The following is a 59,243-nucleotide window of genomic DNA, read 5'->3' as shown; positions in this document are numbered from 1 at the left end:
GGAATCTACTTTTAAGGCATGGACTCTAGCTAGTGTGAATATTTTTGTACTGTTAAAGACAAGACTGCATGACAATCAGCCTACTAAAGGCGGAGTTCACGTAAAAACCCACACACCCAACAATTTATGTGATTTGAAAGATACAAGTATTGTGGATCTGTTCCTCTTTTGCTTACACATGCTATCATAAGCCATTTTGGTAACATTTACATAGCTAGAATTAGTTAAAACAAATGAAGTCATATTTTCTGATTTATGTCTATGTAGCCAAAATTCACTTATATAGAGAGAATACTACATGAGTGGTCATTAGATAAAATATATCTTACAAGTTGTTACAAAGGATATTTAATGAGCAAACACAATTATTAACTTATTCAGTTTCAGGCTAATATATATGTCACAAAGCAATGGATTATGATTGTGCTCATTTCATCGAATGGTATGGCTGTGCTGACTGGGTCATCATTGAGTAGCCAATTGTATGTCTTTAAATTCATAACAAACATATGTGATATTGTCATATATCATATAATAAATACACAAGATGTTTTCACCAATGGGTGTGTACAAAATTATAATTATATTAATAACAAATAGGATATCAAAACTATGAAGATGGTCGAATGAAGTACTTTTTGGGACAACTAAATGTATTTTCAGGTGATATTTTGTCAGCCATTTAATAGGTTTACTGCCATGTAATGTTGCTTTTAAATTACAAGTTCTTGCTTAACTGTTCTAGTGTTTGTAGTGTTTCAAAATGCACTAAATGTGAAACAGAATATGTACATATCCCAGGAACTAGGGTCACTGGCTTAATTCTGAACTACACAGTATAAAGTATTTTCTGTATTTTATTCCCATGTTCATGTTGGGCAGCTACACATGAAATGCTTCTAGTTATATAATATCTTAGTCGTATGCAAATGAGATGTTCAGCTAATGACTGCTTGAAATTTAAATTTAAAGTCTGTTTTGTTTAACATCTAGAGCACATTGATATATTAATCATCAGCTAATGGATGTCAAACATTTGGTAATTTTGACATAGTCTTCGAGAAGAATCCTGCTACATTTTTTCATTTGTAGCAAGGGATCTTTTATATATACCATCCCACAGACAGAATAACACATACTATGGCCTTTGATATACCAGTAGTGGTGCACTGGCTGGAAAAAGAAACAGCCGAATGTGCCCACCGATGAGGATCAATCCCAGACTAACGATGCATCAGGCGAGCGCTTTACCACTAGGCTACGTCCCACCCACTGGCTGCTTCAAGGTGATCCATTTATTCTAAGATAAAGTTAAAGTGTGTTTTGTTTAACAACACCACTAGAGCACATTGATTTATTAATCATCAGCTATTGGATGTCAATAACATGTCTTTATATCTCCGAGCAGAAGCAGAATTCTAAATGACCTCAATTGTCCCCTATTTTCCCTTTTTAATTTTTATTAATTATTTATATTTATTATATTATTTTTATTTTTATTTTTTTTAACACATAATATTTAAAATCACACTACAATTGGGATTTTTAAAAGTGCATTAATTTTATAGCTGAGGAAAACTATAGGTAAAGGCTGTTCTCAAAGTGATCACTTAGGGGAAGCAAGGAGATCTTATTTGTTTTCACCTACCAAAATGAAATAACATTTTATTTAAACCATGTATGTATAAGGGAAAAGATGCAGAAGACCAACTGGATATAAAATAATTATTACAGTGACTTTTGCCTCCGCCGAGTGTCATCCACTTTGGGGTGGCCATAGCAGAAACATTATTCAGTTTTATTAAAGCCATACATGTGCATGTTTCCCTATGTATATTGCTTTTATTATAAAAATATTATTTATCTAATTACAAACACATTTTGAACCAAAATACACTATAATATTGATATGATTACACATAAAATGTCTGATGGTCCAGAAACATTAGCTTAATTCTTAGTTTATCAAAAAGACACATATTCTTAAAACAAAATGGATCTTAAAAAATAATGATCATAAATGATAATCCTTGAAAGCCTGTATAATATATACATAAAGTGAATCCCCTCGAAATCAGACACCCATGGGACAAAACATTTGTTTTGTTTAACTACACTACTAGAACACATTTATTAATCATCGGCTATTGGATGTCAAACATTTAGAAAATTTGACAGGAAACCAGATACATTTTTTCTATTAGTAGCAAGGGATCGTTTATATGCACCATCCCACAGACAGGATAGCACATACCACAGCTTTTGATATACCAGTCGTGGTGCACTGGCTGGAACAAGAAATAGCCCAATGGGCCCATGGGACTAAGTAGAGTCTGGTTGTGGTACCTGATGTCAAGACGTTCTGTTCTGTAATGATATTTAAAAAGGGACTGTGAAAACCATCTGGTTTTGAGGGAATTCTGGTTTACAGAGGGTCCGGTTTTGAGAGGTTTCACTGTATACTGCATACTTGTATATGGGCTAAAATATTTGGGGTAATCTATCTGGGCTAAAATATCTGGGGTAATCTATCTGGGCTAAAATATGTGGGGCAATCTTTGTTTTTGATACTTACACACCGAAATGTGTGTACAACATTTATTCACTCAGTACCGATACACATAATGAGTTATTCTCTAAATACTGGTAATAATAATTATAATTATTATAAATTCAACACATCGTAAAATAATTAGTTTTTGTGTGTTAGTAAATGATTAGCTTGTTTCTTTCTCACTTCAACTTGTACCAAAGACTGATTTTCCATCAGTCAGCTGACATGCGATATACAGATTTTATTTTATTAATTTACTATAGTCCAAAGACTTAAGTATATAATGTAATATTACATAACTGTTTTTATCAAGTTCACACTGGCAATATATATATACTGATGGAAAGAAATAAGATTGCAGCAAGTATTGACTGCAACCAAAAACCCACATCCACAGTATCAGGAAGTTAACTGTGTTACTCACAGTAAATCACACAGTACTGACTTTCAGTCCCACAGTACATCTCTGTATTCTATTAGTGATTTCCCTAGAAATTTGGCAAGGCATGGTAGACCAAACACTTTTGGACCATTTTCACCATTTTCGGGGTACTTGTTTTTCATTAAAAATACACAAAAATTAATTGAAATAAACATTAATGTAATTTATGTGCTTGCTTTAATAAATGAATGGCAAAAGATATAAAAGGCATATTTTATTAATTAATTATACCTTTTAGGGTGTTTTAGTGAAAAAGGCTTGTTTAATCTCAGCGCAGCATGGTGCTGATTATGGCAAGATGGTGTTAGACTATTGAGGCATGGTGCTGCACCATGCTAAAACAAGCTAGGGAAAACACTATCTATATAGGCATTACTACTGTAATAGTGAATTAAAGATGGTCTCAAATACCATATGTTCCCTCCAGGGCTTCTAGATTATGGTAGCCCCACTCCCATGGCTAGTGAAGTTCAATGTTGGGCTAGTAAATAACTACTATTGCTATGCCCGATGGCTAGTGAATTATTTTGGTCAAATGTTGCAGTTAAGTCTTTTTGTAAATATGAATATCCTGCCCCCACCCCAACCCCCTACTGTCAGTGACATATTTGATTATCACTAAAATTGTATTAACTTAAAAGTAAAGTCGGGCTAGCGAATTTTTAATTGTGGCTAGTAAATCTTTAAAATCACTGATCCCATGACTAGTGGATTTTATAAAAATTCTACAAGCCCTAGTTCCCTCATTACTTTCCATCAGTGTATGTCGAAGGTTACAGAAGACACATCGATGTTGGTTTCATATGTGAATGCATTAATATATGTTAGCAAAAAATGCACCGGGTACAAATGTACAATCATTGTCTGTATACTTAGAATCTGGATTAATGTAATGAAAACAGCGTTGGATTACCAGTATTCACACTAAATGTGATTTCAAACAGATTCCTCCAAACCAGTTCAAAAATATATTTTTGTTTGAAAATAATTGATTCTTTGAATACAATTTAACTTGAAGCCTACATATAAGCCGTTACATTTCCACTCAAAATAATAGTACCACTATGTGAAAACATTTAACATATACTGAGGTCACTTTACATGGAATATGTTTTTTTTTTTTAAATACACTTATTCGTCCAAATCTACCCATTTTTTCTGGTATTGTAAATGCTTACCAAATAGTTGTCAATGGACATTTTATAATTCCACCGTAATTTACTTTCTCTTTTCAGAGTAACTAGATTCATTTTTTTATGCTATGAACTTTAACATTACTTCCACTGAGGTGTGGAAGACTACACACATCAGTCACAGAGGACACCGCAGATTTCTTCACATTCTCATTCAGAATGTTTGTCAGGACAGCTGCCGTATTTTCACTGATAGCACAAGAATGTCGGAACACCGCCGACGGGTGGCTATTTTTAGCTGCCAGATTGAGTCTGTGATTTAAAACAGTGTGGGTGGGATGTGAGAAGCTGCCGTGATCCAGGTCCTTTGGCAGGTTCAGTCTTCTGATCTTTGGCAATTTGACATTTTTCCGTCTACCACTTCTGTTTTTTCGAAATTTACTTGTCCATTTCTTCTTACCCGTGAATGACCCGTTATTGTTGTGATCGTATGAGGAAACCGCCAATCCCCACACCTGACTAGACAAACTCGATGATTTCTGTGATGCTGCCTTGTTTATGCTGGTTAACAATGTATTCCTTCTGTCGCCATGGCTACAGACATTCTCAGAGGTGGTTCTGAGACTTTCCTGAACACACGGCAAATCTTCTTTACTTTTTTTGCCATGAGTTGAAACGGAATCATTTCCTGTTCCATTATTCAGACCGGTACCGTCCGTGCTGTTACTAGAACCATCACCTGGCTTTTTACCATCACCGAAGTCGAACACCTTGTAATTATTTGTGCCATTTTCAGACAAAGATCTTACTAATGGGCTTCCCTGAGGTTCAGCAATATCGTCACGGAAAAAAACAACTATGACGGAAATGTTGTCGTTGGACCCACTGTCCTTGGACTGGTTGACGATCGCCCTGGCAACCCCTGTTTTGCTGCCGTGCTCTTTGACGTGGGTGTAGACGATGTCTGGGATGTCGATAGCCTGCAGGACGTCCCACACGCCGTCACACGCCAGAACCATGTAGTCCTCATCCCCATCCAGGTCAAAACTGACCACATCTGCATCACTGCACACAAACGGCTTCTGGGAAATATCACCTGGAAGAGCAATGAGAATTTGGAGAAAACTTGGAGTGTTTTCTCTTTTATAGATACATCACCTGTCCTCAAACTAGTGCATATTCCCCATAGGATACAGGGCTAGCTCTGGCATTCGCCAATAGCAAATTCTGAAAGCAGTTGGCGAATTTTATTTTAATTTGGCGAAATAATTTCATGTAATAATTGACATTTAAAATCCCCCAATTTAAAAAAAAAAGTTTAATAGACAATTTAGCGAAATATTTTGCTCACCCAGAGCTAGCCCTGGGATAGTAGTCTGGTTCGAACATCCCAACAGCCAATGGGATGACCTAATATTCTTCTGCTGTGCACCTCTTCCTGTTCTGGTCATGTGACTGTAACTTCCTTCTTTTTCCTTCTCTCTTACAGTTCGGACATCCTTGTTTTTCGTTCTGTCGTAATCTGAGCCAACTATCCTTTTAACTTGGTTTATTTGAAACTTTAATGTCTGTAATACTTTTCTAAATGTGATTACATTATTGGTGCACAGTAGAAGAATCTTAGACCATTCCATTGGCTGTTGGGATGTTCGGACCAGACTACTATCCTTAGGGGAATATGCACTAGTATGAGGACAGGTGATGTTGAAAAGAAAGGTTGTCATTCCAAAACAGCAACATAAAGATTTAATAGAGCTCTATCTAGCCGATTCAAAATGAAATAAATTCACATAGATGAATCTATTCTATATAACACATTAAATTATCAAAGGTTACTTTTGAAAAATCTGTTACACATTTTTTTTTTTAAATGTACTTTTGTTAGTTCTGCAGAAATCAAACTTTGACAATATTACTGAAGACAAGTAATAATAATGAGAATAATTCTAGAAAGGTGAACACAACAAACCAATAGCTCTGGAGACAGCAATGTTTCCATTAACTCTCCATGCTCCAAAGAATATCACATAACCACCCAACGCTTCGATCCTTGTTCTTTCATCCTGTAACAAAAACACATATTTTTCTCTGTTTTTTTGCAGCATATGGTTAAGAGATTACATGTCAATGGAATTAATAAACAACTCATTGTATACAAAACACACTGCCAAGCACTACAGAAAAGCAATAACACAACAATAATCTGAACAAAAAAACATAGTAGTGTCACTATTACTTATGTGTTATTTTCAATTTGTAAGTCATTGTGTGTGGGGTTTTTTTTTAAACAAGCCAGAAGTAAAAAGTAATAAATTATATGAATGATGCATTTTAATTCAAAAAATATTCTAAAATTAGTGGGATCCCCCACCCCTTCTCTGGCCATCACTAATTCTAGTAATGTTTCAAGCTTTGTATAAAAGCCAGTAGTATGTACTGTCCTGAAAGTAAACAATAAAAAAGGGACTGCTTCCTGCGATATAAAAAAAAGGAGAAAATATGTGACAGCAGTGTATTTCTTTTCTGATACTTTACACCTGCAGTAACCATTAACATATGTATGAGATAAAGTACACAATCTTTTTTTTCCCAAGAAAAAAAAGCCACACAATCCTTTCGTTCCCAAGAAAACACACACAATCCTTTCCTTTCCAAGAAAACACACACCATCCTTTTGTTCCCAAGAAAACACACACAATCCTTTCCTTTCCAAGAAAACACACACAATCCTTTCTTTCCCAAGAAAACACACACAATCCTTTCCTTTCCAAGAAAACACACACAATCCTTTTGTTCCCAAGACAAAATGGACTGTAAACCTGACCCACCTCTCTCTCTGGTTTATGAGGCTCCATTATGCTGATGACGTTTCCATTCTTGACGAGGATGGCCTGCGAGTCGCCCAGCCAAGACACATGCAGGGTGCTGCCTCTTATCAACACAGCAATACAGGTGGTACCGCTCCGCAGGTTCTGTAATGCAATCAACAATCAACACGGATGACAGTGAGTTACAAATAAAAAATCCTGCAACTTTAATATTGGTGGTCCGATACTAAGATTACACAATGGTCTAAAAAGGCAATCCACAAACATAATTGAAAAAGGTGCTACAATACTATTAAACAAATATTCATTTCTTTAAAAAAAATATTTCTTTTCAAGCAAACCAAAAACTATATATATTTTTCAATGTCTAAAACACAAACCCCTTTCCTGGCTCTGTCCGTAAATCGTTCGTCTGTCACGGCATAGGCTCGCCTGGTGGCTCTAGAGGCATCATCAGTGAAGTTTGGGTCCCGTATCATGTTAGTATGAAGATGACATGATGAATAAACTGCGGCATTCACGCCACCGTGACCATCAAACACTGCATAGAAAGACTGAGCGGGCTCTTCCTAGAAAGAAAAACATCAAATAATAATTATAATTACCAGCATTTCATGGACTGGAACATCAAAGACTTTGTTTTCTTTTTTTTGTGGAAGGAGAAGTCAATGTGGCAGTAGCAGGTCTGTCTGACTCTGTCTGTCTCTCTGTCTCTGTCTCTCTCTGTCTGTCTCTCTGTCTGTCTCGCACTCTCTCTCTCTCTCTCACTAAATATCGGAATAACTATACAGTGACACCTGGCAGCCATACAGGTATATGTACGTTAAAATGTGCTGAGGTGTCTTTAAAGAAAAATTTAATATTGCTTTCCTTTCTGTTAGGTACATTGTAGCTAAATACAGGAAGGCTGAATTAAATCTTTTTGACTGCTACATACTTTTATCTATCTATCTATCTATCTATTTTATCTATCTATTTAACAAGATTTTTCTATAACAATTAACAAATTGTACATTTGATTAAATAATGATAACAAATTTAAATACTGACACTTTTGTTATTTAGTAGACGCATCCATTGTTTGAGCCTTTAACACTAAATGCTACCTAGTGACTGGTCTGAGCATTAGTTCTGTGATATCAGACCCAGTCACCCAGTAACAGCAGGTCAAAGACTATGGTCAGTATAACATTTGGCATTACATGTTTTTTTTTTTTACAACAAATTTGATTTCAGACTGTATAAAGGCACAGTAGCCACATAAACACCAACTTATATTGCCCAGACATCTTGTGGTTTTTTCTCTGGACAAACTGGGATTTATGATTTATCATATTGCTAGTTTGTTTATTTTGTTTTGATTTCTATCTTTTACCTCAGGCAGCAGTTGTAAATACAGGATCAAACTTAAAAGACTGCAGTATATCGTCTATAAACAGTCTTTTCATAACAAATTTACCATGATTGCTGTTGCATGAAACGTCGGTCTCGAATTTATTTTTCTTTTTTTAGTGGTTTCATTGTTGTTCTATAAACTCCTACAGGTCAAGTAATCGTATTCCGGCAGTCACATCACATCCATTTATGTGTGTGTGTGTGTGTGTGTGTGTGTGTGTGTGTGTGTGGAGGGAGAGAGAGAGAGAGAGAGAGAGAGAGAGAGAGAGAGAGAGAGAGAGAGAGAGAGAGAGAGAGAGAGAGAGAGAGAGAGAGAGAGAGAGAGAGAGAGAGACACAATTCCTTTAGTAAAGATGGCCATCTCTATAAAGTACAAATATTGGGTGGGTGGGTGGGGGGGGGGGGGGTATGAAATTCTGGTAATGTTCATTTTCTATCTTTAAATCCATATATTGATATAGGGACTTTGGATTGGTACATGTATCTTTCCAACAAAGAACTGTTATTTTCCATAATAATACTCCTTTAAAGTGACATACCCTAGTTTTTAAAAACGCACGTTCATCTAAGAAGTAGTGGTTAATGCGACACGCTCTAGTTATTTTTGACGGTATTTCCCTCTTTATACATCAGACTTTAGCTTCTCTTTGTTATAACCATATCCAAATGTGTGTTACATGCTTGTAGATTAACTAAACTTAGTGTCCATTTTTACGATGAAACTAGGATCTGTGTCTTTAAGACAGGTTTCACTGCAGGTTAGTGGTCAACACAAACAGGCATGTGATACCCATTGAAGCATAAAAGCTGAAACAATCTTTTAAAAGTTAAAACTCTTCTGGTATACATGTATCATACTCAAATAAAGGCTATTTTTCAGCACTTCATTTACTAATGCAGACTATTTTATGTAAAAAAAAAAAAAGGAGCGTAAATCACATCTTCCACAGTCTTTGTTTAATAATTATAATACATGTAATAATAATAATGTGGGAACTGATAATTCCCATTTGTAATTTTCCAAAAAACTTTTTAAAAAAAGAGACCCGACCCCCCCCCCCCCCCCCTCCCCCAACCGGCAAAATTGTTTTTAATAATATTAGCTTCCTAATCTGCTTTGCTATCAATTTAGGTCATATTTTATTCAAACAGTATTGTTTCCAGGTCACAATACACTGACAGGCTGCCCTATTGAAATAGGAGTGCAATAAATACACAATGGCACAGTGAACATGACACTGACCTAACACCAACTGATACCATAACAATTATGTCAATACCAAGACAACTGTCAGCAAATTCAGTTGTATGTCAGGAATTACAATGAGGGTCAATGTCTCTATGGGAAAACCATACATCAATAAAACATTATTTATTACTTACAATTATTACTATTACATTTACATGACTGCACAGATATGATTTTGCATAATCTGAATATGGGTTAATAAGATACCTAGCAGTTCGGTGACCACATTCAAAACCCAAGACTTGTAAAATGTTAAACCGTCTTAACAGATTATCACATAAAATGCAGCATGCAGTACAATGCTGCACTGTATTAAGTTACTGAAAGACTACAACATTAAATAACAGAGGATACTTTAACTGGTATTAATTAAGCTATTACATACAAGTTTATGTATCTGACTTAACAGCTTGGCTGCTACATGATATATTTTAATACAGAAAACAATGACTGATATTGGGGTGGGATTATAACATATGATCACATAAAATACAGCACATAGTATTATGTTGCACTGTAAGTTACCAAAGGACTACAACATTCAATAACAGAGCACACTTTATTTTTACAGTGGCGTAGGAAGGTGCCAAAAAGTGGGAGGCACACTTTTATACTATTATAAAGCAACTATAAAGCAAAATATCTGAAAAGTGTGGAGGGGGCACGTGGCCCCTTGTACCCCCCCCCTCCAGTTTCCTAGGTCAGTGCATTAACCAGTATTAATTAAGCTACCACATCTACATGTATCTGCCGTAAACTTAAAATGGCCACCAGTGTTTCTGCCAGAAATAAATTTTTGGGTATGGTGCTATGGAATTGAATGCAACCACAGTCAACAAGGGGTATGGGGCCCTCCCCTAGAAAGAAAATGGGTTAAGTTTAGAGTTAGGGTTGAAAAAAATCATACAAATATTGATAAGAGTAATTAATTTCATCAAAAAGTTAACTTAAAAAAATAATAATCTGCAAACAATTTGGGTATGGCGCCATTCCCATTTTACCCTCTGGCAGAAACCCTGGACCTACTACATTATATATTTTAGTACAGAAAAGAATGGCTGACATTCGGATGGGTTTAATTCACTTGGTAGACCGCTTGCCTGAGGAACATGGGTCATAGGTTCAAACCCCCATGGTGGGCCCTTTCTTTAAATGTTTTTTTTCCCAACCAGTTACCCATGACAGGTATTTCAAAGGATGTAGTACCGTTATGTGCCGTTCTGTCTGTGAAAAAAGTTATGGAAAAATGTAGTGAGTTTCCTCTAAGACTAGAATGACCAAATGTTTGATATGCAATAGCCGATGATGAACTAATCTATGAGCTCTAGAGGTGTTGTCAAACAAAACAAAATAAACATTAGCTGACTGATATTAGACTTCAGTGTCTTAAAATACCATTTTGAAATATCTGTATAAAAATGGGTTTAACTCTATTGAATGCATATTTGTCAAAAGGAATCATTAACAAACAAAAATGTTTCCTAAGGTCTCACATTATCAAATTACACAGTGACTTCAGTAACATATTCAAAAACATTACTAAAACATTTAACACTTCACTTGGTATAACTTACATGTAATAATAAATTAGTGGTATTGTGCAGTAGCATATTGTAATTGTAATCTGCATGACAGATTAACTAAGAAAGTCCATACAGACGTGAATGTGTAAAGACCAAAATGGCTTTGCCCCTGTCAAATAAGGCTATAAAGAGAGTTGAGGTTACAGCTGTAATGCAATACATGACACATACCGCATACATAATATATGTTGTGTACATGTCTAACACACTATGTTTATAACAAAAAGGATTTACTGTAACCCAATCAACCTATCACTGTTTTAAAAGTGAGTTAATTCATACTTGTTTGTCATATTTCCAAACGGGGGAGGGGGGAATATATTAAAACATTTAACAGCAAACAATGTTGAAAGTTTTTTTTTAAATGTCACATTGTATGTGATATAGCAAACATGATGCCTCAGCATCTTTGAAAAATTCAAAAACATTCTCCACTTTGTGAGAAAAAAGATTAAACTGAGAAGGAAGGAAGGAAATGTTTTATTTAATGATGCACTCGACATATTTTATTTTACAGTTATATGGTGTCAGACACGGAAACCCACTCTTGCCATTTCATGGGCTACTTTTTTCGATTAGCAGCAAGGGATCTTTTATATGCACCATCCCACAGACAGGCTAGTACATACCACGGCCTTTGATATACCAGTCATGTTGCACTGGCTGGAACAAGAAATAGCCCAATGGGCCCACCGATGGGGATCAATCCCAGACCGACTGCGCATCAAGTGGGCGCTTTACCACTGGGCTATGTCCAGCGTGATTAATCTTGTATTCAAACATGGTAATTGTGACATTTGATCTGAAACGTTAGTCCAAGAGAAGACAGCCAATACTATCACATGTCACGTAAGCTACTCTTTCCTAATACACATAAAAGCTAGAATTATTTATATGCCCTTCCCTACAGACACAACTGGACATATCATAACTTTTGATCAATTTATCGTGTGAAGTACTGGCCGAGAATATTAGTAAAAACCCAATAGCTAGTGACATACAAAAACAACAACAACCCCACAGTAGTATAAAACAGACTATCCTGACTGCTGCAAGTTTAAAAGATTTCTCGCTAACAGAAAGTTTAATTCTTAAGTAGTTTGTTTTATTCAAAGACACCAACAGAGCACATTCATTTATTAATCATTGTCCTTTGGATTTCCAACACTTTGTAATTCTGACACATAGTATTCAAAGGAAACCTGCTACATGTTTTCCATTAGCAGCAAGGGTTCTTTAATATGCACATTCAATAAGTACACATCACAGTCTTTGATATATCAGTCATGGGGACTGGCTGGAATGGGATTTAGGTACATGTACATTTTTTATAAAGAATATCAACGTCCATATATTCCTGCTTATGGTTGTTTTAATATTTGTATTAATAACTTACACTGGATTTTAGAAAGAAAGAAAGAAAGAAATGTTTTATTTAACGACACACTCAACACATTTTATTTACGGTTATATGGCGTCAGACATATGGTTAAGGACCACACAGATTTTGAGAGGACACCTGCTGTCGCCACTACATGGGCTACTCTTCCGATTAGCAGCAAGGGATCTTTTATTTGCGCTTCCCACAGGCAAGATAGCACAAACCATGGCCTTTGTTGAACCAGTTATGGATCACTGGTCGGTACAAGTGATTTACACCTACCCATTGAGCCTTGCGGAGCACTCACTCATAGTTTGGAGTCGGTATCTGGATTAAAAATCCCATGCCTCGACTGGGATCCGAACCCAGTACCTACCAGCCTGTAGACCGATGGCCTGCCACGACGCCACCGAGGCCGGTCCTGGATTTTAGATCCCAGTAATTTTGTATGTATGAAAATATATATATTAGGAGTAAAATGCTGTTTGAGGAAGGAAGGAAATGTTATATTTAACGACTCACTCAATACATTGTATTTACGGTTATATGGCATCAGACATATGGTTAAGAACCACACAGATATTGAGAGAAAAACCCCTGTCGCCACTTCATGGGCTACTCTTTTCGATTAGCAGCAAGAGATCTCTTATGTGCACCATCTCATAAACAGGATAGCACATACCATGACCATTGATGTACCAGTCATGGTGCTCTGGCTGGAGCGAGAAATATGCTGTTTGAGATACATTGTACTCCAAACATTAGCACAACCAAAAGCACACTGGGTAAAATTTAAAAAAACAAAAATATAATAATATGTAATTTTAATCATTAAAAGAACTCTATTAACTGGACATGATACAACAGCAGCAGTCAGTCTAGACAGTCTCTTCCAAAGAACTCACCTTGAGGTTGTAAAGTGAGTTGAGATCGGGAATGACAATGTGTACATCTTCCAAAGAACTCACCTTGAGGTTGTAAAGTGAGTTGAGATCAGGAATGACAATGTGTATATCTTCCATCTTCCGCCGCGTGTTCTTGATGGCGTGAGTGCTCGTCTCGAACACTCGCGGAGACACGTGGAGATGTGGCAATGCCTGCTGCCATTGTTTACAAATATCATGCACTGCCATCAGGACTTCCTTCAGAAGGAGACCGGTATCAAGTTCTGTACATAGCAAAAGAAAACATCTAATAAAACATCAAGTTCTGTACACAGCAATAAAAAACATCTTTTAAAACATCAAGTTCTATGCACAGCAAAGAAAAACATCTTTTAAAACATCAAGTTCTGTAATCAGCATCAGTAAAATATCAAGTTCTATACACAATAAAGGAAAACATATTTTAAAACATCAAGTTCTGAACGCAGCAATGGAAAATATATTTTAAAACATCAAGTTCTGAATGCAGCAATGGAAAACATATTTAAAAACATCAAGTTATGAATGCAGCAATGGAAAACATATTTTAAAACATCAAGTTCTGAATGCAGCAATGGAAAACATCTTTTAAAACATCAAGTTCTATGCACAGCAAAGAAAGACATCTTTTAAAACATCAAATTCTGTAATCAGCAATGGACAACATTGTTTAAAATATCAAGTTCTATACACATTAAAGAAAAACATATTTTTAAACATAAAGTTCTGTGCACAGCAAAGGAAAACATATTTTAAAACATCACGTTCTGTACACAGCAAAGGAAAACATCTTTTAAAACATAAAGTTCTATGCACAGCAAAATCACGTTTTTTATACACTTACGAGGTATTTGCATATTGGGTTAACTTATATGATTGGAAAATTATTTGTGGGAAAGTAAATATAGAAAAGTTACAGTATCAAACACTTACGAGGTATCTGCGGTTTGGGTTTTTCTGAATTGGACATTTGTTGAGCGTCATTGTTTTTTGCATCTCTATCCTCGTCTTCAGTGTCATCAGTGTCGTCATCCTCGGGTATTGAGAACTTGGACAAGTCTGTCTTTGATACGTGCACGTACACAGATCGAGCCACATGGGGAGCAAGAAGCTGGGGGCAATCACTGGGGAAAAACAACAACAAAGGCATGAGTAAAACAAATAGCAATAAACAGTACAGCATGTCTCTCATATATTTTAATTATTATGTTACACAATTGCAATTTTTTGTTTTTAACAAGAACATTTTCCTCCTGATTTATTGGTGTACATGTTGGAACATGTATAAGAGTCACAAATTGCACAAAATTGCATGGTCCTGATAGTGTAACTTGTAAAATTTGTGATCCCTCCCCTCTCCCCCCCCAAAAAAAGAAGATTTTTATTTTATTTTATTATTATTAATAATAATAATAAAAAATAATAAAATAATAAAAGAAAAAGAAATAAAAGAAAATTACTTCATGTGACAATGAATATAATACTTTTAATAGGTTAAAATATACACTAATAATTTTCATCCTGATTAAGATCAATCTTCGTTAATAATGTTGTTTTGTTCAATTAATTTGTATTGTAGTAACATCATCCAGGCAGATAAAGTAAATATTTGTGTAATTATTTTTAAATTTACAATTCTGAAATATAACAGAAATATATGTACAAGAAAACATTTCTCACAACATGAGAGATTTTGCTACTATATATATATATTATTCTTATTAATGAATGTAAAGTGCTATGATGCAGTAACATAAAAACATTACTAAAGGATAAAATTTAGTCATCAGCTGAACACAAATCCTTCTTCCTTTTTTTTGGATTTAAATTACCTGTGGTATTTTATTTAAAATATTTTTTTTATTTCTGCCATGACAAAATGTTACTCTGGGTGATGTTTTATTTCATGCATGTAATAACAAGTATTTTGCAAATAATGCTAAGGTAATACATGTCTCCTACCGGGCCCAAGCAATTTTCATTTCATTTCAACTTATTTTCGTGTTTATATCCAATTAAGGTTCCAGCACGCTGTCCTGGGCACACACCTCAACTATCTGGGCTGTCTGTCCAGGACAGTGGGTTAGTGATTAGTGAGAGAGAAGAGGGTGTAGTGGTCTTACACCTACCCATTGAGTCGTTAGAACTCGCTCTGTGTGGGAGCCGGTACCAGGCTGCAAACCAAGGAACTACCAGCCTTATATTTGATGGCTTAACCACGAAATCACCAAGGCCGGTCCAACCAATTTTTGTATCTTCTAACTTCAAGGGACATAACTCTTTACAAAATGGGTAAACTGACATGAAAGTCAAGCTTCATCTATAACAGATCATGATATTGATAAAGCTATACACAAAATTTCAGCTCAATATCTTGTGGCATTGCAAAAATAAAATAAAATTCTTATCTAAGTTCAAGGGGTCAAAACTGTCAAAATGGGTAAATCACCATGAAAGTCAAACTTGATCTGTAACAATACATTATAAAGCTATACACAAAATGTGAGTTCAATATCTTGAGGCACTGTGAAAAAAAGTCTAAAAAACTCTATATGACAGACAGACAGACAGATAGACAGACAAATAGAGATGACCGGTAGGGGACTAATAAATATCTAAACTACAGTTACATGTAATAAAGTGAATTGTTTGACCCATTTATTAAAAATGTATTCTTTTAGTTTTTATTATCCCAAAATACAAACTTTAGGAGCAAACCCCCCCCCCCCCCCCCCCCCCCAAATCAATTAAAGTGAGTCAAGATAATTTTTGAAGAGTTAAAAAAAAATTTAAGGAGTGTCCAAGGCCATCGAGTTTAATGGGGAATTTTAGTTAAACAAGGAAAAGCCTATTGTCATATTGACAAAGATCAACTTCTGTAAAACAGTAAGTGGTTTATTTACAGAGTAAATCCCTACATTTTTGCACAGAGATAATGCAATCAATGACACACATGTACATACATGTATGTACCTATACTTAACATGTCGAATTAGTGTATTTATATACAGTACATTGCAGTTTATAATTAAACAGTACATTTTACTTTATAGTACTCAAACTGAATTGTCAATTTGGGGTGGGATCTAGCTCAGTTGGTAGAGCACTTGCCTGAGGTGCATTTATCGTGGGCTCGAACTACATTAATGGACCCATTCTCTGATTGGGGTTTTCCCCATCCTAACCATTGCACCACAACTGGTATATCAAAGGTCGTGGTATGTGTTGTCCTTTCTATAGGAAAGTGCATAGAAAAGATCCCTTGCTGCTAAGTGTTTGGCATTCAATAGCTGATGATTAATAAACCAATATGGTGGTTTTGTTAAACAAAACAAACAAACGTTTTTCTTTCAAAACGAATCATGCCTGGTTCTTTAAATATTTTTTTTAGAAACAAAAAAATGCACATGCTAAATGCATCTTAAATTTACTGACACAAAAATGAAAACAAAGGCAAACCATATACTGTGATGGATTTTAGTAGTGCTTTTTTGTAACATGTCAACAAATATATTTTATCACTGAAGTTTATAACTTGTACACATGTAAATTATAATGTTTACTTAACAATCCTGGATAATCACATGGTTACTCAGTACAGTGTCAGTACATCAAGTTTTGGGTCTGTTCCAACATATTACCGGTATGTGGAAAAAAAAGATACATGTATACCATACATTTGTAACTAAAGGTGCAATGGATCACAAAATAGATCCACCTTCATTTGATAGCCCCAATGGGATTTCCCCAATTCCAACCAGTTCTCAAAGACTGATATAAAATGATTTACCATCTTATATGCGGGAAAGAGCATCCATGTATGATGTATCCTTATAATTTAACATCCCTTGTAGCCAGTATATATTATTATTTAGCAGGGTTCATTTCCTTATAAATTCCCAAATGTAAAATTTTGTGAAATTGTGGGAATTCTGCCAAATTGATTCTCACAGAAGCTGATGGAAAATTAGGCATTATTAGTGCAGTCTACTAGGTGGCTGTTAGGACAAAACTTGGAAAGAAATTAATACCCTTACATCCAGAACTTTTCAGTTACAAAAAAATGTACATGACTTTTAAATTTTCTCTGAGATAAAATTAAGTTTCCTGGAAGATAAAATTAAGTTGTCAGAGTTGTGGAAGTATTGCTGCTCTGGTAGTTATCTCAGCTGGCCATGTGTTTATTTCATGTTTTAAAGCTGCAGGCGGTCTGCACATCTTCAGTGCTTTCGATCTGAGAAGATTACACACACAGGCAGGTCAGCCAAGGTGCTGCAGGAAGTAGGTAATTGAAACACTGGGCTTTATGCTTGGCTGAAACTCTAGATTAGTGGGTCTTTGTTTACATTCAACTTTTGATACAGTTAAACCTGCTTAAGAGGTCACCTCTAAAACCCTGCCGTCTGCCTTCAACAACCGACCTCAGTGGTGTCATGGTTAAGCCATCGGATGTAAAGTAGGTACAGGGTTCGCAGCCCGGTAACTGGCTTCCACCCAGAGAGAGTTTTAACGACTCGATGGGTAGGTGTAAAACCACTACACCCTCTTATCTCTCTCACTAACCACTAACAACTAACCCACTGTCCTGGACAGACAGCCCTGATAGCTGAGGTGTGTGTGCCCAGGACAGCGTGCTTGAACTTTCATTGGATATAAGCACAAAAATATGTTGAATGAAAGATAAAAAGATAAAAAGATAAAAACTTTATTGCATATAGACATTCCACATACAGAACTGGATGCGAAACATATACACAAACACATATGAAATAAAATGCCTTCAACAGCCATGTTTACAAGTAGTTAGTGTCTCATTTAGTATACAACCTGACCTGTCTTAAGAAGTCACTTACAGTTATAACAGTCAACTTTTAGTTACTCTTTCGGAGGTTGTGTGCACTGTAAAAACTGTATGCACCAAGCACTGACTGACTGTTTACAAGGGTTCACTCTACAATGTTCCGTGTAAACACTGCAGTATTCCATGTAAATGTTTACACAAAAATTAAGGGATGAATAATATTCTCATCTCATAAAAGAACAATTTTAAATATGTTGGTAAGCCTAAAAGTTTGTTTTCACCACTAGAGCACATTAATCACTGGCTACTGGATATCAAACATTTGGCAATTTTGACATATAGTCTTAGAGAGGAAACCCGCTACATTTTTTGCATTAGTAATAGTATCAAGGGATCTTTTATATGCACCATCCCACGGCCTTTAATATAACAGTTGTGGTGCACTGGCTGGAATGAGATATAGCCCAATGGGAGCATCAACTGGGATCGATACCAAAATGACTGTGCATCAAGCAAGTGCTTTTCCACTGGGCTTACGTCCCGCCCCATGTAGCTGACATAGTTTTATAAACTGATGTGAGAATCATATAGATTCATATACTAACTGTAACTAGTACATGTACCTGTATGAAAACATACATGTTTATAGGTCTACATATTTATATGCATGTGGAATTGCTGAAACCACCAGTGTAGAACATTTATCTTTTATTGGTCCAATTTAGGTTTTTGGACGAAGTCCAAGTAACTTTATTAATGAGCCTACGTCAGATGAAGGTTCAGGCATGTCCATCCCATGTCCAGTCTCTAGCAAGGCCAGTGGCTGGGCGTTGGACAGAATGGTTGTTGTACAGAAACAGATGATCATAATGGTATTTCACATGGAAATATATATATATATACACACATGTACAGTAGAATCTCAATGGCTCGTTGGGCGTTCGGGCTCAATAATAAAGTTACTTGGACTTTGTCCAAAAACCTAAATTGGACCAATAAAAGATAAATGTGTATATATATACATGTGTGTGTGTTTGTGTATATTTATATGCAAAATTAAGCTGTCGGTTGCAGGAGTCAGGCAGATGAAACCTTGATGACACTCGGCAATAAATGCCGAAATTAAAGCACTAAAACAAGAAGCCTGCTGGGATGTGTAGTCTAGGATGATGTTAGACAAGTTTTATTGGCTCTTAACACCAACAATCAATATGCTGAAGAAAGCCATTCACATTAAAGCCAAATACACACTGATGTAATAAAGTTGGATTTAATGAAGATGGAGGTGATCACCAAGTACAATAACACGTGTACGTATGTATTATGTGCCATACAGATGTCAACAGCAGGCAGTTTGCCCAGTGTTTATGATTTAAGTGTTAATATGTAACAGCATATTACAGTACCTGTACAAGGTATGCATACAAGTGTATTACATATGTGTGCATATGGTGTATGCTCAGTGCCTAAGTCATTGCATGTCCAAAACATTTTCCTACCTTTTGTAATTTTAAAGGGACAGACCATAGTTTTTAAACACTATGGCATTTTTTTTTTTACTATTAAAGCCGCTTACGATCACTGAAAGAAAACATTACCTATATTTTATTGTTTAGATTATCAATTTCCATACAATCAAAGTGTTTCTGGTCATCCTGGTATTTCTAATACCACAAAATGCATTTTTTATATTTTTTATAAATGCACAAGAAGTAACTGTTATGGAGTCGAGTTTTAGTCTATTTTTAAGGGTGTTTCACCCTTTCAATGCCACAGACTCATGTTTCACTCTGTTGTAACGTTATCTATATTTATTACAGGTGTGTAGATTAACTAAACTTATTGTCCATTTTCACAGACTGAAACTAAGGTCTGTGCCTTTAATCAGTTTGTCTAACAATTTATTGTTAAGATACTGTGTACTTCTTCCTTGTAACACTATTACATGTATGTCATCTAATACATGTCCTCAATAACAATGTAAATTTCTTGGCACATTTTGCATGTGAACATAACAGGATGCATACAACCAAAGCGAAATATCTGTCATCACCTACATGTGTATCTTGTATTCTTTGTAATACTTGATACAGATGAGAAGTGTTTGAACATGTGGGCTACACCTGGAACAAGTACAGGTACAATGTACATCATGTGTCCAGGCTTTGGCTACAGGTACATGTGTAGCTTTAAGCTGCCATGTGCCAACTTTCAAAATACAAACTAAAGTTCAGTTTAAAATATATATTTCATAATATTTTCATAAAAACATAATACTATCAGAAATACAATAATTAACTTATAAGCAATGATATCATTAGTAAACAGCAGCTGTCTTTTCAATAAAATTTAAAATTGTCAGTGGACATAGAATTACAAAGAATAAATGCTTCCTGACCAAATGTCTAATTTTGCACGTTGACAACCCTGTTATAAAATTATGCATTTGTAAAATTGTTCCTGAATGGTTAATATTAGTTTATCAATGTATAATGTTAATATTTAATATTTTTCATTTCATTTTATTTCATCTCATTTTCGTGCTCATATCCAGTTAAGGTTCAAGCATACTGTCCTGGGCACACACCTCAACTATCTGGGCTGTCTGTCCAGGCCAGCGGGTTAGTTGTTAGTTGTTAGTGAGAAAGAAGAGGGTGTAGTGGTCTTACACCTACCCACTGAGCCATTAAAACTTGCTCTGGCTGAGAACCCAGTACCTACCAGCCGTGTGTCCGATGGCTTAACCACGACATCACCGAGACCAATATTTAATATTTAATCATCAATATTTAATATTTTCACATCACTATTTGGCTGTCTTCAGTATCAACCTGATTCTGTCACATGACAACAGCCAGCTATAAATGTAAAATTCATTCTCACCTGTTATTTCTAAGTGTATAATGCACAGTAGACCTATAGCATAAATATCATTGAGCCATTAAAATTCACCTTGAATAGGACCCAGTAATAGGCTTGACCACTAGACCATGCATCATTTCATTTCAAATTATTTTCGTGCTTATATCCAAGTAAGGTTCAAGCACGATGTCCTTGGCACACACCTCAGCTATCTGTCCAGGACAGTGGGTTAGTTGTTAGTGGTTAATGAGAGATAATAGGGTGTAGTGGCTTTACACCTATCCACTGAGCACTTAAAAACTCGCTCTGGGTTGGAGCTGGTACCGGGCTCTGAACTCTGTACCTACCAGCCTGACCATACATTGAGGCTGTTCATCAGATGTTTTGATAAGACGTACATACATGTACAGGTTATTAACATGACTAAGTCATTAAGTCTCAATTATAATATGAATTACTGAGGTAAATTAATTAATCAACTACATGTAACATGAAGTATAAGCCTACAAATTTGACCAGCCTGCCATTAATAATAGATGATTACATTACCATATTATCCACATAACATATATTTGCCAAAGGAACACCTGTGTGTACTAAAATTACTTCCTTGATGTTCTAACAATTTATATCATGATATTGCTTAATCATGGTTATTAGGTTGGATTTAACTGTATGTGTACAGTCTCTTGTTAGAGAAGAAACCACCTGGCATTACAGAGGCTACGCCTTTCAATCAACATCAAGAAATCTTCAAATACATGCACTTTCTCTAGCAGGTTGGCAGTATGGATCTATGATATAGCGGTCAGAAAATAGAAAATAACCCATGAAAGTGATGGATCAACTGAGGAATCAATGCTATGAGAACAGGGCTCACCTTGTACACTGCCATTTTGCTAATTTTTATACAAAGTGACTACAGCATTTTGTCAAATGCAGGCATCGAAATAAGTCGTTCACGTTACTGGGAGGTTACCACATGTACGAAAAGTCAAGAACGGTGTTTCGTTCTCGACCAAAAATTTCAATGAACGGTAGTTTTGTTTCCGAACGTAAACCAAGGCAATGTATTCCGGACTTCCGCGTTTCATTTTCTAGTAAGGAATTGCATCAATGTTCGCGCGCACTTGTACAATTGCAAGCAATTATAGTCATTCCGCATTTAAGCAGCGTACACAAGATAAATTTACTTCCACATTTTGTTTTCTCGTACGAAACTGCACCGACATTCGTGCACACTTGTGCAATTGCAAGCAATTTCGGCAATGCACATTTAAGGTTGGACTATACCAATTAAAATCCCATAGGCAACCACGTTAATGTTTGTGTTTAAAAACACTATATGCAATATATCAACCAAACTATGACCTATAAATATCAGTATTACAACCCCTACCTCAAGGTATTAACTGCAGAAAATGGTACCTTTCATGGCTCATTTTCGGTATAACCAGATGTTTTTACAACACCCCTAGTTTCGCACAAAATTGGAGTACTTTTTTTTTTACAGGTACCCCATACATGTTCCAAGCACACGGCTACTTGACACGGTGGTACTACATCAAATTTTTCAACCAACACACTCACATGTATAACCAATCACAGGACCTGTGGTGTTAACTTCTTTGTCAAAAGTTTGGTGCACCTCGAACTTTGACACAGCCAGAAATTAATTGGTTTAGTGTTACCTTAAGCAGCGCCCACTAGATAAATTTACTTCCATATTTCATTTCTCGTACAGATGTTCACGCGCACCAATACAATTTCAAAACATTCATAAATGCATGTATACTAAAATAATCATCTGGCACACATATATGGGCGTTAAAAAGTAGTAGTAACAGGAATTCAATTCTAACTATCATAGAGTTGTGGTAACCTATAGGTTACCAGGCTATATTTTGTGGTAACCTGTAAATGGGTTACTAGACACAATTCTTATTTCGATGCCTGCAAATGGCTAATCAATTATTCCTCAAATTAACTGCATTTTATTAATTTTCAAGAAAATACTCCACATGTCTGAAAATTAGCTAAACCAAAATTGGTTCTGGAGAAGAAGACCATGCACCTCAGGCAATACTTATTTCAGCAGCTGATAAAACAATGAGCTGAGGTTTTATTAAACATATCTTTTCTTTCTGAAGATAAAGTGTCACTCATTTAAAAAGAACGTATGGTATCTGGTGAGTATGGCAAAGACGTTTGTTTTGTTTAATGATACCATTGGAGCACATTGCTTAATTAATCATCGGCTATTGGATGTCAAACATTTGGTCATTCTGACTCGTAGTCATCAGAGGAAACCTGCTACATTTTTCCTAATGCATCAAGGGATCTTTTATATGCACTTTCCCACAGACAGGAAAGCACATACTACAGCCTTTGTCCAGTTGTGATGCACTGGTTGGAACGAGAAAAATCCCAATCAGCTGAATGGATCCACCGAGGTGATTCGATCCTGCGACACAAGCACCTCAAGCGAGCACTTAACCAACTGAGCTAAAGTATGGCAAAGATGCCATGTCTAGTGTATTTTAACATCTGTGTTTGTATCTGTTATGTATTATCTGTATATCAATATAATTGAATGTGTTCATATCTTTGGACATTGGCCTATTTTCTTCTACAAACATCAACAATAATTCCACTAATTCCACATTGCTTAATATATAGTGAAACTCTGCTATTGCGACAATCGGCAAGACTTGATAAAATTGGTCTTAATAGTGGGGTGGTCCTAATACTGAAATGACCAACATTCAAAATGGTATTGGTATTTCATGGGTGATTTACCTTGGTATCGGCACAGTATTCGATATTGATACAATACTGATATCAAGCAGTATTTTCAGTATGCATACTCGGCTTTAAATGCATGTCTGAGTTAAGTCTCACCCACTAATTTCATCTAAATAAAATAAAATTTCATACACAAGGCCCATCATCTCTTTCTCTTTTCAGCTATTTTGCATTTGTCGGATTATATTGTTAGTGCTTTATTAAATGGCGGATAAAATTCTTCAATTCCAAAATTTCTGTAATTTGAAATTTGCTTGGTATTGTAAATCGGTATTGACATGATACTGATACTGAAAGGTATATACACGGTATACAGCTCAGCTCTAGTAAATATTGATTGTGAATTTTGTGTCACCCTATTCTTGCCAGTTTTCAACAATGTCTTAAACTGATAACATTAATAGGTGATGACGGTGTATTGGCATTTACATTGAACTGCAAGTTAGAATAATCAAGTGTCATGCCTGCTTCAGTTATTTGTCAGCTTGGGCCCGTTCTTTATCTTAATTATTACACAACAGAGATGGTCAACTGCCTGGACAAATGATACCCTCCCAATGATTTAGGACGTCTAATGTAATAAAAACATGTGACTTCTGGCTTGTGTGACTGATTGCAGCAAATCGTTGCATTTGTCATGAATTTTTTTGAAAAATTAAGTACTAGGATGCTTTCATAAAACATGTTACTCTGAGTACAGTGTAAAGACCATCCCACACTAGTGCAGTGCATCAGCAGTACATCAACACTGAAGTGTCAATAATGCCCACATATATGCAGCGTGTCAAGCAGAAATAAGAGAGAGAAAAGCTGAAAGGAGGAAAAGAAAAACTAATTTGATTTGAAAACATGGCTCCCAGGAAGATAATTTCGAGTAAATTGGTTTTAATGTATTTCACTATTTGTATAGGAGGAGATTACTTGATAAAAAACGCAACAGGAAGTTTTGGGTACACGACATTGTTGGCCAGGCATTGGCTGTCATTTCTATGTCTTTGTAACTAACCGATAGGATGTCGTATATGCATGGGTGTTTCTGTACCTCTATGATCAACCTTTCTTTGTTAATAGTTTGTTTTGGCATTGTTTTTCAGTAAAAGAAAAAGATATCCGTCAATGGTGTCAACACAAGTTTTTTGGGTGGAAGACCTAAAATATTACAACATTATGACATCATAAACTGGGAGTTTCTCTGTGCGTCAGAGTAGCAAGCAGCAAAAATCACTTTTGGAACGACTGAAAAAAAAAAAACGACGCTGGCGCAATGCGCTAGTGATATGGTAATTCATTGAAAGTGATTTTTTGATGCCAATGCTAGTGTTTTCCCCAGCTTGTTTTAACATGGTGCAGCACCATGCCTCAATAGCCTAGAACCATCTTGCCATAATCAGTGACATGCTGTCCTGAGATTAAACAAGCCTGTTTCAGTAATTAATTCTAAAACTGCCTTTATAAAACACCTAAAAAGGTATTATTAATTAATAAAATATGCCTTTTATATCTTTTACCATTCATTTATTAAAGCAGGCACATAAATTACATTAATGTGCATTTCAATTAATTTTGTGTATTTTTTTAATGAAATACAAGTGCCCCGAAAATGGTGAAAATGCCCCAAAAGTGTTTGGTCTACCATGCCTTGCCTAATTTCTAGGGAAATCACTGAATGCGCTGCACTAGTTGGGACGGCCTTAACTGTTACTTTTGAACATTAGTGTGTGCAAGTTATACAATAAAAGGACTGTATGCCTTACATTCCAGAAATTAACCATGACTTGCTAATTTGTAGACCAGTTGTTTGCTAGTTCGAAAGTATGTGGGTCTGAATTTACTGGTCGTAATCCGTAACAGTGGGGTGGTCTTAATACCAGAGTAGTTTTACTATAAAATAATAAGAAAATATTCTGGTCTTTAAAATATTGGTATTTAAATACAGCGCATGTTCTACGACGTTCGGTGCCAGATCTGAGGTTCAAGTCAGCACAGACGTGGTGTATCTTGTCACATTTGATTCAAAGCATTACATTACTGCATGGTGCTATACTTGCCAGACCCACACCTAGTGTGTTTTGGACCTTAGGTACAAAACAGGTACTAGTAAACAAAAATATGTGGAACGAACTTGTGCTATACTTTCTTGTGGGCGTCAGGTTTTTTCATGTAGCATTGGTACTGGTTAACAGCATGTAAGTTTAATCTCATGACTGGACTCGATAATAATCATACTAAAGCTCTGTGGCATCAGATTTGGAAATTTCATTTATTTTAGACACATATCATAAGGGGAGGGCTGAAAGCAACTTGAGCTATAGTCCGTCCCACATGGAATGTCTTTTTTCATACTATGAAGTGTACCGCAAGTTATTTATTTCTGAGCCGATTGATTTGTAAATTGCGTACAAAAATAGTAGTTTTTTGTTATTTCCAAAACAATTTTACTTTTCTTCTTACGTCAAACCAAACTGAAATTATTTACAATTTTTTTATATATATAGAATGATGGGATGGACTACAGTGCTGTCCGGTGTATCGGCACACCTAAGCATTCAAGGACCATTTTCTATGTGAACACTGTGAAATACTTAATAAAATGTGACTCTCACCAAGGAAGCAGTGCATAATCTGAAATACACTACAAATTGTTTTATGTCTGTAGTAAATAAACATTTTAAAATGGTGCATAACTATAGGCACCTCCTTGTATCCAAAACGATTTGCATGTCCGGTGATTTGGCGCAGTAGATGTGGATCGTTGACCCCACTATTTATAGACCACCCATGACCTCACTTTTGGCCCATAAACACTACACTATTACCCCAAAATTAGTTCAGAACTTTTTTGTTTTGTCTTGTTAAAAATATTACTATGAAAATGATCAGTTTCGGAATCGTTTGCTCGAGTGGCACAGTACTACAGATGTATACATGTTCATTGTCATGCATGGCTAAGATGCCTACATGGATTTTATTTTTCTCGGGTGGATTGTGCACATACGTGGATCTTATTTTGCTTTTATTTTTTATAGCAATGTGACATTTGTGAACTGGAATGACTGTCTATTAAGGTGTGAAAATTTTGTTTTGTTTACATTTGTCTTTGTTTTCCTTTTCAGTTTAAATAAAAATAACCAAACAAAAATAATTATATTTATACTGTTTACTATAATTTAAAAAATGCGGGAAAGGTGTTTTGAGACCGGTTTTAACATTCTTAATATCAATAAGGCTGACCTACTTAGCGTTTATATACACAAAAACAGGTGAATGATTTATTTTGAAATTATGATATAATTATTGATAATTATAAAACAAAAAAAATTGTGCACACCCTTAACAATAAATATGTTGATACTTTATTAACCATTGAAAAAGAAATTGAACTTTAATTCGTTAAAAACACCGATAACACAACAACTTCCTAAGCATACTTGAACAAAATACCAAGTGCGCCGAATCACCGGACGCGCTGATACACTGGACATGGTTGTATAGCTAACTTATAGTTACCTAAAAATAAAAATAATATTGTCCCCTGAAAACAAGAGCAGTTTAACTTTATATGCTTATATGATTAGCCCTAAGTTTAACAATTATATTTATCTATTGTTTAGAATTAAGCAATTCCTATTAAATTTTAAATGTTTAATTTAAAATAGTTTAGCAAGCACTTATTTAGTTATTAATAAATTGACATAACTATAGTCCTTCCCAGCTGTGAATGTTATTTTTGATGGAAAAATATCCGCCCGGTCCCCCGTCCCCCAACCCTAACCCCAACCCCAACCCTAACCCTAATCCTAACCCTAACCCCTAACCCTAACTAAAAATAATAAAGGAGGGGACCGGGCGGATATTATACCTTTTTGATACTATGGTATGCATTATGATTACAATCTATGTATTTCTGAACCTTTGCTTTTTAAATGACACACGAAAACAGTGGGGTTTTGTTATTTCCAAATCACTTCAACTTTTATGTCAAATGAAACTGAAATTATTTACAAAAACAATTCAGAGGCTGGGAAGGACTATAGAAGGGGTTTATCTTGAAAAATGTGCATTAAGTAGGTCTAAATCAAAACGTAAACAAAGAAAAAACCCTTGATGTTGTGAATAAGGGTATGTCATAGGCTTATAGTATTGTAAACAAAATAAATTATTGTGATCTTACTGGCAAGACAAATACTGCAACACCCAGTTCAGACATTCTCCTTCCACTTCACACGGCAAAATGCTTGGCGAATACAGCTTTAATGGCAGATTATCTTCATCGCACGCTGGGGTATCAACTTCTGAACAAAACCTGTCTAAAAACTTCTTAAACAGCAGACGATGCGTACTCGATTTGGGATCTGCCATCCCTACACAATCTCGTTTTACTCAGCCATTCGGCAACTGACTTGCATCGGAAACAATCACCCTGACATTACGTTGCCGCTAGGCGTCGCTTCGTTGCTGTTTGTTCCGTGGTTCGTTATAAATGGTACAGGGTAGCCAGAGCATTCATTGCCAAAATTGTATACCTTCTTGAGTTTGTTTATGGATGCAAAACCACAGCAAACCAAAACAAAAGGCTATGCCCAATATTATCATAAATATTTTGTAAATCTACTACTATTTATGAAATAATGAAGTAAATTAGTCCAAAACAGACCCCACGCTATCTTAAAAAAGCTCACTAAACTAAAATAAAATGGCTCGCAACTTTAACTTTCATTTTACTGTGGAGGCGCCATGTTCAAGTGGAAAAAGGACCAAAGCTGTATTTACTGCTTTCTTTTTTTAAGTATTGAGCTATCCAGGAACAACATTTTTATAATCTCATATTTTTAAAGACTTTATTATCAACATAACAAAATAAATGTGAAATGAGAAATCACTGTTACAAGATTAACGATAAACGAAAAAGCAACACTGACTGTGACTGAGGCCTTCTTTAGGTGTCAGAATTTTGTAATACATTTATTTAATTTATTAACTTAAATTGAAATGTTTTGGTAACATTATTTTACATTTGTTGATATATGTGCATATTTGTGTTGCTTTAATAAAGAAAATTTTGTTTTTAATTTTTTTTTTTTAACTACGCAAGCTCATCTCACCCAAGCCCCAGGTCTTTGACTCGAGAATTAAACATTTGTGTTAACCTATTTATGGGTTACCTAAATTTATTTTTTGCACAAACCTTTATGTCCATAGGTGTAAATGATGTCTTAAATTTAAAGTGAAAGTTTGTTTTTGCCGACACAGGCCTACATGTATAGAACACATTGATTTATTAATCATTGGCTATAGGATGTCAAATATTTGGTGATTTTGAAATATAGAAAGGAAATGTTTTATTTAACAATGCACTCAACACCTTTTTTTTCATATTTACGGTTATATGGCATCGGACATATGATTAAGGACCACACAGATATTGAGAGAGGAAACCCGCTGTCGCCACTTCATGGGCTACTCTTCGATTAGCACCATCTCACAGACAGGATAGTACATACCACTACCTTTGTTACACCAGTTATGAAGCACTGGCTGGAACGAGAAATAGCCCAGTGGGCCCACCGACGGGAATTGATCCTAGATTGATCGCGCATGAGGCAAGCGCTGTACCACTGAGGTACGTCCTGCCTCCATTTTGAAATATAGTCTTAGAGAGGAAACCCAATAGTAGCAAGAGATCTTTTATATGCACCATCTCACAGACAGATAGCATACACCACAGCCTTTGATATACCAGTCGTGCACTGCCTTGAATGAGGAATAGCCCATTGGGACCATTGATAACAATCACTGATCCTAGACCAATCACACATTGGGCTTTACCACTGGCTACATCCCATCCTCAATCCTACATTTAATGCCACCACCTCGGTGGATCCATTCAACTGACTGGAATTTTTCTCCTTCCAACCAGTGCACCACAACTGATAAAAGGTTGTGGTATGTGCTTTCCTGTCTTTGGGAAAGTGCATATAAAAGATCCCTTGCTGCATTAGGAAAAATATAGCGGGTTTCCTCTGATGACTACGTGTCAGAATTGCCAAATGTTTGACATCAGTGTGCTCTATTTGTGTCATTAAACAAAACAAACTTTACATTTAATGCCTGAACAAAAAATATGTGACGTAAAAGTAGATTTGCCTGAGCGACACGCAAATGAAATGATTGTTCAGAGGCATGTCTATGATCATGATTAGAGGCCTGTCACCCTAGAACAGGTTCGTGTGCAGGAATTTTAGCAGGGGGGTTGTCTAGACTTGACGGGGTGTGTGTTAGTGATGTTTCAGTGATTTATTATAATCAACAGTTGATCAATTTGGCTTTACCGATGTGATGATCGATTATAAAAATTTGTAATCAATTGTGGAAAAATATTAATTATAATTGTATCTCCTATTTAGAAGATGGTATTGATGTAAATATTGTTGGGGTTAGTGTTTGCTTTCATGTGTAGATAAAAAAGAATGAAATATATTAAATAGTTATTTAAAGGTAAAAATAGACATTTGGATGGTCTAGATCCCAGTGAACCTCATAATAGATGCATGGTCCTTATTTTTCAAATCCTTATATTCATATATATTGATTTGTAATCAACAGTTGATCGGTAGCTGTTAACTGATTATATTCAATGGTTGACGATCGTTCCAGCCAGTGCACCACGACTAGTATATCAAAGGCTGTGGTATGTACCACCCTGTCTGTGGGATGGTGCATATAAAAGATGCCGTGCTGCTAATCGAAAAGAGTAGCCCATGAAGTGGTGACAGCGGGTTTCCTCTCTCAATATCTGTGTGGTCTGACGCCATATAACCGTAAATAAAATGTGTTGAGTGCTTCATTAAACAAAACATTTCTTTTTTTCTTTCAATGGTTGATGATTAAATTCCAACCGATGCCCTAAACTAGCTAGTTCTTTTATTGGTCTTTTTTATACTAGTTCTGTTATATGTCATATTTTTGCAGGACTCTAATTTAAGAATTGATCTCCCATGGCAATTTTATTTTAAAAATAATTGCCACAGCAATTTTAAAAATAATTGCCATGGGTGAAACGGCCCACCGACAGCAATTTTGATCCTGCTTATGGCAATTTGTTTTTAAAATGACATTTGCAGCAAATAAACGTGACTGAAAGGTTAATTTGCTGTATGCTGACATATTTCAAATGTGCAAATGTTAAATATTGGTAGTTAATGTACACCAGGTGTATACACTTTGCCATCATTGAGGAGTTTTACCGACGACACAAAAGTGCCGTTGGTGATGCTCTCTACCTACAGCAATTTATATCTCAGTGACGGCAATTGCGATCGTTAAGTTTGAGCCCTGTTTTTGTGACATAAAATAACACATTAACACATTGTAGAAGAGAATCGGTGACCGGGTCTATGCAGTTCTCCCTGTTGACATACATTGTATCAATGTGAGATTTCTAATTGTATAGTTCATTTTTTATTTTATTAATTTATTTTTTGTATATTTCTTGCAGCATATGTACCTTGTATCTAGGTATTGGTAATTCAGGATTGTGCTAATATGCAGAGTCAAAGAGAACTGAGTACATTTGCTTTGAGTCCAGCCATGAGGGGGAAATTAACAGCTGCTGGCTTCCTGACCGTGGAGGATCTGCATCATATCAAGCCATCAGAATTAAGTAAAGGTGTGTTTAGGATTACATTCTTGTACCTGTACTGTGTGCAGATCCAAGACAGTTAAGAATGCAGTTAGAAATAAATCTATATTGCTTGGAATCATTAAGTACAAAGTTTCTACAATGTCTGCATTGTTGTTACTAATAGTCAGGGCTTCTAGATTATGGTAGCCCCACTCCCATGGCTAGTGATATTCAATAGTGGGCTAGTAAATAATTATTATTGCTATGCCCGATGGCTAGTGAAATTTTTGGGTCAAATAGTTGTCTATTTTGTAAATATGATTATTCTGCCTCTCCCCCCCCCTCCCACCCATCCCCACCCCACAATGTTAGTATTTTTAAGCTGTATCTCTCTCTTTAGGTGACATATCTGATTTTTACTATTATTTAGTAAAATTGTATTAACTTGAACTTAAAGTAAAGTTGGGCTAGTGAATTTTTAATTGTGGCTGGTGAATTTTTTAAATCACTGATCCCATGGCTAGTGGATTTTATAAAAATTCTAGAAGCCCTGCTGTAACATTACAAATGGTTTTGACAGTTTTGCTCCTTTTAAAATTATTTTAATTTTGTTTTAAAGATGCCACAAACATATTTAACACAGAGACAAAGACATTTTTTGTTAGGACATCACAAACATACACTTTTATTAGATGATGATAATGAGATGAATGGTGAAGCTGCAGTATTTCCCTTTTAGCACACTTTAGAATACTTGACAGGGACATGTTCCATACTTGCCATCATTTGAGCTATCTCAGTATCACCCAAGCTACATGTAACCTGCCCCAACCCCCATTGCTGTCTTTGATTTTGATCAGGTAATACGTTTTTGTTATTCAGATTTATTCCAGTTTGTACACAATTACATGTAGCTGAAAAAGATGCATTTTCATATTCATATATAAATACTCTATACAGTACTGCGTAAAATAATTTTGGCTAAAGAGTTTTCAATATGGTTAATAAAAATTCCATTTGGCTAATATTTTTGCTACAGGTATTTTTGATCCAGGGTGAGCCCTGAGTGCCTGTAAAGCATTCCCCATGGTCATACGCTTGGGAGACAACCATAATCGCACCTGTGAAGTGGATAAAACTCGGTGTATGTGACAATATATCTCCCCATTGAGACTAGTGGTATACTCATTCTGGGTTGGTACTGGATTGAAAAATCTCACATTGCCTCATGGGGGACACAAATCCACTAATTTTATAATGAGAAAATTAAGAATTTATGGGCAACTCAGTCTGATGTGACTTGTTATTACCTGGATACAGAACCTAGTGTGAAATAGTTTGACTATTACAAGTTTTTACTGTTAAATTACATTTTATTATATTGTTTTCAAAATGCACTGAATTTTTGGCTATTCTAGTATTTGCAAAATGCATTCTATGCAAACGTTTCACTTATGTACTGCAGGATTCAAGTCATCGACTTTAATATTAACAAAAAGAATGTTAGAGATTTTGTTTTAGTGGATACATTTTTCAATTTATTTATTAACTTTACACCATGTAGTCATTATTTCAGTATTAAAGAATCAAAGAGAAATTCATCTGATCGAAGGTTGTTGATATGTTGAGGCAGTCTTTGTCCACACTCGTCTGGAAAGATTTAGGAGTGCGGCAAATTGGTTGCCATGCAGTAAAAATTATAATATATTTTATTTGCAACTTCATTTGATTGCGGGGCGGGACGTAGCCCAGTGGTAAAGCATTCGCTTGCTGCACGATCGGTCTAGGATCGATCCCCATCGGTGGACCCATTGGGCTATTTCTCATTCCAGCCAGTGCTCCACAACTGGTGTAACAATGGCCATGGTATGTACTATCCTGTCTGTGGGATGGTGCATATAAAAGATCCCTTGCTGCTAATCGAAAAGAGTAGCCCATGAAGTGGCGACAGCGGGTTTCCTCTCTTAATATCTGTGTGGTCCTTAACCATATGCCTAATGCCATATAACCGTAAATAAAATGTGTTGAGTGTGTCGTTAAATAAAACATTTCCTTCCTTCCTTCATTTGATTGCGTGCCTAGCACCATTTCAGAATTTTTTTTATCTACAGCTTGCCTTGAATTTGCTCATGGCGGAAACGGTTGAGGTGTCATTAAATTACTCCGATCAAATTGTCCGTTTTCTTTATTAGAACTTGGCACAAGTGCTGAAGATGCCCTTGAGATTCTGCAGACCGTGTTCCCAGAAAACACCACCACACCCAACAGAAAGATGGCGGTTCCCAAGTCGGTTACAGCCCTTGAATTGCTGTACAGTGAACAGAGTCTACCGAGTATACTGACCTTCTCTGAGGAGATGGACACCATGCTTGGTGGAGGGGTACCGCTGGCAAAGATCACTGAATTCTGTGGAGCTCCTGGTATTGGTAAAACACAGATATGGTGATTGAAATTAATTATCTTGTTAATTAGCTTTATTGTCTAACCTGTGACAGAAGTCATGGTTAATTTTACGGCAGACTTTTATTTTTGAAATATTCAGGAGTAATGATTGTTTATAAAAATCCATAATCAATTGTTGAAGAAAATGTTATTTTTTCTTACACACCCATTGTTGAGAACACCATGCATTATTTTTGGTTACACATTGTTGTTAACACATGTACGTGTGTTAACAATTTCAAGACATACGACTGGCTGCTCCTAGGTGATGACCAGGTTACCAATGCCATACAACCAATGAAAAACTACATGATGGAAATCGATTAGACTGTGACGTATAGTTAACCTGACATTCATGTGTCTGTGACGTGTACGTCAGCTACAAGTGTAATGGCTGTAAATAACGTTTAGTCGAAAAAGATGTTAAAATTTGATTAAAACCTGTGTTTTGAGGATATGCAAGAAATAAAATAATACATTTGTGTCCATTAGATACCATTTATCTCACAACTCATTGTTTAAAAACGTATCAAGCTCACTTTCGCTCATGAGATACATTTTAAAACAACTCGTTGTGAGATAAATGGTATCTAACGGCCACTTATGTTCCTACTGTTTAGATTTCATATACATGTACATGTTTTAAATATGCCGGGGATTATGTTTGTTTTCACATGAATAGGTATTAAACAGTAAGATTAGCCATCTGTAGGGTCTATCCTGGTTAACATGACAATAGGTACATGGTCATAATAATTAAACTTCTTTTTAAATTCAGACAATTCTGATGGTATAATAAAAAGTATATCAGTGGTGCAAACCAATTATAATTAATGATGAAACTCCAAGCGATTCCCAACTCTAAGGTCTTTAAACTGGCAGAGTTTAAAACATAAAATGTTCAATTTATTTTAAATTTGGTTTTAATTGTCAAAGTCATTTAAAATGTTTTTCATAATATTATGTGATGTTTTTGTCTTGTCATCTTTGTCAAACATGTTTTGAAATATTATAACTACAATGTTGATTATTGCATATAAAAGATTATATAAATTTTTGTATTTATTTTAGCATGCAGCTGTGTGTAGATGTTCAGATTCGGGAATGTTTTGGTGGACTGGGTGGTGAAGCTGTTTACATCGACACAGAAGGCAGCTTCATTGTTGAGAGGCTGGCTGACATAGCAAGAGCAACCACTCAACATTGTCAGCATATTGCTAGCATGGACAAGAGTGCTGGTATTGGGTTTTGGAAATCTTTTTTTTTACATTCCAGCATGTCATTTAATGAATAGCTTTTAGGTGTCAATTATAATATAATTATGACACAATGTCTAGAATGTAAACGGACAAACCTGTTGAATATGTTGGAGTTTTGTGGGCGTTTTATGTGTAGCTGTATTCAAATATGTATTGGTCAAATTTTTACCATGGCAGTTACAGCAATTGTCTTGATTGTCCTCCTTGCTTGTCACTATGCCCCAAAGAATAGAATGTTGTCGATGGCAATAAAAAATGCTGTTGTGCGTTATCTGATTTATCATGCCTTTCCCATAGACCCTCTTTTGAAGGAAAAGTCTGCCTCAGTGGTGCCCTAATTTTGTTATTATGCCAAAGGTAGCACTTGCTGAATAATTAAAATCTGATCCATGGTCACTTTACAATTGTATCAGTCACAAAAATAGCATTACATCAACACCTGCAATTGCCCACGGCAATCGGCAATATGCCAATGAGTTTTTAATTAACTTTTTTGCCTTGGACTATATTCATGGATTTTTCAGTGGCATGTTTTTTTTACCGTGGACATTTTCTTAATTGCAGTGGTCGACTACATAAAACATTTGTAATTTTAAAATCTTACAGTTAGCTTTAGAAGTTGTCATTTTACAATTGGGTCACAAAAATTACATTACATTGAGTAATTTTAGTTTTAAAAATTTGACAAGCAAGAAGGATGCTATCTTATTTTGTGCTCAAATCAATCGTTCATTATATTTGACTTGTTTATTGATTTCATTTGAACAGTGTTCTTCACCTCTGTGTGAGTATTAACAGTGTTCAACAATATATTTTAATAGAGTTCAATACATATTATTATGTATTTGGTGCTACTTTCCAAACTAAATCTGAAGTTAATATTTTGTTATGTCAGATATTTTACGCCACCGTATTGTTTTGGTAAACTTGCTGTATGCACTGTAGTTATTTTTTTCCATATTTTTTTTTACATCAGAACTGAAAGAAGAGGCTGAAAGTTTTACACTGGAAAAGATTTTGTCTGGAATTTACTGCTTCCGTTGTCATGACTATGTTGAATTGTTAGCCACTATTCACCTTCTTCCAAAATTCATAAATCAGCATCCAAAGGTAGGTTACGTTTCATTAATAAATTAACATATATGTACATGCTGTGGGTGATACTGGGGTTTCCTGTATTTCAATCTAATTAAAATTAGCTCCACTGGTTAATTACTATTACCTGTGGATCCAACAGCACCCTGTTGGAGCTCATGTCCAATTGACCTTTCATTTGACCAATCAAAACCTTACTTGCAAAATCATGCCAGTGATTTGAAAAGAATTTGAAAACATTCGAGATTATGACGAGGGTATATGAAATGATTCGGATGAATTACGAAGTATGCCGGAAACTAATTTCAATATAAAATTTTATATAAAATTCGTTTCAAGACGGAAAAAACCCTGTGATGGTATAGCCATAAAATCTGTTTATACTAGTATACAATTCAGAGTTTATTACTGCACTTTTCCCCCTGTTTTTAATGTTGAAATAGACCCAACAAGTCCGCCTATTGCATAAATAGTCTCACCCGATATTTTTAGAATTTGTATGCTCCTGAATAATGCTATAAAAGGCGAAGTGTAATTGGTCGATATTTAAATTGTTATTTATAGATGAAATGTCACCTGGACATGGGAGTCCACGCTAATTTTAAAAAATAAAACACATTCAAATTAATCAATATCAAATGTTTACCTTTTTAAATAACTAAATAATAAGAAAATTGCAATTTGCTGGTACTCACTTCATCAAGAATCCTTAGTATCATGAATCCACAAAGGGACTGTCCTGAATTTGTTGTCATTGTTTCTGACTTGTAACATTTTGTATCGACTAAAATTACTTATTAAATACAAATTCTTGTTCATAATATCAGTGTATGTACATTCCATTTGTTTCTGATTGTTCTACTGTGTGTAAGTAGCCCAAACTGGATTTCCACTCCCAATAATTTTGTACGTTCGAAACCATTACACATTAGAAAATAAAGTTTGAGCTATTACAAACACTAGGACGATCAGAAACACATTTAATATACAGCCTCTTGATATTTTATACAGAAAAATTAAGTGTAATTAAAAAGTCTCAGTTAGTTGACAACATCTTCTCTATCAAAAGTTTGTTGCACCTCGCACTTTGACCCAGCCGGAAGTTATTTGGTTTAGTACTACCTATAGTCACTGATATATGTTATACAAAAAGAAATATTTGAAATTTAATTAGAGTAATTACATTGTCTCTGTTAGTCGACATCATAACAATGGCAACAAACCCAGGACAGTCTCTTCAAGATAACCCTACATGAACATTTATAATAATAGCCCTAGGCATCGGAAGCAATCACCTCTTCTCTTTTCTTAACTATGAAACCAATACGACTAGAATGAATGTATGGATTGCTCCTCCTCAGTTGAAATTAGAATTGCCACCTCCTTTGATATTGAAACATATTTAACTTGTGACTTTATTATAGTAAAAAAAAATTCCCATCAACTTCTTAATTTAAGCCCTGGGCCTAATTTCATATGAAATTTTATCTTCTCCAGGGCTTAAATACGGGAATCCCCGGTATTTTTGCTTAAGTGTATGTTATTTGTCTATATTTTGTGCATTATATTTATGATATTCCATCTTTATATCATTTGTTTAATTATAATTACTCAGTCCTTCACACACACACTCTTCAATTTCCCTCACATATTATAGTCACATGAAAATATACTGACCATAAATGCTAAAACAAAAACCATTCCAAATTGGAGCTTTATACAAAATTTGTACAGATAAGATTTCTATTTTCTGCAAGTTGCATTTAAATATGAAGTTAACAGGACATTTGATTAAGATGCAATGGACTGCAGTTTTGTTATCTTAGGTTTTTCCTATTTCAGCTAATGCTTGTATATTAAAGGATTCCTTGCATGTGTTGTCCTGATTTTGAGAATGTATATACACATTCCTTGCTGTTAACCAAAGTAGCAGACTGGCAGAATCAGAGTCTTCTGCTAATACTAGAAAATATTACACTTATAGTTGTCAGATTATTCAAAATCATTCTTGAAACGTATACAAATATTTTGTCAATTTAGTAGTGCTGGTATATAGAGTGCTCCTACTGGCAATAGTTAGTGGGAATTTCTTTCCCTACTAGCTCAGTTAGTAGAAAAAAATAATTTGTTTATTTTGTCTAACGACACCACTAGAGCACATTGATTTATTAATCATCGGCTATTGCATGTCAAACATTTGGTAATTTTGACCTATAGTCTTCAGGTATCTTTTATATGCACCATCCTACAGACAGGGTAGCACATACCACAGCCTTTGATATACTAGTCATGGTGCACTGGCTGGAATGAGAAGTACAGTCGGTAGAGTGCTGGGCTCATGCAGAGGGTTTGTGGTTCGAATCCTCGTAGTGGATGTTGATTTATCTGTTACATCATCATACAATGGAAAGTATGAAATAATAAATTATTGACTTGTGTTGCATTAATTTAGTAATACCAAGGAACCAATATACTACAATAAGATGTTGAATGTTTTTAACTTTTCAGGTCAAGCTGGTGGTTATTGACAGCATTGCTTTCCACTTCAGACATGACTTTGAAGATTTGTCACTGCGGACTCGCTTATTAACATCATTGGCTCAGAGTTTTATTAAGATGGCCACAGAATTCAAACTAGCAGTAACTATAATTAAAATTCTTAATTATCATCTGTAACATGAAATAAAAACATAGAGTATTGTTTAAAACAGTCTATTCTATAATCTGATGCATGCAATTAACATTTAAAAAAACACCCCCAAAACCAATAAAAAACCCAACAACAAACAAAAAAACAGGATAGAAAAAAAAAAGAAACTATAAGATTTTTGTAAATGTCAAGACATTTAGCTAAAACAGTTGTTTAATGGCTGTGTAACATACAAAAAATTAATACCGGTAATACAATAATTCATAGGGTCATAAAAATGTCATTTTTGCTGGTCTAGAAAGTCATGGAATTTTAAGTTGGATTGTGGAAATTTATGGAAAATGAGTTAATCCCCTCCCCAGCCCCACTCATTACAGCAAATATAGTAAGAAATGATTAATTCACACCAATTCATTGTAATATTAGATTATGTTAATAACTGCAGAAAAATACTTGAAAATCATTAAAAAGGTTCTAGAAAAAACCCCATTAAAAAGTCATGGAATTTAGTAAATAAAATATGTGAAAAACCAGTGCATTTATTATATTAACAGTAATTGGGCATCTAACACACAGAAATTGTAAAACCTGTCTATAAAGAAGAAACCTGCTACTGCCACATAGGCTACTCTTACTGATTAGCAGCAAGGAATCTTCTATATGGACTTTCATGTACCATGTGGACAGGATAGCACATATATTGGGTTTTGATATGTAGGCTGTTAACATCATTGGCTCAGAGTTTTATCATGGGCTTTGATATGTAGGTTGTGGAGTATTGGTTAGAATAGAAAAACCTGTTTAAATACAAAAACCAACAATGATTTTATCCAATGAGGAGACTGATCTTAGAAATGGGCCTCAGTGGTGTAGTGGTTAAGCCGTCGGACATAAGGCTGGTGGGTACTGGGTTTGCCTCCCACCCAGAGTGAGTTTAATGACTCAATGGGTGGGTGTAAGACCACTACACTGACTTCTCTCTCACTAACCACTAACCCTCTGTCCTGGACAGACAGTCCAGATAGCCGAGGTGTGTGCCCAGACAGAATACTTGAACCTTAATTGGATATAAACACAAAAATAACTACAAATGAATGAAAACTGATCTTAGAACCAACCTAGTTCACGTTAAGTAAGTACTACATATATACCACTGAACTAATCAAGCTCCTTCCACTAGCATTTTTCTGTTGAAAGTAAAGTTGTTGTTGTTGTTGTTGTAACTAATATGTCCAAGTTGTGCATCTTGTTTTTATTTGTAGGTTGTCTGGGGTGAGACGTAGCCCAGTGGTAAAGCACCCGCTCAATCTGCGGTTGGTCTGGGATCGATCCCTGTCAGTGGGCCCACTGGGCTATTTCTCGTTCCAGCCAGTGCACCACGACTGGTATATAAAAGGCTGTGGTATGTACTACCCTGTCTGTGGGATGGTGCATATAAAAGATCCCTTGCTGCTAATCGAAAAGAGTAGTCCATGAAGTGGCGATAGTGGGTTTCTTCACTCAATATCTGTGTGGTCCTTAACCATATGTCTGACGACATATAACCGTAAATAAAATGTGTTGAGTGCGTCGTTAAATAAAACATTTCCTTCCTGTAGGTTGTCTTGACAAACCAGATGACGACAAGATTCCGAGGCAGTGAAGGTGCGAGCTCATCTCATTTGATTCCTGCACTGGGTGAGAGCTGGGCACACGCCAGCACGATACGGGTGATTCTCTACTGGGACGATAATCACAGATACGCTCTGCTGTACAAATCTCCGTCCAAGAAGGAAGCCGTTGTCAAGTTTCAAATTACAGTGAGTGTTGGTTTTAGTCCAGAACACATAATGAACTGTTCCAACTACCTATATTATTTTCAAAACATCATTTATGTTACGGTAGTGATTTTGTCAACCCCTGCGCGTGCTGTAACCTCACTGTGGTGCAGGGGTGTAACATTCTCTTTGAGAATGGCCAATACAGCACAAATTGAAGTTTAGAGTAAAATTCGGTGTCCGTAAAATTCTGTGATATTTGTATTTTTAATTTTGGCACAGTTCTTTACACTGTTTTTGTTTAAACCTTGAATTTTTATATTGATGTTGATCATCACTTTATTTATTTGCATTACCATAGTTTTGACACCCAATAGCCGATGTATTTTTCGTGCTGGGGTGTCGTTAAACATTCATTCAATCATTCAATCAATGATTTTGTCAATACCTTTATGGGCTCACATTGGAATAAATTTTGGTTTAACCAATTCCTTGAAAATTATTAAAAAGTGGTTAATTTCAAGAATATTTTATTAGCCAAAGACTGACTATTGTAGCCTTTTTGTATAAAAATAATCAATTGGCTAATTTGGTCAAATACAGGGTTTTCATTGATTTAAAAAAAAAAAAAAAAAAAAAATTGGGCAAAACATTGGAAATATCACACATTAAAGGCACTCTGTCATGGATGTTGACCTAATTAATGACCTAACAAAGTATTATCTGAAAATATATACATTTGATTTGTCGCTAAAAGTACTTTATTTAACCATCTACATAACTAACATAACCCACTTATTACTGATATTTTGTAAAAATAATTGAATTATGTCAACGGTCCATAATTCAGGAAAAAATAAAGGCTATTTGGAGCAAAGAGGTGTGACGTATTATTTTTGTAGTCACGTGATGGGCAACCCCCGAATAACCGCAGTACGATTTACCAAGCTTGTGTAACGAGAACGTTTGACCGCCCTCTGCGACGTAGGGTAAATAGAAAAACAACAACAATGAAAATAAGTTAATAAAAATTAATAAAAACATGTAGTGAATGATAATAAGCTTATACATTAATTTATTTTATTAACAGAAGCATGTTAAACATCAACAATCCCGACTAGTACTAGTTAGGCCTTTGCATCTATAGGTAAATTTATCGTTAGTCGTACACAAAAAACCTCTAAACATCTAGATCACAAACACCTTCATTTTCCACCTTATTAAATTCATTAATATGCTAAATATGCCATAACAGCTGACTTGGAATAGGAATTGTTACATTTTTAAAGAATACTCTGAACTAGACGGTGTTTATATACGATGCGACTATATATACGACAGCCATGTATATAGCCACCGCAAACGAGGGCTGGCTATATTCACAGCAAAAATGTATATAGGCGGTAAATAAGTATTAGACTGATCCATATTACTGAACCATCTGGAACAGGAGGAATACATACTAAGTACTGTACAAACAGTACGTTTTCTGAACAGGGGAGTTGGGGGGGGGGGGGGGGGGTATATGAATCTAGCAGACCCTTTTGTGAACGGTTTCCATAGCTTCATATTGCCCCTATAGTATTAAAAAAAAAAAAAAAAAAAAAAATTAAAATAATAATAACAACAATCATAAATAAATAAATAAATAAATAAAAATTACAAATTATTAGCTGCTATGGTAGATTCTCTGAAATCAACAGGGCTTGAACTTAATAATTTTAAACCAATTGCAATTTTGAGGCTCCTTACATACATGTTTTAAAAAGTAAATTTTACCGCAAATAAATACACTGTATGACTAAGTTTATTTTGATGTATTTAGTCATATTTCAAATGCACAAAATTGCAAGGGGAAGTAAATCTCAAAATATATATATTTTTTTTTTTTATACCAGTAACGCCGAGACCACTCCCAGGCTCTAAATTTAAGTAATGTTTCTATAATAACTGCTCCCACCCACCCCACCACGACATGATTTTACCAACATTATAATACATGTAATAATAATAATAATAATAAATGGTGAGTTCATGTTCCGACTGTTTATTATTTTATTTCAGCGTATTCAGTTATTTTCGTCATGAAATAATATATTTTTTATTATTTGCCATGTATATAGCCGGCCCTCGTTTGCCAAGTCTCTATACACGGCACTCATTTATATAAAATTGAAAAATACATTATACGGTTGTCGTATATATAGCCTCATCACTGTGAGTTTATTTTGCCGTATTTTTATGACTTTTCACAAGACTTCCAAATTTTAAAAAAGAAGCGTGTGATGGAATTCCCTCTATCGTAGTTCAATTAAAATGTTTTGGATCATATAATAACTAGGTTTGGTATTCCAAATAAATGTAATTTCCATTTATAATCCATATTTAGAAAAATAAGGCCCACTAAATCCATGATTGAGCACCTTTAAGCATCATGTATGCTTAAAGGACAAAAGTAGGTTTTGGCCAATAAAAAAACAAGGATGGGTGTTTATTTTACTTGTCAGCATTGATAAAACTCTAGGATTTATTTTATTATAGTCTTAAGGGTTCTTTGTACAGGTGGCTTTCCAGGGTTGTTTTCAAAGTTGGATCACAAAAACAATGATCAATTTTATAAACATAATAACGTTTTCATTAGTCTTTGTGAGGCTGACATGTTCATTTACTATGAAGCATTAAAGGAATTACTAAAATGTTATTAGCTGGTATTTACAAAGTGTAAATGTTAAATGAATAGTTCCACAATTACAGGGCACAATATTTCATGAGAACCGTTGTTCTGTTTGCGTGTTGGTTACACAACTTTAAAATCACGAGAACCGCCAATCGGTGACTTGGTGAACAATTACATTCTAAAATTAAAAGTACCATATATCAGTAGGCCTAACTCGTCGGTTACGAGAACTATATTTAAGTAACTGGTTACCCAAGTAAAACACACATGAACTGACTTCTGGTTTCCTAAGATTTTGGTTTAATTAATATGTTCATGTTGCAACACAATTTAAATTATTATTTTTATACTGTTTTTCAGATGGGAGGTATTCGTGATGTTGTTTCCAACTCTAATAAAGAGACAAGTGAAGACTGCTCCGACAATCAACCAGCAAAACGACAGAAAGTATCTTGAAGTTTGCCGTCAGTCGGTAATGGAAGCCACCTCATCCAACACAAGTGGGCAAACAACCACATTTATCACACAGTGTAAAATGATAAACTTGTTGTACTAGAAGATGTCATGTGAAAGCTTGAGGTTAACCAATCCCAAGCCTAAAATACTCTCCTCTCAAGGAAATATGGTCACGGCAGTCACTATAAATTTCATACTGTCAAAATGTCCCTTTGGCTCCCCAAGCTGTAGATTCTTCCAACTGACAATACTAAGACAGAACCATCTACATGTATACTAACCATAGACAACTGCTAATGGTGGAAGCCATATCATTTTAAATAAATGGGAAAACTGCTGCATTTCTGACAGTGTGAAATAAGGATATTTGTAGATGTTAGGAATGAACAAAGCAAGACCATGTAAAAAATATTAAAAAAATATTTGTGAATTTATTAGTTCATCTCTGATATAAATGTCGAACAGTATTTTATTAGTTACTTCAAAGAATCTTTTTTGGAATTTGTCATATTCCCTTTAGTTTCTACTATTCTATTTGACTACTTTTAATAAAGAGCTTTCATCTTCTCCAGTATTTCTTCTTTTTTTGGGTTAAAAAAAAATTCCTTTTGTGAATGGCTGGGACTCCTCCATTTTTGAAACCAGTTGATAATTTGTTCTTTTGAAATAAGAATTGTGAGCCACTTGTACACATTCGTATTTATCTGCTAAAACCCTGTAAATATATCTGCAATTCTATTCAGTTATTTCTGAAGAATGTTTGTTGAATTTGTCAGTTTCCCTGCAGTATAAAAGGTGTACACAATTTTATTCAATTACTTTTCAATAAACATTTTGCACACCATACAATGACTTTGTTACTTACAAAATGTATGTTGGACCTATTTGTCAGATTCAATATATTAAAATATAAATATGTAACCACAATTGTGTTTGGTGACTTCTATAAATAGTTTTCACATCATGATCCAGCATGTCATTTTCTCTTTCCCTTCCCAGAACCACCTTTCCTAGGTGAATTTCCTTCCACGCTCTCAATTTTCTTGCTCAGTGTCTCTTCTGTGGACTTGATCTGTTCATCCACATTCTGTTTCATCTTCTTGATTTCCTCTGCTAGGAACGCCTGAATCATAGTCCTCAACTCTTTCTTTGCTGGAGATTCTTCTAAAAAATAAAAAGGAAAGAAAAGTGTGTTTCATGGCACCTCAGCCCATTTTTCAACCAAGGCTATTTGACATATGATCACTGCAACACTTGGTCTAGTTAGAAAAGAAACACGAAGGCTACATCTTTTGAACAGCTGCAAGGAATCTTTGTAAGTGACTGTCTATGGGAAAAACCTGGCCAAAGTTGCCAATTTCATTTCATTTCAATTTATTTATAAAGAGGGGGATAGAGTGTTAAAACACTAACATTGGAGGGGGTTGGGTGGGGGCAGGATATTCATATTTACAAAATAGACTTAACTGCAACATTTGAAAAAAAAAGTTCACTAGCTGTCGGGCATGGCAATAGTAGTTATTTACTAGCCCAATAATGAATACCACTAGCCATGGGAGTGGGGCTACCATAATCTAGAAGCCCTGAAAGTACTGTGGGTTTCCTTTGTTACTATAGACAAAATGTTGAAAAAATAATGTTAAGTCTCCAGAGACTCCAGAGTGCCGAGGTGTCATTAAACACATTCATTTCATTTCAACTTATTTTCATGCTTATATCCAATTAAGGTTCAAGCATGCTGTTCTGGGCACACACCTCTGCTATCTGGGCTGTCTCTCCAGGACAGTGGGTTAGTTGTTAATTGTTAGTGAGAGAGAAGAGGGTGTAGTGGCCTTGCACCTACCCATCGAGTCAATAAAACTCGCTCTGGGTGGGAGCTGGTACCGGGCTGCGAACCCTGTACTTACCAGCCTTATGTCCGATGGCTTAACCATGACGCCACTGAGGCCGGTAAAGTTGCCAGTAGGAATTCATGAATAATGTTTTATGCAATTAATACAAAAAAAAGAGTTTGATGATCTGTTATCATGACCAAATATCTCAAAAGCTGGACACAGCCTTGGTCTTGCAAAATCTCTTTTAGATTTCTGTTTATTTTCAATATTTACCTGTTTCTTCAGTTTTCTGATCATCTGTCTCGCCCGCTGTTGTGTCCACTTGTTCATCCAGAGTGGTGTCCTGATCTTCCTGGTCATCAGCTGAAACAAATATTTTAAATAATTTTGTTTTAGGACTCCAGACTATTGTAATAGTGTTGGTATAAAGTGCTCCTACTGGCAGTAGCTAGTGGGAATTTCCCTATTAGCTCAGTTGGCAGAGCGCTGAATTCTCGTACTGCGAGTCCGTGGCTCGAATCTTCTCAGTGGAGGTTGATTTTTCTATTACATTTGTAGCTGACGTAGAGACTGAATGTGTTCTTAACACAAGAATACAATTATAACCCAGTTAGGACCCTTAACAGTTCAACTGACTGTGGCTCACTGCTCGGGGACGTAGCTTCTCTTGAGTGGGGAGTATGTAATAGTGTTGTTATAAAGTGCTCCTACCGGCAGAAGGTAGTGGGAATTTCCCTTTTGGCTCAAGCTAAAACTTGCACACATCTGATTTCCAATATTAATGTAATCCAAAAATGTTCTAGACTTTTAGGACAATTCATGAGCAGCACATGAGTAATCAGCTTGTTTAAAATGCATTTGGGATGCCAGTGTAGTTCAGAACCATAGTATAAGGGTCTTAATGTTAGGGAACTAACTGGATATAATATAATATAATATAATGTATAATTTATGTAACCAAGCAAATAGTCACATAGATAAAGATCATTCAAACTGCCTTCGAGTTGTCAAATATTTTTAAATATTGTCCCCATATGAATTATTTTGTGAAAATGTTTAAACAAAATAAAAGTGTAACAGCAAAATCAACCTCCACTAAGAAGATTCGTACCACAGACCCAGCGCTCAAAGCAGCGATTAAAGTTCACTTAATAAATAACTGAAACAAAAACACTAGGATAAGATTATTACATGTGGTTCTCATGCCTAATGTGAATCGACAAGATTTTCAGCTTCCACCAAGCCCCAGTCTTAATTACACATGCTAACACATCACCGAGTTCGAGTGTCAAAGCCCAGTATGCGTTCTCACACGAGACTGGTTTATGACACAAACCAATGCATACAGCTCGATTGTCTGAGATATATAGCTAGTGTTTAAATATAGTGGAGGCTTGAACGACTCATACGATGTGCATGGTGTGACTTGAAATGTTATTGCAAATCGTATAGGACAGAGGTATGGGTTATATGCACTGTGTTAACATGCCAGCATGGGTATAAAAAAACAAAACAAGTTTGAACAGAAAGATATAAATTGTCATTGAACTTTGGCAAATCATTCATTGCCTATCATATTATGCAAAGAGAATGTTTTATAATGCTGATGAAAAAACTATGAAATATTGTTTGTCCAAAAACCAGCTGATTAACAAATATCTTGTTTATAATATGCGTCTGATGCTATTCCCAACAACCCTTTTTTGGGCTAACAAATCTCATGAAGGTGATTTTACAAAATTAGTAACAAGTTTAACACACGCTTACTTTCTGATGGCGGTGGGGTCATGGACATCCCAATATAGTTCATGGCGAGATCCAGTTTTACCTGAAAGAATATCAGATAGACATTTTTGTAAAATGTTATATTGGACCCAGAATAAAACGGCTATGCACTGCACTAATGTTAATGTTATTTTGTATTTGAAATGAGAATTTTACTAAAAAAAATCAGCTGAAATGATGTTTTCAGTGATGTGTGCTTGTTACTTACCAATGGTGTGAAGACATATTTGTACATTTTGAAATGTCTGAAATACGTATTGATGGCGTACTCTGTAATCTTCCGAACCTCATCGGCATTGAAGAGTTCAATGCTGTGTGGAGGTCTCTAGCAAAACAAACACAAAAAAAGAACATTGAAAACAAAATTTAAAATGGTAGTTTAAAACAGTAGAAAAAGCACAAAATATTTGATCAACAGAAAAAACAAAACACAAAATGTGTCCTTTTTTTTTCTTTGTTTTAAAACCCTCAATATACCTCAAAACAAGCAAAACATTATGAATTGAAATTATAATTTATTTTTATCTGATTTACATATATGTGTGTATAATATTTAAAATATAATTTGTTGTGATTTTGACATCAATTAATTATTCAATTAAAAAAAATACTGTTTAGGTGTGGTAAATATTCCTCGTAAATATTCTGTACAAGTAAAGTAAAGTAAAGTTTGTTTTATTTAACGACGCCGCTAGAGCACATTGATTTTTAATCTTATCATCGGCTATTGGACGTCAAACATATGGTCATTCTGACACTGTTTTTAGAGGAAACCTGCTGTCGCCACATAGGCTACTCTTTTTTATGACAGGCAGCAAGGGATCTTTTATTTGCGCTTCCCACAGGCAGGATAGCACAAACCATGGCCTTTGTTAAACCAGTTATGGATCACTGGTCGGTGCAAGTGGTTTACACCTACCCATTGAGCCTTGCGGAGCACTCACTCAGGGTTTGGAGTCGGTATCTCGATTAAAAATCCCATGCCTCGACTGGGATCCGAACCCAGTACCTACCAGCCTGTAGACCGATGGCCTGCCACGACGCCACCGAGGCCGGTATATTCTGTACAAAGACAGGGAACTGGATTATTTGTAATATATGGAGTAATTAAATAAGAATCTATAGAACTGTAAGTAATACATGTGGTATAAACTTTACTTACATTCACAGCATGGCACAAAAGAAGGGCCTTGAAATAGTTGAAAGTGTGATCTAGATTTCCAAATGGTGTTTCTAAAATATAAACTTATTCGTCAAAGATTTGTCTTAATGTAGCATAGATTTATTTTAGGGCTAATATTAATCAGCAATATTTATATATTTGAAGAGTTCAGGTGCAAAAAACGATAAGCGCCATTTTATCCAAAAACCAACTTCTACTATCATTAACCAGTTCAATTAAGGCATTATGTTCTGATTTTCATACTTGTTTGTTTTACATAGAAATAGGGCCTTCACGAGTCCAAAATATTGGACCCGAGGGTCAAACTTGACCCGGACCCATGTACCCGACACTAGATAATAATGAGACTAAGCAATAAAGTAAAATAGCATTATGGATCTTAATTCCAGCCCTGAACATGGATGCCAAATCATGCCATTGATACACTGGTCCATTATACTGCATTTCACACTGTGACATTTGGCTTTTCTTTTCCCTCCATTGGCAGCAAAAATAATATGACAAAATAACATACAAAATATAATTAAATGAGAGTGCTCTTCCTTGCATGGGTACTCGAGTGCTGTCAATGGACTCAAGTCTAGCTAGACTTGGCCCGTGCCCGAGTACTCGTGGAAACCCTACATAGAAAGCATAATGAAAAAAAACTCTTGCAGAAAATTACTGAAATGGATTTTAACTGTTTTTGTATCTGAACTCTTCATTTACTGTTGGATAAAACTAGAATGTTCTGCTACAAGAATGTATCAATCTTAGATCTACAGTTTTACTGTAATTAAGCAAGATGATTATTAAAATAAAGAAAATATTATTTAGTGTAATTCTATCAACAAGATTAAATTTAATTATATGTTCAAAACTAATTTTAAATAGGAATGTTCACTTTAAACTAGTGCATGATAACTGTAAACAAAACTGAGAACATTTTGTGGTTTAGACAGACATGGCTAAATTTAAAACGCCTAAATGTTTTAGTCTTACAATGCTTAATCACTAGCTGTGTTTATAAGATCAATTGGCTCTGTAACTTCAGCCTACTTTATTTATAACAATAACAAAATTATAAAAAAGAAAAGAAAAAAATTTGAAATGTCATTATAAAAGTATTATTACCAATGCAGACTTCATGTGTCTTTTTAATGATGGAAAAGAACACTGACGTCTTCTCTCTATTGAAGCCGCTGTCGCGGGCAAACTGTAGGGTGTAGTAGTAGAGGTCCATCATTACACCATTCTTCAGATTGTTTTGATAGTCATCTAGGTGAAAGATGTCTGCAAGAACTCTGCAAAAAGATCAGGGCCCATGCTTATAAAATGCTATTAAAAGTCCCGACTCAATCTCTAATGACATCACACGCATACAGTTTGTATGGCATTGTCATGACATTAGTGTCTCAGACTCTATTACAGACTCAATCTCTAATGACATCACACGCATACAGTTTGTATGGCATTGTCATGACATTAGTGTCTCAGACTCTATTACAGACTCAATCTCTAATGACATCACACGCATACAGTTTGTATGGCATTGTCATGACATTAGTGTCTCAGACTCTATTACAGACTCAATCTCTAATGACATCACACGCATACAGTTTGTATGGCATTGTCATGACATTAGTGTCTCAGACTCTATTACAGACTCAATCTCTAATGACATCACACGCATACAGTTTGTATGGCGTTGTCATGACATTAGTGTCTCAGACTCTATTACAGACTCAATCTCTAATGACATCACACGCATACAGTTTGTATGGCGTTGTCATGACATTAGTGTCTCAGACTCTATTACAGACTCAATCTCTAATGACATCACACGCATACAGTTTGTATGGCGTTGTCATGACATTAGTGTCTCAGACTCTATTACAGACTCAATCTCTAATGACATCACACGCATACAGTTTGTATGGCATTGTCATGACATTAGTGTCTCAGACTCTATTACAGACTCAATCTCTAATGACATCACACGCATACAGTTTGTATGGCATTGTCATGACATTAGTGTCTCAGACTCTATTACAGACTCAATCTCTAATGACATCACACGCATACAGTTTGTATGGCGTTGTCATGACATTAGTGTCTCAGACTCTATTACAGACTCAATCTCTAATGACATCACACGCATACAGTTTGTATGGCGTTGTCATGACATTAGTGTCTCAGACTCTATTACAGACTCAATCTCTAATGACATCACACGCATACAGTTTGTATGGCGTTGTCATGACATTAGTGTCTCAGACTCTATTACAGACTCAATCTCTAATGACATCACACGCATACAATTTGTATGGCATTGTCATGACATTAGTGTCTCAGACTCTATTACAGACTCAATCTCTAATGACATCACACTCATACAGTTTGTATGGCATTGTCATGACATTAGTGTCTCAGACTCTATTACAGACTCAATCTCTAATGACATCACACGCATACAGTTTGTATGGCATTGTCATGACATTAGTGTCTCAGACTCTATTACAGACTCAATCTCTAATGACATCACACGCATACAGTTTGTATGGCATTGTCATGACATTAGTGTCTCAGACTCTATTACAGACTCAATCTCTAATGACATCACACGCATACAGTTTGTATGGCATTGTCATGACATTAGTGTCTCAGACTCTATTACAGACTCAATCTCTAATGACATCACACGCATACAGTTTGTATGGCATTGTCATGACATTAGTGTCTCAGACTCTATTACAGACTCAATCTCTAATGACATCACACGCATACAGTTTGTATGGCATTGTCATGACATTAGTGTCTCAGACTCTATTACAGACTCAATCTCTAATGACATCACACGCATACAGTTTGTATGGCATTGTCATGACATTAGTGTCTCAGACTCTATTACAGACTCAATCTCTAATGACATCACACGCATACAGTTTGTATGGCATTGTCATGACATTAGTGCCTCAGACTCTATTACAGACTCAATCTCTAATGACATCACACGCATACAGTTTGTATGGCATTGTCATGACATTAGTGTCTCAGACTCTATTACAGACTCAATCTCTAATGACATCACACACATACAGTTTGTATGGCATTGTCATGACATTAGTGTCTCAGACTCTATTAGTCTCGAGTCTAGACTCTAAAAGTTTTATAAGCACCAGGCCAGAAAATTCAGTGTTAGAGCACATGTCTAGTGCAAAGACTCGTAGGATCCTTTTCAGTGGGTCACCCATTGTTCTGGGGGGTTGTCATTCAGTGACTGGTAGACCGCTAACCTGTTATGGGCACTTGTATATATAAAGAAAGGCATTTTGAAATTTTTATGGTGGCGATTTTGAAAATATGGTGCTATGACCCTTAAAAAAGCTAATATTGTTAGGGTCCATGTTTTGTTTTATTTAGTACCTGTCATAGCATGTATGTACCAAATGTGGTGCTATTATCACAGGGGTAGAATTAAAAATAATTCAGGGCAAGGCCATTTTGGCTTTGGGTTTGAGGAAATGTTTGGGGCACCAAGGGCAACATTTCTTTAAAGGGTAGGGCACCATGGCCACTTTCTGTAAAGTTTTCACTGATGCGAGTGAGAGATGAGGTTCCCTGCGCAGAACAGTCTTTATAGAGCGACTGCGCAGTTACTTCTCGGCGACCACGTGGTTCTCGGATCTGTGGCTTGTAAACAATAACAATATGGCTGCGCCCATCGGAATTGCGTGTCTGAGAGTCGGCAATAATTTCTTTGGATTTCTGTTCTTATGGACGAATACACGGCAAGTGACAAATGCTGCAAAGTTCAATTTAGTTGGTACCAGGCATGAGAAGGGCACTAGGGCATACAAGGAAGGCAACCACGGCTACTTATGGCCGTGGACACAGTCCAATTTATCGGGGCACTGCGTCCAGTAACAAGGGCACCTACGGCAATAGCCGTAGTGCCGTGGGCCAAAATCGATCCCTGTTATCACAATGTGAATGGTTGGCCTGTTTTTTGGTGATAAGAAGCTGTACTATTAGGCCAAGTGTCATGATCACATAAAACAATATGATCAAATGGTGCTGGAATGTCTTCAAACTTAGTACATGTATATATATATGTGTATATATATATATATATATATATATATATATATATATATATATATATATTCTGTGTACACCGTTAATTTATTAGAAATAAAATTCTGTCTACACCATATGCTGTCTATTCCGGACTTTGCATGCAAATTCAAGAACAAAAGAATGGTTTATATAGTAATTAGCTCTGTCTACACTGGCTTGCGGTGAACTCGTATGGAAAACTTACTCGTATGGGGGAAAATGCAGTGAAGTCATATGGAAATCCACAAGTGAACTTGCATGGAAGACAAACTCGTATGTAGGAAAATGCAGTGAACAAACTGATATATCCATAACTGTATAGCAACTTGTTTGTAGTTTTTATGCAGAGTTCGACAAATCCGCTAGCCCAACGTCCATGGCATTGGTTAGTGGTTTTTAAGTTCGGGCTGGTGAGAAACGCAAAACATGCATGCATTGTTTACAGTTTCTGTTGCAGGAAATAAGTCTAATGACATCATGTTTTAATTATAGGTGACTGCCTTTGACGCACAAACTGCGGTTGACACGCCAATAGTTGACTGAAGGGGACATAAATAAGAAGCATGTATACAAAACAAGTGTCAAAATACACATTTAAGAGAAATATCAAAGTTAGTATATCTGCATATCCATACATCCCCATACGACTTCATCGTTATTTTTTCCATACGAGTTCGTTTTCCATACGAGTTTTCCGTTCATACGAGTTAGTTTCCATACGAGTTCACCGCATCCCTCTACACTGGCATGCGATCTTACCTCTACTGTCGGCCAGTGGTCACCTTTTAAATGACGGCAATTCTCCAGTAATTAGGACACCCAAAGAAAGTGTTATGAAATAATCGCGCCTCTTTGAAGGCTTAATAAACAATAAACCACACCTGTTGTAATGGGTGTAGGTAGCAAGATAAATCAGATTATTATTTGTATGTGTTCATACCTGCAATGCATCATAGTGATCTGTTTAAAATAATAAAACTATAAATTCAGACCCCTGTTTCATGTGATTTTAATCAATAAAATAATGTTATTTATTCTGCTTATTTTAAATGTGTTCTGGTTTGAACACATATTTTGATTACAGTCAAATGTTAATATCCCACTTTCAACACTTGTGTCCCAGCCTGCTTCTCACTGATGACCCATTTTATTTTATTTATCTTGAGTTTATAGTTTATACCAATCACCAAAACAAGCATTGCTTAGTCTTCACAGATGTCTTATACATAGTCCAAATGTTTGGTTAATATGACGTTTTATTTACATTAGTATTTTCTTATCAACTCTAGATAAAATTTGTTTACACTGGCACTCTGTCTAAACCGGCATATTTTACCGGTCCCAAGTGAATCTGGTTTCGACAAGAGTCATAGAGGATATTTCATGTTTTTTGTCAAATATGATTTATATCTCATCTCGTGAAGTTTGCAGTCATATCTGTGATATGATTGCAAACTTCAAGAGATGAGATATAAATCATTTTTGACAAAAAACATGAAATCTTCTATTTATTATATACCTTTTGGCAGTTTACCTTTATTTTTAAAATGCCAGCAGTAAAATAGTTCCAGCTTTCTTACAGTGAAGATAACACTTTATACACTGATGATAAAATGTTTTAGAGTGAAATAGTGACATTTTCACTCTAAAATGTGCATGTTATCGTCACTGAGTGACTGATAACACTGTATGTATAATAAAACAATGCTTAGTGCATCACTCACTGTTTAATGAGGTCTGCATGCTGTGATTCATTTACACGGTCTATATCATCAATTGTGAGATCAGCCCTGAAAATATTAAAAGTATGTGACACTGTACACACCAAGATCAGCAATCTTGACATGCATTTAAAAACAACAACAACAGAAAATGTGCCAATGATTCTAAATGTACAAGAACACACATGGGATAGGGGGTGTTTATGACTGGCAAATTTCAAATCATCCAGTGTATAGCAATTCAAATGTCAAAGGATCTTGTAAACTTCCAGTTTGACATTCATTATCACGTATTAAGTAACAATTATATTTTCATTTTGAGCTAATTTTACAAAATACATCTGTGAAAATGATAGCTGTTTGTTGACATTTTCAATGCAACACAGCTGACAACAAAATAGAGTCTATGATGATACAACTTATGAACAGTTGAAAAAGAGACACTATAATAGTATCTGCTCTAATGTGTCACAGTTTATTGTCAGGCAGTCAGTTAACTTATTTTTCACGTTAAAATATATCAATGAATATATTAATCTACTATGTAGAAATATACTTACCAAACACAGATTTTTGCCTTGTGTTCTCTGGGCTAAAAATATAAGAAGAAAAAACACCAATACAATCACAATTTAAACAGACATTTTGCAACATAACTTGCAAATAAACAGATTTATTCTGTAAATCAAATTTTAAATAGATCATCCATAAATTAATTAAATTTTAAAATGAAATTTCACCAATGTTGGAAAATTGAGTTGTCTGAGATAATCAATTAAAAAAAATTCCTATTATTAAAAAACATGTCACAAAATAACTGAGGCAGAGCCTCGTGGAATTAGCCATTCTAATCTTCACATGATAAATTCAATATATTAAGGCAGTTATTGGTTATTCTTTATACAGTAGCTGTTGGAATATACCTTTAACGGCAGCATCATTTGTATGATTTCATTTCATTTCAACTTATTTTCATGCTTATATCCAATTAAAGTTCAAACATGCTGTCCTGGGCACACACCTCAGCTATCTGGGCTGTCTGTCCAGGGCAGTGGGTTAGTTGTTAGTGGTTAGTGAGAGAGAAGATGGTCTAGTGGTCTTACACCTACCCATTGAGTTGTTAAAACTCTCTCTGGGTGGGAGCTGGTACCAGGCTGCGAACCCTATACTACCAGCCTTACGTCTGATGGCTTAACCATGACACTACTGAGGCTGGTTATTTGTATGAAAAGCATCTAATTGGATATTTTCCAGAGAATATGCCTTTTGAATGGTACAGTTATCATAAATAATGTCTGTGTAATTGAATATAGGCAGAATAAATTATCTGTATATTTGTTTTAATGACCTTCTAGATAATCTATATTTAAAGGAACGGACACAGTTTATCATTTTACTAGCTTTTGATATGGAAATCCCATCAACAGACCATACTTTACATCACTTTTAGGTTTTACCTAATTAAATTTGCCATTAAACACAGGATTTATGCCTACTTATTTGTCATAGATTTCCACTCTAATAATCCTGTTTGATAATCTTTGATTTTGCCAATAAATATTTCACATACTGTATTAATCACTAATGTAGATTTCTTACTATATTGTATGTATTAGGACTAATATGTGAAATAAGTGGTATTAGAGTGGGGGTCTTTGCATGCCTTATGAGTTTACTTGTTGGTGGGCAAAAATTATTTTCTTTATAGTTATATCTGATACAGTGAAGGCAGAGAGGGATTATAACCGTCCAAACGTCCACTCTGGAAAGACCGAGTACAGGGCTTGAAACAGCAGCTTGCAAAAAGCAGTCATTTTTTTAGACCTAGCAGGTGAAATAAAAATTCACCTGCTAAAATCATTTTAAAAATCGCAGATACTTTTTCAAGAGACAAATTTATGCATGATTATCTTAATGTAGCTCAGGATTTTGTTATATTTTAATTCCACAATGCTCTAAAATACATCTCAAAGGGTTCTACTTTTTCACGGATGTAGGACAAAATGTCAACGGTCAAAATTTCAATGGTCAAATTGTCAATGATCAAATTGTATGTGGAAAAAATGTCAACAGTCAAAATATCAACTAACAAAGTGGTACCCAGGTCAAAATGTCAACTTTCAGATGAAACATAATTTGTAAAAAAACCCCACCAGAAAACATACTATTATATAACCTTTCATTTGACCAATCAAAACACTGTTTGCATATATTTGACAGCACTAAACGTATATATATATATATGATTTTCTCAGAAACAGAACATGGGTGATGGAATTTTTGGAATTTAGTTTTTAAATACCAGAGAGAGAGAGAGAGAGAGAGGTTGACATTATGACTGAGATGCCACATTAATGGTTGACATTTTATCCATTGACAAGAATAAGAATAATTTATTTGCACAACACCTGAACATGGGCAGAGCAAAAATAATAATATAATATATTTATCTGCAGTAACAATAACATAAATATACATTAATTACATGAACAAACATCTGAATCAACAAATACATATGTAATTTAATCCTTATTACTAGTGATATTAATATTTCCAACTCGTATGCTTTCACGCAACTTAAAGCATCACTTTACAAAATTGCAAATGATAGGGCATAATTCTGGAATATTGTTGCGTGTAAGAAATAAGAATTTTTCATTATTAGTCAAAAAAGAAAAATGTGATTCTTGTTTTATTATTTTATAATGTAAATTATTTCTAAAAGCATTATATATAGGGCACTTGATAATGAAATGATATGTCTTCAACTTCTAGGGGACAGTTGGGACAATATCTCTCATTCGCAGGGACATTTTGACCGCCGACATTCTGTCTGCACACCCTTTTTCACACACCATCATGCACAAACCACATGCTGTATTATTTCCAGCAGGTAATTAAAAAAACAACCCCAATTGTATTTATTTGATTTTCGAATTATCTTATTTAGCACTTGATATTTGGCGAATGACGGCTTAAAACCTGCGAAAACACATCACCTGACGTTAGTTATTACAAATTCATGGATTGAAAGTTTCAATTACCTGAATAATTTTAGGAATAGTCTGTATTTCTTCGAGTTCTGTTTCCAGTTTCATTTTCAGAATAAACAGGGGTAATTTTGTTAAAATAACCTTTGCATTAATAAAAATAAGTTACTCTGTTGCCAAGCGACGATTCTTTCGTTTTCCTCCTTAATCAAAAGGCGCACCTTCTCCAAGCATCGTCAGTGATCGAATACTTCCATCGTTCATTTATTAATTTTATCAGTGGCGTAGGAAGGTGCCAAAAATGTAGGGGAAGGGGGGAGGGAGAGGGTGTACACACACATAAATCATCGCTACTGCTACTGGATCAAGAAAAGTGGGAGGGGGCACATGTCCCCCGCTTCCTACGCCAGTGTATATTATTTTTATAGACTCAGTTTCGTGTCTCCAAGCTTTACGGCACATGACACTGGAGCAGCCCTTGGTTTGCATAAGCGTACGAGACAGGGGGCAAGGGGCGTGTGCCCCCCCCCCCCCCCCAGTCCTGGAGGAAATTCTGAAATTAGTGCAAAAACAAGAAATTCGGGCAAAATCAGCTGGCCTGAACACTTTTCACCATGTATTTTCATTATTCTACCCACAATATTAGTTGTAATCCATGTAAAATGCGTAGCGATTCATTTACAACCCCGCAAAATGACCATATATCGACCACATCAATCTAATTAAAATTAGCTCCACTATTACATGTGGATCTAACACCAGCCAGTTGGAGCTCATGTCCACCAATCCAAACCTTACTTGCAGAATCATGCCAGTGGTTTAAAAATAATTTGAAAACATTCCGAATTATCCTGAGGGTATACGACATGTTTCGTGTGAATTACGAATGCCTTAAAACATGTTTTATTTTATAAAATAAATAATTTGTAATGTAAAACTGAAGACTGATTTAGTTGGGGGGTTTTATAAATAAATAAATAGTTTTTAATGTAAAATTGAAGACTGATAACCTACCCCGTACGTATTGGTATGGTTCGCTGTACTGCGGCCACTAAAATAGACTCGCCCGATATTTTTAGAATTTGTATGCTCCCAAATAACATTATAAAAGGCGAAGTGTGATTGGTCAATATTTAAATTATTATTTACAGACGAAATGTTACCTGGACATTGGGGACTACGCAGTGTTGTTAGTTTTAAATCAGTGGCGTAGGAAGGTGCCAAAAATGTGTGTATATATATATATATATATTTGACAGATACACGTTATACAACACTTTTCATGTCGGTTTCTTCAATGTTAATACTTTCATGGAATGGGCTAATCTACAAACAGGATAGTACATACCACGGCCTTTGTTACACCAGTTGTGGAGCACCGTCTGGAAAGGGAAATAGCCCAATGGGCTCAACGATGGGAATCGTTTCTAGATCGATCACACCCATCATGTGGGCGCTCCACATGCACGAATACATACAAATGGACATGAAACTGTCTGTGTGTAATAGTATTTAGGCCCAGCATTGCCCATGTATATTTAAACTTAGGACAATGAGTACATTTGATTTGATCTCAACCACCCGATTTGATCTCGATCATGGTCGTCAATAAGACTTTTACGTGGTCGAGATTAGGTCAAATGTATACTTGCTATATAAACAAATGTTATAAAATTACAAATAAATATTTGTTTATTTTTATCGTTTTATGACTGAAA

The 59,243-nt window shown here is 35.4% G+C and overlaps 3 protein-coding genes across 8 annotated transcripts; 1 reads left to right on the top strand and 2 right to left on the bottom strand.

Annotated features, from left to right (window-relative positions):
• Nucleotides 1-3,652: 3,652 nt before the first annotated feature.
• LOC121369017 (protein phosphatase 1E-like) lies at nucleotides 3,653-28,361 on the bottom strand. Of its 2 annotated transcripts, none has more exons than XM_041493815.1 (7): nucleotides 28,128-28,361; nucleotides 14,422-14,612; nucleotides 13,471-13,733; nucleotides 7,338-7,526; nucleotides 6,958-7,101; nucleotides 6,099-6,192; nucleotides 3,653-5,225 (listed from the first exon to the last, which is right to left on the bottom strand). In XM_041493815.1, exons 1-7 carry the CDS (start codon nucleotides 28,313-28,315, stop codon nucleotides 4,243-4,245), a joined length of 2,052 nt encoding a protein of 683 aa, XP_041349749.1. In that variant the 5' UTR covers nucleotides 28,316-28,361; the 3' UTR covers nucleotides 3,653-4,242. The 2 variants fall into 2 exon arrangements, with proteins under 2 accessions (XP_041349749.1, XP_041349751.1); XM_041493817.1 differs by having other exon boundaries at nucleotides 13,534-13,733.
• On the top strand, nucleotides 28,339-44,480 carry LOC121369018 (DNA repair protein RAD51 homolog 3-like). 5 transcript variants are annotated; one of them, XM_041493821.1, is made up of 8 exons: nucleotides 28,339-28,439; nucleotides 31,452-31,622; nucleotides 33,770-34,019; nucleotides 35,091-35,257; nucleotides 36,255-36,388; nucleotides 38,882-39,013; nucleotides 40,622-40,822; nucleotides 43,818-44,480. In XM_041493821.1, exons 2-8 carry the CDS (start codon nucleotides 31,499-31,501, stop codon nucleotides 43,911-43,913), a joined length of 1,104 nt encoding a protein of 367 aa, XP_041349755.1. In that variant the 5' UTR covers nucleotides 28,339-28,439; nucleotides 31,452-31,498; the 3' UTR covers nucleotides 43,914-44,480. The 5 variants fall into 5 exon arrangements, with proteins under 5 accessions (XP_041349755.1, XP_041349752.1, XP_041349753.1 ...); XM_041493818.1 differs by lacking the exon at nucleotides 28,339-28,439 and adding an exon at nucleotides 28,447-28,718; XM_041493819.1 differs by lacking the exon at nucleotides 28,339-28,439 and adding an exon at nucleotides 28,447-28,742.
• On the bottom strand, nucleotides 44,318-57,733 carry LOC121369019 (coiled-coil domain-containing protein 189-like). The gene is made up of 9 exons (XM_041493823.1): nucleotides 57,580-57,733; nucleotides 55,096-55,127; nucleotides 54,539-54,604; nucleotides 49,830-49,999; nucleotides 48,696-48,766; nucleotides 47,742-47,858; nucleotides 47,516-47,576; nucleotides 46,022-46,111; nucleotides 44,318-45,077 (listed from the first exon to the last, which is right to left on the bottom strand). The coding sequence occupies exons 1-9, from the start codon at nucleotides 57,631-57,633 to the stop codon at nucleotides 44,890-44,892; spliced, it is 849 nt and encodes a 282-aa protein (XP_041349757.1). The 5' UTR covers nucleotides 57,634-57,733; the 3' UTR covers nucleotides 44,318-44,889.
• Nucleotides 57,734-59,243: the final 1,510 nt, after the last annotated feature.

This window comes from Gigantopelta aegis, chromosome 3, assembly GCF_016097555.1.
Source record: "Gigantopelta aegis isolate Gae_Host chromosome 3, Gae_host_genome, whole genome shotgun sequence".
NCBI lineage: Eukaryota > Metazoa > Mollusca > Gastropoda > Neomphalida > Peltospiridae > Gigantopelta > Gigantopelta aegis.
Note: the sequence above shows the minus strand (reverse complement) of the source record. Positions and strands in the feature narration are given on the sequence as shown.

What these genes read in the sequence shown, in the direction of transcription:
- LOC121369017 (XM_041493815.1), bottom strand. Translation starts at nt 28,315, where the DNA reads ATGGCAGATCCCAAATCGAGTACGCATCGTCTGCTGTTTAAGAAGTTT. An exon ending in TTGCAGTATTTGTCTTGCCA is followed by an intron (nt 14,613 to 28,127) that starts GTAAGATCACAA and finishes GTTTTTCCCCAG; the next exon opens with TGATTGCCCCCAGCTTCTTG. An exon ending in ACCCAAACCGCAGATACCTC is followed by an intron (nt 13,734 to 14,421) that starts GTAAGTGTTTGA and finishes TGCTATGTACAG; the next exon opens with AACTTGATACCGGTCTCCTT.
- LOC121369018 (XM_041493821.1), top strand. Translation starts at nt 31,499, where the DNA reads ATGCAGAGTCAAAGAGAACTGAGTACATTTGCTTTGAGTCCAGCCATG. An exon ending in ATTGGTAAAACACAGATATG is followed by an intron (nt 34,020 to 35,090) that starts GTGATTGAAATT and finishes TATTTATTTTAG; the next exon opens with CATGCAGCTGTGTGTAGATG. An exon ending in CCACAGAATTCAAACTAGCA is followed by an intron (nt 39,014 to 40,621) that starts GTAACTATAATT and finishes TCCTTCCTGTAG; the next exon opens with GTTGTCTTGACAAACCAGAT.
- LOC121369019 (XM_041493823.1), bottom strand. Translation starts at nt 57,633, where the DNA reads ATGAAACTGGAAACAGAACTCGAAGAAATACAGACTATTCCTAAAATT. An exon ending in AAGGCAAAAATCTGTGTTTG is followed by an intron (nt 54,605 to 55,095) that starts GTAAGTATATTT and finishes TAATATTTTCAG; the next exon opens with GGCTGATCTCACAATTGATG. An exon ending in GACACATGAAGTCTGCATTG is followed by an intron (nt 48,767 to 49,829) that starts GTAATAATACTT and finishes TTTATATTTTAG; the next exon opens with AAACACCATTTGGAAATCTA.